Genomic DNA, 72,089 nt, shown 5'->3' with positions numbered 1-72,089 from the left:
CCCCCCCCCCACACTCTATAAGCATTTATTGGAATTACCTCCTACAGTTTTGTCTATAAAAAGCGTTGTTTGTGTTCGCTTATAGGAAATATTGGGAAAAATACATACAACAAATTTGTCACTTACACTTTCAATATTTTCATTTCTGTCTATCCATATTTCTGCACTTTTATATCCATCTATTTGTCTGTCTATTCTCTATCTATTCATTTAGCTGTCTATCCTTATCTATTCATCTGTTTTTCTATCTATCAGCATAATAATCCAACCATCTATTTATCTAGTCATCTATCCATATAAATAGTTTTCAATTCATTTGTTTATTCATCTTAAAAATACATTTAAAAACAAGGATGACAACATCCATAAAAGCGAAGCTCTGAAACGGTAGGACAAACGGACATTAACACTTGCATAATGTCAGAACTGATTAATCAGAATGTAAATATAAAAGAGTCAAAGCAAAATTGTAAGCAAATTTGTTGAAAAACTGCTTGATACAGGATAATGTTTATAAACATACTTACATTTTTATAACTTGATTATAGAGTTGATTTGCTTATAATATTGTACTTTGTGGTCCTAGGAATCAGTGTATCAAAAATCAGACCAATCGGATAATTAGGTCACATACAAATTTGTGGATCAGTAATATTTGACATAATATCATTTAACATAAATTCATTTCACATAAAACATTTGACATAAAATCACTTCACATAAAGGTACATTTGACATAAAAACATTTGCCATAAAGGTACACTTCACATAAAAACGTTTCACATAAAGGTACATTTGACATAAAGGTACATATGATATAAAGGTACATTTGACATAAAGGTACGTTTGACATAAAGGTACACTTGGCATAAAGGTACATTTGACATAAAGGTACACTTGGCTTAAAACGTTTCACATAAAGATACATTTCAAAGTGTACCCAAGGTTGTCATTTTTTTCCCCGAGCATGGCAACCAGTGAACAGAATCTCAGTTCTGCACCACAAGCCTCGCACGACTGAAGTTCCCATGCCTATACAGTCATATTTATATGAAAATATTTTTAGAAGATTTTTGAATTTTTTTTTGAAGATTTTCCATTTTTTAAAAAGATTTTATAAATTTTTATTTATTATTAAAAGAAAATCTTCAAAAAAAATTCAAAAATCTTCTAAAAATATTTTCATATAAATATGACTGTATAGTCATGGGAACTTCAGTCGTGCGAGGCTTGTGGTGCAGAACTGAGATTCTGTTCACCGGTTGCCATGCTTGGGGTACCTTTATGTGAAATGTACCTTTATGTCAAGTGTACCTTTATGTGAAATGTACCTATATGTCAAATGTACCTTTATGTCAAGTATACCTTTATATGAAATGTATCTTTATGCCAAATGTACCTTTATGCCAAATGAGTTTATGTGAAACGTTTTTATGTCAAATGTACCTTTATGTCAAATGAGTTTATGTCAAATGATACTTTATGTCAAATGTTTTATGTGAAATGAATTTATGTGAAGTGATTTTATGTCAAATATTATGTCAATATTATGTTAAAATTGTAAGAAAAATCAACATATTTTAAATGGACGTACGGACATTCTGGTAATGATTATAGCGTTGCTACGCTTTCTAACTCGTTCCTAACGTCTATAGGAATCACCATGCAAAGTTTGAAATCGATAGGACAATTCTAACATGCCTAAATTAAAGAAAAAAGCTATCCGTTACGGACGGACGGACGTACGGACGGACCGACCCTAATTATAGAAAAGCTTCGCTTTTAAAAATGTTATTTTATTTGGTAAACTATATAGTAAGATTAATAAATGACAGGAGCCTAAAAATTATCATGATTCCATGCTTTATCTGTAACTTTTCATTAAAATTTTATAAAAATTAAATTTCTATAAGATTATATGTGATTTAATAAGCTTCTGTTAAAGATAGATATATAGTATGATACCATAAAGTTGCTTGCACCAGCATTTATGAGGAGGGTGAAAGAACAAAAGACAGTTTTACACAATTTCCTATTTTAGTGGGGTGTTGACACCCTTTTACACCTTCTTCCGAATGCTTATATTTTCATCCTTATTTTCTTTTTTTTTATTTTTATTGTTCATTTGTTAATTTTCAGAAAACTTCCCCCTTTCTCATTTGCGTAAACCTTAATTTTGTTCACAAAATCTCTTATTTCTATAGTATACCAATAAGTACCCCAATTTTAATCCTAAAAGATCAGACCCTCGACTGGAGCTTAAAAGATCGGGGATAAGGTAAACGCCCACCTTTACTAACCTACCTTTAATTAACAACTAATTAAGCTAGAGAGCTGAAAATTGCTGTTAGGTTTCCATTTCTCTTAAACAAGTTCGTTTTTCCTTCCTTCTAACTTTTATTTAACAACCTTTGTTTCTAGGTCCTTTTTTACCTAAACCTTTTTTACTCAAATCTTTCAAAACAGTTTGACGATTAAATGATTATTAAGAGAGAGGAGGGGGGGGGGGGGGGGGGGGTTATGCAATGCATGCTTTATTTTTAGTAATAAGGGAAATTACTGCATAAACCTTTTATTTATATGTCTTAATTTGGTTATCATATTAGTGTTTATATATATCCCCTATAGATATTATATAAATAAGGATATTGCAGATGTTACCCCTTTGGCTATTTATATATGAGTAGCACCTCTATAAGTATTCTCCTTCCCTCACTGACTGACTGTCTAACTGCCTGACTCAATCACTCAGAGTTAATATAAGTGTTTATATCCCCTATAGATATAATATAAACAAGGATGACAACATCCATAAGTAGCGAAGCACAAAAAATCGTAGATGGAAATACGTACAGGTAGATTTAAAAGGTTTTTACTAAAATCAAGAATAGATTTATTGGATAAAATAAATATGAAACCTTGTTTTATTTTGTATGATGACGATGGTCAAAGTAAATTATATTAAAGATGCTCATAACAATGGGAAAAATTATTTTGATACTGATATCCCATAAAAGTTTGAAAATTGGATCAAAATAAACAAAGATCTTGGGAAATATGTAAAACATATAAAAATAGCCAAAAAAACCTGATAAAAAGGCAGTCTGGCCGCCATGGTTGTTTTCTTAAAACGACAAAAAATTTAATTTTTAAATCCTTAAAAACTTTAAAAATTTGGAAAATCGGACCATATACACTGAAGATATGGAAAAAAGTGTTAAATATATTTATAAATAGCCTATAACCTGCCAAAAAGCCAGTCTGGCCGTCATGGTTATTTCCTTTAAAAACGGGAAATTTAATTTTGATATCTACAACTGAAAAAAATTTGAAAATCGGACTATAAACACTGAAGATATGGAGAAAAATGTTAAAAATATAAAAAAAACTGCCTAAAACCTGCTAAAAAGGCAGTCTGGCCGTCATGGTTGTCTTCTTTAAAAGACGGGAAATTTTAATTTTGATATCTATAACTGAAAAAATTTTGAAAATCGGACCATACACTGAAGATATGGAGAAAAATGTGAAAAATATAAAAATAGCCTAAAACCTGCTAAAAAGGCAGTCTGGCCTTCATGATTGTTTCTTTAAACGACAGGAAATTTAATTTTGATATCTGTAACTGAAAAAATTTTGAAAATTGGACCATAAACACTGAAGATATGGAGAAAAATGTGAAAAATATAAAAATAGCCTAAAACCTGCTAAAAATCGGTCCGCTCGCAAATGATATTTTATAGTCAATTGTGCTCCTTAATAATGGGAATGTTGTCAAAAAATTTCAGCATTCTATCTTTTATAGGAGCTGAGTAAATCCCATTTCCCCCATAGCGTTACGGACTGACGGACTGACTGACTGACTGACGGACGGACGGACGGACAAAGTGAATTATAGAGTAGCTTCGCTACTAAACAAAGTGAATTATAGAGTAGCTTCGCTACTAATAAGGGTATTGCAGATGTTACCCCTTTGGCCATTTATAGAAGCGTAGTAACTCTATAAGTATTCTCCTTCCCTCACTGACTGACTGTCTAACTGCATGACTCAATCACTCAATTTTCATATTAGTGTATATATTCTCTGTATATATTATATAAATAAGGGTATTGCAGATGTTACCCCTTTGGCCATTTATATATGCGTGGCACCTCTATAAGTATTCTCCTTCCCTCACTGACTGACTGTCTAACTGCATGACTCAATCACTCAATTTTCATATTAGTGTATATATTCTCTGTATATATTATATAAATAAGGGTATTGCAGATGTTACCCCTTTGGCCATTTATATATGCGTGGCACCTCTATAAGTATTCTCCTTCCCTCACTGACTGACTGTCTAACTGCATGACTCAATCACTCAATTTTCATATTAGTGTATATATCCTCTGTATATATTATATAAATAAGGGTATTGCAGATGTTACCCCTTTGGCCATTTATATATGCGTGGCACCTCTATAAGTGTGTTTGGTTCCTCACTCAAAGTCCATCTCTAGACAATATCTGTATTTATTCAAAATTTATCTATTATTTCATCGTCTATCTATCAATCTACTAACTATTTGTCTATCTATCTCTCTATATTTTATATGTATCTATCTATCTGCCAACAATCTATCTATCTATCTATTGCAGATATAAAAGTATAACTGTAGGCAATAAGAAGATATTTTATATAAAATTTATCGGATTTTTGATTGCAGTCCAAATTTTTGTACAACTTCATTATAGAAACTAGCAGTTTCGCCCCTAGCCTCTAGGGGCTTCGCCCTATGAGGTAATGGGAAGTCAACTCTCCTATGTAGAATTTTTTTTTAAAAAATAGGCTCTGCTACAGGCTGATGCCAAGCAAAAAAAAAAGGGGGTTGGAGAATTTTTAGTTTTTTGGGGGTTAGGGGTGTCCCACCCCCCAAGAAAATAGCTTAAACCACCACAGGACCAATAGGTATATACTCTGAAGAGTAGAATCCAATCGGTTCAGTGGTTAACGAGATCTTAAGCTTCAGACGGACAGAGAGACATCAAGCTACTTTGTATTATAGATTATGAGGTTCCCTGTTAGGCTAGATGGCATTGTATTGACAAAATAGTTTGTATAAGGGATCTAATGGGATAATACAATGGCTGATAAATTGATGTACATCCCCAGTGATGACACACAAAACTACAAATTCTGTAGATGAAAATTAGTGGCTAAAATGTTTGAACACTTAACTTAATAAACCAATAAATCAAAATTCAGTAAAACGTCCCCTAAGTTGTTAAGCCAACAAATAAGAAACTTTATTGTAAAACTTTGGGGACATGTGTAATAATCAGCCCATTGTCCCCTCTCTCTCTCTCTCTCTCTCTCTCTCTCTCTCTCTGAGTTTGTATGGTCTTTATTGACTTTATTCGTGGTTAGGGTAAAATGTTATCGTGTCTCTGCTTGCCTTCGAGGAGGTAGCAGCTTATAGTGCCTATAAAAAATGACATCATACAATACAACTGACTAATTATAGGCCAGTATATATCATGATGCTGTGAGTATTGGTGCAAAAAATGGGGACATGATTCCAGTGACGTCATATTTTTCTTTCCCGAAAAAGGGAAGGGGGGAAGAAAATCTCTTCAAAAGAGATGGGGAAAACCCCCTTAACTCTTATCTCTTTTTTTCTTCCCCCCTTCCCTTTTTCGGGAAAGAAAAATATGACGTCACTGGAATCATGTCCCCATTTTTTACACCAATACTCACAGCATCTATATCATTAGTCAATTAAAATGTATACTGGAGTACCATTTCTGGAGCACTAAGTGTCATAATAGAGACACTAAAATGCTGTTATGTCTATCATGTGACACTAATAATGAAAATAAGGGAATGCCTTGGCATGTAAACAGGCGCAAATCATTACCATACACAATTAGGTTAGGATGGTTAATCTAAGTAAATTTTCAACGAAAAACAAACATGAAAATATTTTTAAAAAGAAAAAAGTTAGTCTAAAATAGACATAAAATAGGTGAAATGTAATTTCATATACATAGATAGAAATATGATAAGGATAACAACTCTCATAATATCCATTCATATTTTAGCGTTACGCTCGTAAATATTATTCCAACGGAGAAAAAATCCTCCAAACTCTGTTAACAGAAACATCGGAGATTCTCTGAAAATCTCCGAAACTTTGCAACCAATGAGAGTTGAGAATGAATCTTCTGTGAACCAATCAGAATCGAGGGCGGAGATTTTTTAGCCAATGACAGCACAGGGCATAATGAAAGAAGGCCTCTCTATTGTGTGACGACATAGATAGACATAAAAGGATATATAGATAGATATATATTAGATGGACACGAAATAATAATAAAAGATTATAAATATTTTTAAAGTTGCTTTGATTTTCTTTATTTTTATAGTATTTTTTTGTGTGTTTTGGTATTTGCCTTATATTCATTTAAATATTGTGTGCTGTTTTTGGTTTTGTGTATGTTTATCTTTTGATGATAAAAAACGATGGATAAAGTTTTAAATTTTCATTTACTTAAAGTAATAGGAAGTTTTTTTGTGTGTCTCTTTTTAAGGATTACTGTCAGACGAGTTATTTTTACGATATATAAAGACTTACTAACATGAGGCAAGCATAAAAGTGTCTTTTGGACGATTGGTTTCAAAGAAAGTCTCAACAAAAATTGATATAAACCTGTAGCATTTATAATTGAGCCTTATAGTCTTAGGATTCACTATTTTAAAAAGCACTATATCATGCAGTCAACCTCGTTTCCTAAGAGTTTTCCATCTAGTTATTCTTTCCAATATTAATATATATGAGGCCTTAAAATAGGTGATTTCTTTTAACTATAAAATGATATGGTATAACAGTAGAATTAAAGTCTTGGATAGCCTGCTAAGTGTGATGTCATACTATTATTACATATCTTTAAGAATAGCCTTACTCCATAACTATGAAAGTTGGTTTTAGGGTGGTTTAATGTTATAGTATGACACTGTGATTATGTCCAATACAAGCCCTCAAATGTAATATTATACCTTTGTAAAATAAGATCTCAGAAACAGCCGCACACTGACAGAACTCGGCTCTACTTTTCCGATATTCCGATATATCGATATTTCCAGCTCTCTCATTTATATATACATTGCTCTCTCTTGCTATCCTGCTAGCTATCTATCTATCTGTCAAACTATCTATCTATCCTTTTTTACAGCATTCTGTTATATTCATAAATTGCACTTTTTATTATAGTTTTATTTTTAACATACTTTAAACTTTCAGGGACGGCCAAGCTTTTATTTTATTATTTTTTGGGGGGGAAGAAAGGGAGGAGGTTTAAATCTTGATAGTATGGGTAATTCTCCTTTTTTGGGGGGAGGCTTTTGATGTTTTGGGGGTTAATTTGGGATAAAATTTTAAATTCTTTTTTAAAAAAAACTAAATTTTGTTTAAGTAGGTAAAAAGAAGTTATGGTAAAAATTTCGAGTTAATGAATAAAAAAGAACAAGAAATATTATAAAGATATCTTATTGAAAGCCTTAGACTTATTCAGTAGTTGTATTAGGTACGCCAAAGGGGGGGGGGGTTATAAACGCCCCCCCTCCTCCTCTCACCTCAAAGGAATGTTTAATGTCATGGATTAATGGTCTTGATTTTAAAAAAGCAGGTAAATCTTTTACATTTCAAACCCAAACTATGCTTCAACCTCCCCCCCCCCCCAAAAAAAAAAGCTTTGACGTACTTGATGTGTATATTGTATAATTTTGTAAAATAGAAGAAATATAGACATTCATATACAATCAAACGCTGCTATAAAGTCAAACTAAAAAAATAATAACCCTAAGTAGAAAACTTACTGGTTTCATAGTGTTTACATTGCAAAGTTTAAAATCGTTAGAACAATTATAATATTTACAGCTTAAAACTACGATGTTAGCCACGGATTTAATCTTAATGAAGAAAAGCGTGAATTTTAAGAAAAAAAATCTATAATGAATTATTTTTTTATTGCTTAGAATAGCAAAAATAATTTGCTCTCTCTCATATTTGCTAAATAAGCATTTTAAATTAAATTGATTTTACATGAAGTTGAACTACTCTATGATTAAGCAATGTTCGTAAGTCTGTATATCACAAAAAAATGTCCGTAAATTGAACGTATATCAATTAGTGAGGTTTTTGTGAGGATCTCGCTAACCACTGAGCCACTTGAGTTTTCCATTTTAGGGAAGCTTTAGATTAGCTCCTGGAGTGGCTTTAGACTATATACTTCTATATTAAAGTCTTGGGATGGTTCTCGCCTTCGAATACAGAACCCCTAGATGCTAGGGGCGAAGCTACTAGTATACCATAAGGTTGTACAATAGGATATATAAGTTGGAAAGAATTTTAATGTTAGAGGGAGATTTAAAATCTGCATCAAATTTTAAGGATTTTATGTAAAATTCGCTTTTTGTATAATTCTTTATCTAAAAGCGGAAATACAATTTAAGTTAATTAATTTTGACATCCGTGATAGGTGGATTGAAAACTACCTGCGCTCTAATTGGTTGAATGATGTACGGCACTTAAGCTTCTCCAATCAGAGCGGAGATTTTAAAATCCATCAATCACAGATGTCAAAATTAATTAGCTCAAATTGTATTAAAGAATTATACAAAAAAAAGAATTTTATAAAAAATCTTAAAATTTTATGCAGATTTCAAATCTCCCTCTAACATTAAAATTCTTTCCAACATATATAGCTTATTGTACAATGTACATTTCAGTTTCATACCAGTTTAATGATCTTTTGATTATCAATATTGTTAGAATGATATTTCTCCGCAACATATGAACAAAGTTATCCTTGTTACAAATACACATGTTTTAAACGATGATTTATTTTCATCGTAAATTAAATGTGAATTTTTTTTTCATTTTATAAAAATAAGTTATAAACAAGAATTTTGAAGAAGTTAAAGTTTATTCCAATTCCCCCCCCCCCTCCCCTCACCCCTATCGCTGGATTTAAATATGGAGTGTTTAGGCTCCCATAACTAAAATCTCCTGTTCATTACCGAGATCTTAATGAGAATTGATTATCTTTTAATGTAATCATTTTAGGACAGGGAAATGTCAACAAAATAAAATCATTTATATATTCCTACTAAAACTAGTGGCATTAGATTATTTCGACGTGAATGTCCTTATTTTAAAGTCGGCAATATGATTAAATATATTCTACCAGCGGCTACGCCCCTAGAAGCCTCTAGGAACACTTAACGGAATGAGGAGTGTGGGAAGTCTTTAAGTTTTAAAAGGGATAGGAAAAATTTTTTGGGAAAGTATTTTTTTCTAGGGGCGATTTCTCTTAGGAGGGTGGATGGACATACCCTTATCCAAAATAGTCATAAACCTTCCCTGGACCTATATCCCCTTTATACAATAGAATAGGATAGTGCTTTTAAAAATTCTTTTTTTTTCAAAGTACTTAATATTTTTAACTTGTTTTTTGTTAAACTTCTTTTCTTATTTAATAATTTATTCTTTTAAGAACAAACTATACATAATTAAATCACATATTAATTTAAAGGAACTATCATACATTTAAATTTAAAAAAAACATAAACAATTTAAAGAATAATAAAAACATTAAGCTAACTACACAGTAATAATAAAGTTAAAAAATTGTAATTAGTAAATTGTCAAAATATATGACATTGGACCCGCTAGGCTTCGGGTAGGGTGAGGGGGCTACTCACAATGGGCTATAGTGTGTACAAACATATAGCATTCATCAGTATTTTTTTTCATTAAATACTGGATAATAATGTTTATGGTAAACATATACCAAAACAAATAATAATCTTCCCATGTTACTCTGCATGGGCAGACATATGATAATAATAATGATAATCAGCAAGATAATAGATTTGTAGTTAAATATATTTATGTTATTCTTCAAGTAGATATGTTCTTCAAATTGATGTAGTCAAGATTCCACGGGAATAAAGATGGAGGAAAACCGTCTGCTTTGCTTTAAATGAAGTTTACTATTGTCACTTTTTACACTTTATACAAGATCCACATAGACAGGTATCAATGCTTCTAAGTGCTGATTTCTTATGCAGTGTATACCATGACTTTGAATTGAAGGGAAAGTGTCAGAGATCACTGCAAGTCGTCGACAGCAAGACGCCAAAGTTTCAATAAAGAAACCCTCTACCCATTAAAATTGGCAGCTGCCTGGCATGAGTAAAACCAGGAGATAATAACTGAAACATCAGGAGTTATGTAAAAAAACAAATTAGTTATCTCCAAGCTAAATTGTTTTGTCCCATATTTACCAATGTGATGATGCGAAGTTAGGTTCAGATTACAGCCAAGCGTCACCCAGCGGTCAAGCTTGGGAGGAGGGAGAAGGGGTTAACAGGTTCTTGTAGAATGATGTAGGGAGGTTCTTCCATAAGGAGGGTGAGGAGGAGGGTTGGTCTGCAAGTAGGGTTTGTGGGGAAGTATATTCCCCCCCAACAGATAACACAGAAAAACATCTTAGAAACAAACAAAGAATTTTTTCTTATATTTTAAGCTGGCTTCACTGAATGGTTTTGGTATGTGGAAATTTCTTCATGCTGGTTTTCTCACTTCTTTACATAAATTGGTTTCAAACACATTTTTTCAACCTGTATTATATATAAGCTGACTGTGTATAAGAAAGACTGAATAATTACAGCCATAATGGGAGCAAGCCCTTTAGCGTCCACACACAGCAAAGGCTACAACATAACTGTTTTTTGTTAAACTTATATTAATTTTAACTAGTATGAAGCTTGTTGTTTTCTTAAGAATTTTTGCAAATATGGTTATTATGTTATAGAATTGAGAAGGCTTGAATAAAGCGAAATATATTTTCTACAAAGAAGTGTGTTCTTACATGTGTAATTAGCTCTAGCCGCGCGTTTTTTGAGGATAGTGTGTTCATTGCTGATATAGTATCGACATACCTTAATTTAAATGACATCATTAAAAATATATATGTATGTATTTATGTCAATTATATATCATTGAATAAAGGTGGTCATGATTGACATAATACTGACAAAACATTATTCTAGTTACATTATGACTTAATACTTAATGTTGATCAAAAAACTACAAGAAATTTTACATTTACAATAATGGCAGACAGAAAAGACAGAGGCAAATTAGTTTAACTTAAAGGAGAAATATCCCCCCGTGTTATTATTTTGTAATCCATCTTAATAACAAACAATCAATCTGTCAGTAATCTATCTATCTTTCAGAAAGTCTATCTATCTATCCATAAGTCTATCTATCTATCAAAAAGTCTATCTGTCTATTAGAAAGTTTATCTGTCTATCTTATAGTCTATCTATTTATCAGAAAGGCTATCCATCCATCCAAAAATCTTTCTATCTATCCAAAATACTATCTATCTAACGTTTAAACAGTCTGTCTATCTGTCCATTAGTCTATCAAGCTATCAAAGATTCAAAATGTTTTTCTATCTATCCAAAAGTCTATCTATTTATTAGAAAGTTTATCTATCTATTAAAAAGTCTATCTATCTGTCTGGCAGAAAAGTTGAAAAAAAGTTTTTTTCAAAATGACATATACACCTTTTTCAATCAATAGTAAAATCACTTAAAAGTTTTGTGAAAATTATAGTATAATACACAAATTATAGGACAAGTTATATGTTTACTAAAAACTTAGTTTTTTAGTTTTTATTTTATTTTTCATTCTTAAATTATCTACTAATGGCTACACCTCTAGCATCTAGAAGTTCTTTATTCTCAGAGGTAGGGAAGAACAGTAAAATAGCCTGGAACTAACCGATGCACTAAATCTAAAAATAAAATAGCCTAAATCCATCCTGTGACTACCGTTGAACTTTCCTCAAATGGAGAACTCAAAATCGGTTCATTAGTTATCGAAATCTTAAGCCAAAGACAAAAACCTTACTACTTTATATTAAGGATTATTATACAGTGTGTTTTTTTTATGAGAACTTTTTTGAAAGCAATTTTACCCCACTTATAGTTATCAGAATTTAATGATTAATTGCTTATTTTCTTCGTTTTTTAAGGGAAATTATGAAACAACCAAAAAAATTACAGTTTTTGTTGAAAAAGTACAGTAAAGTTGAAAATTAAAAACTTAGGTGACAACATCTAAAAATGGTTTTAGCGCATTTTTCTTATGCTCAAAATTGGATTTTCAGTAGTCGACTTTGGGGGGCCAGTACTTTCTCCCTGATTGAGATATGGCCTTCAAACTTTGACCTATTCTAGTACATGTCCCCAATAGTATCTGTATAAATTTATAGCTCTATATCTCAACTTTGAAGCGTTTTGCAGCCATTCTTGCAAAAGGTAGAATATTTGAACATAAGAAAAATGCGCTAAAACCATTTTTAGATGTTGACACCTAAGTTTTTAATTTTCAACTTTACTGTACTTTTTCAACAAAAACTGTAATTTTTTTTGGTTGTTTCATAATTTCCCTTAAAACACGAAGAAAATAAGCCATTAATCATTAAATTCTGATAACTATAAGTGGGGTAAAATTGCTTTCAAAAAAGTTCTCATAAAAAAAACACACTGTATAATGTATATATAAACACAGGTTATTTCTTTAACTTTTTATAGGATCGTAAGAAGTAGAATGATGTCTTTTTGTCAGTTGGTTTGGCTTTTAAGGTATCTTAAACTGATTTTTTCATGTAATAAATGTACTATTCCAGTGGTGGTTTTAATCAACTTTTTATAATATTGTGTTATGAAATAATGTCCAATAATAATAATTCTATTATATAATAGTGACGTAAAGAAGAAAGAAGTTTATCATAGAGTTGCTACGCTACCGTGGAAAATAGCAAGTTATATTTCATGATTAAGGAGACGAAAAATACTTTTTTTTACATTTTTACAACAATAACAACGAATTGGAGTTTAGTGTGGGGTTGTCAGAGCAAAAAGCAAAAAAAAATGCAACGAAGTGTATGCACAAAATTATTGTTGGGGGGGGTGGGGGGGGCGCAAGCCCCAAAAACTTTCTGCCTTGGAAACAATGGATTTTTTTGGCAATAATAATTACTTGGATGTTGCGCCAGATTTTCATGCACTGTGACTCCCAGCTGGCTAAAATAACGATCCATATTAGCAACCTAAATTGACGACAAAATTTCTCCTATCAATATATCCACGTAGTCCCTATCCATTTACATGCTTTGATTATACTCTTTTAGAAATTAACCCTAATAAGCTTCCTATCACATTAATTGACTATTATCGTGTTTTAATTGCTTTAATATTTAAGTGTTTTTTTACTTTGACACCCCTCTTGGTTATTTAAACTGGGAGTATTAGGGGGCGTATTCACCTTCCTTATTTTGCCAGGGGTGTTATTACAAGCCCTACTGCACGCTCTAGTCTACAGCATGACCCTTGAAAAAGTATTTTTAAGCATCTGCAGCCCTTATTTCTCAATGAATTATAAAAAAATGCATATGTCCTTGTTCTCCATAGTATTCCACATAAGTAGATATAAAAATATTTTTTTTACCTTTATTAACACCGGAGATTTTTAGAGCTAAAGTTTTGAAAAAGTGACTGAGGAAAAAGTAACTTTTAACATGAAACGACTTTTTTAGCAAAATTAAGGTAGAAATCCATTTATTTTTGTTACTAGCAGAAACTTTATACAAAAATGAAATAAAAAATTTAGTTTTTGAGTAAAAAGCATTTTTTTACACATATTTTTTGAGTCTTTTTAGTTTAATGATATTTTGAAAAACTGACTTATTAGGCAAAATTGTTTAAGATTAAAAAACCAAATAAATCTTTATGAATATAGCAGGAAAATTGTTTTTGTTTCACAATCCTAACTTTAATAACAAAAAAGTTATAAAGAAAATAAAATTAAAACATAATGATTTTTTTGTCTAAAAAGCTTAATTAACCCCCTATTAAATTATTGAGATGTCAGAAAAGTAGGCGGAGCAACTGTCATAATTAATCCTTTTCTCAAATAAGGGTTAATAAATAACCTAAAATTTGCAAATAATTAATTCATTCAGTAGTTTTTTTTGCCATTAAAAATTTATATTTTTTGGTGGAATAAAAGAGAAATAATTAGTTAACTTGTTTTTCTTTGTGTATCATTATTCAGTTACCAGAAAAACATAATATAACCATCCAAAAAATAAGAGAAACAAAAAAAAATTCTTTTTCTCAGTCACTTTTTCAAAACTTTAGCTCTAAAAATCTCCGGTGTTAATGGAGGTAAAAAAAATATTTTTATATCTACTTATGTGGAATACTATGGAGAACTAGGACATAAGCATTTTTTATAATTCATTGAGAAATAAGGGCTGCAGATGCTTAAAAATACTTTTTCGAGGGTCATGCTGTATAATACATGAGAAAAGTCATTTCTCGCATCGTATTATAAACAGCTTTCCGCGGATATAGAATGTATAATTATAAGATTAAAACCAGGTTTTTTAGCCCCGAGATGCCGAAGGCACGGGCTAAAAAAACTGGTTTTAATTTTATGATTGTACATTTCTATATTCGTAGAAAACTGGATGTAATACAATGCTAAGTATAGTTTTTTTGTATGGATGAGAACCGGTTCCTATCCACCGGATTCGAATGAATACAAGAAAGAAAATTATTGTTTTGCTGTAATATTCCTCAGCTTAAATAGATAATGTCTTTGAAAAGTAAGTCTTTGACAGCTAATCTAGTATTTTCAATAGAAATACAGACATGAATATAGTAACTCAAGAAAAAAATGTTTTTAAAGAAAATGAATTACAAGCTTGCTAGCAAATCCTTTCTACATTTAGTGTGTGTCGATACGTCACTAACGTATAGCTTTGGTTTTAACTTTAATAAACTTTAAATGTATTACTAGAAAGTAAAAATGTATCTTTAAAAAGTATTCGTTTTAAGTTAAATTTTCATGATTTTTCTCCCTCTCTGAAATTTTGAAACTTTTCGGGAAATGATTATTTCATATTTTATTCCATTATTTAGTAGATTTTAGTCTTTTTATTAGCAAAGCTACTCTGTAATTTAACTTGATCGTCCGTCCATAACTTTAAATTTTAGTTATAGCATTATTATCAAGACATGCAGTGAAATATAACAGCTGTAATTTTGTGTTAAGAATCTTCTAATTTAGGAGCTTTACCAGAGAAAGAGAGATGTGACAATGGGCTGTTTTTTACACTAGTCCCTGAAGTTTTATAACAACGTTTTCTTATTCGTTGTCTTAACAACTTTGGGGACTTTAGTGAATTTTAATTGGTTGAGTGCCAAACATTTCAACATCTGCGTTTCAACGTAATCTACAGAAGGGGTAATTATTGTGTGTATCATCATTAGGAATGTACATAAATTTGTTGGCCTTTGTCTTATCTCTTTCGATCCCTGACTATAAGGCATTACTAAAAGTACGTAGTAATAACTAAAATGATATCGACATAATTTTATTCTGACGACAAAATTTAACTGAGTAATTGAATCCACAAGTGCAAAAAATAGATTTTTCAGGGGAAGAAATTTGCACATTTTTTCTCTTGAAAATTAGTCTAATCAATCTTCATAGGTTCAATCCTTAAAAATAGCAAGACCAGAAATTTAGGTAGATTATAAATGGATATGGAATACGTGGATATTGTTACCGGGGAAATTTAGGTTGCTCTGATATTTTTCAATACGCTCCTTCGTGGTCAGGGAAGCAAATGGAGTAAATGAATATTATCGTTATATTAGCCAGGTGGGAGAATTATTTTATCAGGTTATGAGAGAATCCTTCACAATATCCAGTATTCTTTATCTAATAGGTAAAAAGTTTGCGGTAAAAAAATAACGAAAAATATGCTTATAAATGAAATACTTTCGGGTATAGTCCCTTTCGTAACATCGCACCTTATTGGGCGGTTCTTAGTATTTTTCACAGTAGCTTTTCTCCTATTTCTAGCCCCTGCGTGGGGCTCTAAAACTGCGAGGCCAATTACCTAACCCTGTGGGGCAATCACCTAACCCAATATAACCTAACCTTACCTAAAATAACCTATAAAAAGACATTTTAAAAATACGACGAATCGCCCCTTATGGGGCGATGTTACGAAAGGGACTATTCCCATACTTTCTATAAGTATTGTAAGATAGATTTTAACAGATAAATATTGACGAATAACGTTGGGTAAAGTATAACTACATAATAAGAAGGGAATTCTGCAGAAATTTCTTTTATGGCGTCTTAAATAGATAGAGGTTGGGGGAACGATATTTAAGTATAGAGATACAATGGTATCGAAAGATTTATAAAGAATAATCTTTATAAAAAAATTCACCTATCTTTTACCGATAATAAGCGAATGATTTTGTTATATTTTCTACTTTTAAATCATGAAATGATAAGTTTTAAAATATGAGAATGTAAGACTGAATGGGTAAACTTTTAAGGATTGGACTAAAATTGGTATACATTCATTACATCAGTGTCAAACCTATCTTTAAAGATGAATCTATTGGGACATAATTACAATATCTTTCTACCAGCGGCTACGCCCCTAAAGCCTTTTGGAACGATTGGGGTCGACCATCCACAAGAAAACGTAAAATATTTTTATAGTGGCGATTTCTAGTGGCAGGAAGGTTAGGTAACCTCCCCAAAAATAGTTACTGACATTCCCTGGACTTTTGAGAGGCTTCACTGTATAGGAGAACTATATCGGTTCAGTAGTTAGCGAGATTCTTTTACAAATATACAGACAGACATCCTATAACTTTTGTTTGTCTAATTTTTATCTACCTACTTATTCATCTATCGTTAGTGAGATCTTACAGTACAACTTCTTACAAGACACAAACAGTAAATTTAAACCAAAAGAACCTTCATTTAAATAAACTGAAATAAGGGGAGGAGGGGTTATTTTTTTCCTATGCCTTATCCGAGTAGAACCTATTTTAAACCTTAGTCCTACCATTAACGTAATGTGCAGACTTACAAACAATGTTAGTTATAAAGTAGATGCTTATTGATATATATAGTTAATCACTAAATAAAATCAGAGCTTTATCTATAATAGCAGCCGAAGCTAATGTTTACCAGTTAGGGAGTTGAATCCATTTTTATAGAAGCAGAAATATAATCTATGATTATGGTTTGGACCCTCTAAAACTGTAATCTACCCTTCCACTTTCCCCTCTCTTGGTGAAGATATCTTCAACACCGATACGATTTTTGAAATGTAAGATTCTACTTTCCCTTCTCTTGGTGAAGATATCTTCACCAAGGAGACAAAAGTGGAAAGGTAGATTACAGTTTTAGAAGGTCCAAACCATAATCATAGATTATATTTCTGCTTCTATAAAAATGGATTCAACTCCCTAACTGTTTACTCCCAATTAAAAATATGCTTTACTTATTATCAAACAAAGCTCTCTAAAATGAGACGGTATAACAAACGAATATTCTAACACTTGCAGTCTAGATTGTCTTATATGCAGAATATTAATATAAAAGTGTAATCATAATTGTATTTGAACTAGTTGCAAATTTGCGCAAATACAGGATTCTATTTAATTACATACATTTTTAGGACTTGATTATAGAGATGCTTAGCTAAAAATACTGTATTTTGTTGTTCTAGGAATCATTGTTCCAAAAGTAAGGTCGGAAGTATAATCATTACAATTACAGAATTCATCATTCAACGCTTAAAATCTATAGGACAATTCTAACATGCCTAAATTAACGAAAAGAACTAACCGTTATGGACGGACAAAAGGACGGAGGACCCAACGCTTTAAAAACGGATCGACATTTAAGACTTGTATAGTATCTTTTTTACCAACAAAAAACGTTAATATTTTTTTTCTTTTTATTATAACGACTAAATCAATTTTAAAATGGATCATCTTTATACATAAAAATTACTGAATATAGAATTTTATAATAACAATTTTTAATAATCTTGGCCATTTACATTTTTACATTTTTATTTAAATTTACATAAAGAAATTAATTGTGATTTTAAAAATTATTTAATAATAAGGCAAAGTGGATGTTAAAAAAAACATTAATAAATTATAATACATATTTTTTATTGCAAAATAGAATAAAAATTAATAAAATACAGAAAAGAGAGATCAAAAATAGGTAAAATGCACTGTTTGAAAAGATTTGATTTAATGACTAAATCTGATTTTGTTTGACTAGGAAAACAAAAAAAAATTAAATGCCTAAATTCTTTGGTAACATGTCATTTAAGAGATCTTTAATTACACTAAAAAGCTCAAAATTATGTATCTACATGTTTTTCAATAATATCTAAAAAAGGAATGTTTTTTTGAAGATACAGAGATTTTAATACACATCTTTTATTTTTTTTACAGTAATTTAAATTTGATGTGTTTTTTTTTTCATTTAACAAAAATATATACAAAAAGTATCACAGTATAATAACGTAAATATTACTATTTCAGCAATTTCTTTCATGTAGTTTTCAAAATTGAGAAAAAAACAAGGATTTATAAATGCAAAGATACAGAAACATAATAAATAGTGCTGAAATGAATTACAGGGGTGCTGAAAAATAATGCGCAACTTAAAACTTAAAAATGCGCGAAAAAATACTAAAATTATGTTTTTTAATGCACAATAATCAACAATTTAAACAGCTAGGATGAATAATTAAATAATTAATAACTAGATTTTTGGCAATTAGCATTTTAAAAATTAATTTATTTTACAATAAGAAATATTAATTGATTACTAAAAAACAATCTCAATAATTTCGATAGTATGTTTCATTAATTTTTCATACTTAAAAAAAGGATATCAAAATAATTATTTTTTGATATAAGACTAAATCAGTTTTTTTTTCATTTGAATTTGTGACTAGGGGGAGATTTTTTGGTATCTTTTTACATGTATAAAAAAGGTTTAAGCAATTTAGGTTTTTATTAAAAATGATATCATTTATGCTTTTTAGACTAGCGATAATTTAATCATTGATATTGCCACTTGATGTAGTTCATTTTGGATATTTTTTAAAGACTAGTTTTTTATTTCTTGTATTTTTTTGGTTTAAAAATACAAAGACTAAAACGAATTAACTCTTTGGCAAACTTGTTTTTTTTACATAATATTATTTTTGGCTTTGTTACAGGCCAGCACAGGCTATAGCGAAGGTATGCAGGTTCGATTCCTAAAAAATAGGCCAAGGCCTTGCAGGTTGGATACTTAAAAAGAGATGGATTAAGAATCTGGATCATCTAGACAGTGCTCGTCGGTTAGAACCTCTTTTGTTTCTAAAATTTCTTGATGATCAGCTAAGACAACATGTCCTCCGACTAGAAGCCCTTGCAGGCCACTATCCTCGTCGTCTAAGTCATCACCACCGCCACCAGCAACATCCTCAAGGCGTAGTTGGTGAGTGCCGGAGGCGGTAGCAAGTGTTACAAGCCCGCCAGGATGGCCGCTGATAATTGTATTCGGCGGTAGTCTATCACGGGGTATAATATAGACGGTGTGGGATTGAGAGGTAGCGGCGGTATTTAACGGGGACTTGACGTCTTCTATGCTGACTATATCAGAATCGTTGTCATCGTTATCAACGGCGGTTGGCGGCTCGGCCTCCGCCGTTTCCGACTGTCATAACTCTATCTGCCCGGCGTTGACTGCCGCCGTCAGGGCGGGAGAAATATCGTTGAGCTGTTGGTAGATAGAGGCGGGAGTTCCCGTTATCACAGTAGCTTGTCCGCCGTTACCCGTTCGGACAAGGATGGTTCGGATGCCAGCGGCGGCGGTTAAACCCGCCGGCAAGCTGATGGTTTGCACTGCTGAAGCAACCGCCGTCGGTGGCATGCTATCTTCAGTGTCTGACATTATGGTACAGTCGAGTGAGGAAGGCGATGATAGGTGGATAGAAGGCGGTGAGTCTTCCCGCCATTTGTCAAGCGACCGCCGGCGGGCGTTCATGAAAAAGTTGGAAACAGTTGATGAGTCGAGGCCAAGTTGGCGGGCAATTGTAATCTGCATCTCTTTTGACGGCCGTTTTGTTTCCTAAAATAGAGAAACAACATTTTTTAAGGATCTGGCGATGACTTTTTATTTAAGGATTGGGCAACAATTTCTTCAGTAGAGCACTTTTAAATGTACATAGGTGCACAAAATTTCACGTTGTACACATTTTTATACACTATCTTTCTGCACTGTTTCTTTTTTACACAATGAACAGTTGTGACGGTTGGACGGGGAGATTTGTACACTTGTATTTTACACTTTGTACACTAGAAATGTACATCCTGTACACTAGGCTCGGGACGGCAACATGAAGACACCACACATATATATATGATACATATACACTGGACGGATAATTATTTCGTTGTTAAAGGCAAGAATTTCATTTGAAAACCAGGTTAATAAATTCGTTTGACCTCTCAAAAAAGGTCACTGTTGACCTTTACACACAACCAAAAGGTCATTTCTTTTAAGCACAAGATGAAGAATAACTATGTATCTGGTTGTGCTGATTGTGCACGGGTCCAGGTATAGTGGTCATGTGGTGGTAGCCGGTGGGGTCATCCTGCATCTGTTGTTGGGTGGGTATGCCCCCCGTGGCCTCCAGGAAGGCCTGTTCTTGCGGCGTATACATATGCGCTGTTGATCTATTGTCATACACCTCGTACTTCACATTTTCGTCCTCCTCCATGATTGTGTGGCCCATGTTGTCAAAATCTTCGTCACAGAGCTCCTGGTCGTTCTCGTCGCCCTGCTCCCCGTCCTCGCGCCACTTGTCGTGCGAGCGACGGCGCGCGTTCATGAAAAAGTTGCCAACGGTCGTGGGTTCGAGCCCCAGCTGGCGGGCAATGGTAACCTGCATCTCCTTCGATGGACGTTTGGTCTCCTGCAAAATAGTGTAAAATTAAATATCTTTTTTTATGTGCGTTTTTAACAAGAAAAAAAACAAAACATAATAAAACAAAAAGTATTTTTATTGGATAAAGTAAACTAAAAAAAGCAGTCCAAAATTAAAATGATGTGTTAAAAAGTTTAAGAAAAAATTCCAATAAAAATACTACATAAACAAATAAAAGAAACATAAAATAATCATACAAAATAAGTCAAAAAAATTAATGTATGAACTTATTTTGTATGATTTAAACTAAAGAAAAAGGAAATAAAAGAAAGAATAACTAAAACTAAAGAAATAAAAAATATAATACATGTTTAACCCCTACTAAATATTTCACCCAATTTAGTTATTAACTCATTTCAAAGAAAAAAATCAATAAGAACGTTTTTAAAAAACAAATTAAATGGAAAAAAAAATAAGAAGCATGCAAAATAAAAGAAAAGAAAAAAAAACAAAAAAATTTGAAAAAATAAAATTGCACATTTTTGCCTGAATTGAAATTTGCAGTGCCGTTGATTTTTTTTATAGAATTTTGACTTCTTTTTTTGGTGGACTCGCTTTAGCTTTGGTGCAGTTACATGGTGTACAGTGTACAGTTTGTACACTAAATAGTGTACATTTTGTGTACAATAACAGTGCAGAAAGATAGTGTGTTACATTTTTTGTGCTTCTACTACATTTAACAGTGCTATACTGAAAGAAGATAGATAGATAGTTAGTGGATTGATAGAAAGATAGATAGTGAAGATTTTTTTTATAAATATCCTTTAAAATAGATTATTTTAAAGAATATTTTTCATTTATTATAAAATAATAATAATCCAACTCTTTTATCATTAAAATCACGAAAAAGTAAAAATATATCCTTTTTTAATTTAGGTAAATCTATTGATTTTTAAAAGGAATCTCTTGTTTATCAAAAATGATTCTACAGCATTGATTTTTTTTAGAAATTAATGTAATAAATACAATACAAATTATCTCAATAATGATTAATTTGGTCATCAGAAAACTTTTTGGCATGCCAAAACTTCGTCCATTGAAGCTTATTGTAGTGCCTATAAAAATGACGTTATACTGGCCTACCATTGGTCAATCGAAATGTGTACTGTCCTGCTTTTGGTAAATAGTGTGTTTTTTTGGCTATCATTGGTCATTTGTATTGTATAGGCACTATAAAGAGCTTCTTGTCTTTTATTTTTTTAACTAATACAGAAGAGAATCCTTTTAAATTCTAGATTACCTAACCAAAAAAGAACTTAAATCATGATTAAACTTAAATTCCCCTTTTAAATCCGATTTTAAAAATTTAAAGAATAAGAATTCTTAAAATCAAATATTTGAACAGAAAAAAGATTTTGGATAAGATTTTGATATAAGACATTAAATGAAAAATTAATTGGTCCCCAAAGACAGCTTGCTTTTATTGGGGGGAAGAATGGGATGTAATTCTAGATCTTTGTTTGTTCTGTTCTACCATTTAATCATCAGAATAGCGTTATCCTTCCATACGATGATCTTTACCCTTTATTATTAAAAATACTATGGTCATGAAATATTATTTTAAAATCCGTTTAAAATATTAAAAGAGCATTAAAACGATGAAGTTTATTATTTTTATAAAAATTATTTTTGTTAAAAATTGAAACTTCGATGAATTAATGTTCTTTTAAAATTTTAATTAGACTTTTAGTTATATATCGCATAGTATTATAGACAGATTTCCGCGAATATTAAAATGAAAGTTTTAAAAATAAAACAAGTTTATGTAGACCCAAGGGACCGAAAGCCCGGGCTCACAAAACTGGTATGATTTTCATTTTAGTATTCGCAGAAAATTGTCTTTAATACGATGAAAGAAATAACTATTAAAGATAGGATAATGGATGAAAAATTATTCTTCTTTCCCTTAATTACAATCAAACGAAATTATCTTTAAAATATTTGAGAGAATAATTGATCTGTCTTTTACCAATCTTTTCTTTTATAAGTTTACAATATCATTAAAAATATACTTTGTAGCAAAGCTACTTTATTATTTGATAGTGTGTATGCGTACCTTAAAAATAGCCTGCAGGGTACGGCGTTGTAGGTCCGTAAAAACCAAGCGGGGCTTCTTGGAGCCCCCCGGGTGGCCCCCCTGGCCCCCCAACGAGACTGTGCCCCCCATGGGTCCGTCCTCCATACCTTCTTTCCTCTTGCACGCTGAAAATAGAAAATATAGGTTAAAACCTGCTGAAAAATTATCATAATAAAAAAATTGCAAAAATTTCAATTAAAAAAGAGCAAAAAGTTAAAATTTGTCTGTCTGCTATTTTAATAACATATAAATACCTTATACCAATCAATCATAAAAGCTATATGCAGTGTATACAAAAAAAATAATATAACCAAAATAACCACGTATTTAGGTTAGTAGGGGCTTTGAAACTAATTGGGTATTATAAAGTTACTAATTCATAATAATTTTACATTGATAAGTCAAATTTAGTGATTTATTTACAATATCTATCAAAAATTTAAAAATCAGTTTGCTTAAAAATAATCTACTTTATCTTAATTTTGTGAGCTTGTTATTAAAAGGATCAAAGACAATATCAGCCACTTTAAAATACTCAAATTATTTCAATGACCTCACTAAACTTAATGTGATTAACTGGGATTTGATACAATGGTGGATACATCCATAATTGACAAGGCTAAGATAGGCATATCTATTTAATTATAGGGTTATATGTGCATACCTAACAGTAATATATAATTGTTGAATATAGCAAAAATTAAAAATCATGCAATAGCTTACTAATTTCATGCAGTTTTAAAGAAAAGCTTCAAATACATAGAACTATTACATCAAGTGAAAAAACTACTATTTTACCAACAAATTATAATATGATTGGTGGAAAAATATATGTTCTTCCAATGACCTATCCTTCTAAATTATTTTTTTTTTTGCGCAATTATCTATCTTTGCATGACCAAGAGTATGAGATAAAAGGCAATTAAAAGCATAGAATAAGAAGGAGAATACAAGAACAATCAAGTACACTTATGTTTATAAGTAGCGCAGCAATAACAAGATAACAATATGTTTAGATGATGCAATAACAATATAGTGTTATACAGAACAAGTTATAAATAAAGAGTTATAGGTAATTTGTGTTTTAAGCTTCAAAATCCATCGATAAACAAGGCAGTTATAGTATTTTATTTGAATGGACAAACTTTCTTATTATAGAGTAGCTTCGCTACTAAAAATAATGCATGTTTAATGTGGGGAATAATATAAGCTCGTAGGTCGAGGGTTAAGAATTTACATATTATTAGCCAGGAATCTAAAGGGATAAGACAATGGCCGATAAATTTATATACATCCCCAAAGATGATACACAAAATGACCCCTTCAATAAATTACAATCAGTGGTTGAAACGTTTGAACTACCAATCAAATTCATTAAAAGTTCCCAAAGTTGTTAAGCAAACGAATAGTAAAAGATTTTTATAAAACTTTGGGGACTAGTGTGATAAACAGATACATGGCCATTTCCTCCCTGCTTATTATTACCCCATTCCTGTAGTTATCAGGTATAAGTATGACAGTAGAATTACACCCTTATATAGCCTGTTACTGTGCTGTGTTAATAGTACAATATTTATACTAGAACCTTCTTATTATATATTGCATTACAAAAGAAATCCAATGATTAGTTTTCAAACGCATATACACTCGTAAATGGTACTTATACAGTTGCTACGTTTCAACCAAAAAAAATATCCAAAATTTTTAAGTAGACATATAAGTATAAATTAACAAAATCTTAGCTTTAGCCCTGTGGGATAGTGTAATTCTGTCTTACCCTAACCTAACTATTTACAGTTAGTTTTTATTGTTAGAATGAAAAAACGTCATGTAGTTATAAGATAATTGTAGAAACTCTTTTTCATTTATCATATACCCCCCCCCCCCCTCCTCTCTATCTCACTCCTACGCTATTATCTATCTTTAATTATCTATCTCAAAAATAAATTAGATAGCCACTTAATGAGTAAATATCATAACATCTTTCACTCTATCTATCTATATGTCTATCTGTCCATCTATAATTAAAGCAGCGAATATTGCCAAATAAAAATTAATGTCACAAAATACAAATGACCAATGATAGGCCAGTATAAATTGTAATGAACCAATGGTAAAATATATACTGGCCTATTATTGGATATTTGATTTTTATTGGGCACTATTTGCTGATTTTCTATAATTGTCTCTATGTAGTGTCAATCTACCCATATGTACATCTTATGTCTATCTATCTATTTATATCTCTTTATTTCTATCTATCTATCCACTTTCTATCAATATATTTATGGGAGGGAGCAATTGGGTGAAATAGGCACTTTAGGTAATCAGGGATCTAAAGGGATAAGACAATGGCAGATAAATTTATGCACATCCACAAAGTTACCCCTTCTGTAGATTACAATTATGTGGTTGAAATGTTTGGACACTCAACTTATTAAACCAACCATTAAGAATTCAATGAGAGTCTTCAAAATTTTTAAGCTAACAAATAAGAAAACGCCATTATCAAACTTTGGGGACTAGTGTAATTAAAAGCCCAATGTCCCCTCCCTCCCTGGGTACCCTAAGTGATAGTAAATTGGAGAGAAAATTATAGGGAATAACTAGATGAGGTGAAAAAATGGGAATTGGGGACAAATATGGTAAGAAAGTATTGAGAGGGTGGTGGTACCCTCCCCCAAAAATAGTTATAAACCTTCCCAGGACCTATGAAAAGCTACATTGTAAAGAAGAGCCATATCGGTTCAGCGGTTAGCGAGATCCTTCGGTACAGACAGACACAGATCCTGGTACTTTATTATATTTCTTATTATTTTAAAAACTTTATAGAAAGTCTTATCTCCAAAAGTAGATAAATAAAAAGATAGAAAGATAATACTAAATGTTCTTCTAAAACTAGGCTGAAACTATGTTATTACTCTATAACATGAAAATATAAGGCCGGTTCTATAGACTTATTTTCTTAGTTGTATAACAGTACAGCAGCAGAATACCCTAGACTGTAATTCAACTGTAATACTATGATATTAAACTATTTCCAAACCCCAAATCTGCACATGTCAATTTCATATTTTTCCCAAAGTTTTAACATAATAGGACGATGTTATGTGGTGGCACAGTTCTCAAAAGGAAAACAAGGATGATTGAGTTCATAAGTAGCGCAGCAATAACACGGTGAAGAACGTCAATTGAGGGAGGAGGGAGTTATAGATACTCCTTCCCACCCTCCGAAAATTTGAAGTTCCATGGCAATTAAACGTCTCTCCCCCCCCCCCAAAAAAAATAACTCCCAAACCCCTCACTCTCAAAAGAAAATATATACATTTGTAAAATATGGCCATATGAACGGACGGACGTAAAGACAGTCCTAAATTATAGAACAGCTTCGCTTCTACAACGTCAAGAACAATGTGTATAATACAAAGAGGGGATAAAAAGATTTAAAAATAATTTTTCATGCAAATAATGAATTCTTTAAATAATCTTCGGTGACAATTTTTTTAAATTTAAAGAAGCTCTTAATAGTATATATAAAAAAATGACGTCATACAATACAAATTAACAGTGATAGACCAGTATACATTTTAATTGAACAATTGTAGGCCAGTATGACGTCACTTTTTACAGGCACCATAAAAGCTTCAATATGTAGAGCTACTGATATTTTAAATGAAAAAAAAAATATTTCAATGTTTTTAGAAGACTTTTTTTGTAATATGTGATAATACATCTATTAGTACATCTATTTAAGATGGTTCTTTAAACATAGATAAAATCAAATGACAGCAAAGTAGACTGTAATTCGACTGTACCTAATAGTAGTAAAAAATTATAGGAATGGCCCTTAACAAAAATTATCTCATCCAATGAAACGATTTCAAATATATACGGATCGTGTTTTTGCAGAAAAAAAATCAATCAAAACTGATCACTATTAATACAAAGTGCATTATAAAATCATGCACAATATCATTGTGCAATTAGAATCAATAAAAAAAAATATTGAAAGTAACATTTTTTTCCTGATGGAATATCCCTATAATTTTGAAGGAGAGAATCCATACATGAGAAATGAAAGAAATTATGGTTAAATGAGAATTTTGCCTGTTCTACTAGAAATGAGATATTTATGAACCAGGGAATTGGCACCTCAAGATAATATTTTTGCCTCCAGAGTTTCCACAAAATGAAATATTTTGAATTGCTGTACTTTCCCATTGGTGATTAACAAAATTACCCCTTCTGTAGATAAGGATTAGTGGTTGAAACGTTAGGTCATTATTAGTACGGAATCAGTCAACCATAATTCAATAAAAGTACCCAAGGTTTTTGAGCCAAAGAAGAAGAAAACATGGTTATAAATCTTTGGGTACCACCCTTCCTGGAAAATAAACTACTAGTTATAAAATTTGAGGCAAAAAGTTTTAGTTCAAGTGCCGAATCCCTGAATATAAAATAAAACATATACATGCATCAAGAAAATGATTTCCCTACGTTTGTTTATTATCAACATAGCGAAAGATGAAAATATGATAATCTATCTACCCAAATAGTGAAAATGAGTTTAAAACACACAAAAATAAATGTATTATTTTCAAAACATTTTTTGTAAGTTTGACTTTAAAACCGCGTTAGATATAACAAATATTTTTATTCACCAAACCTTTTAATTTTTCAATGTTTTGAAAATAAGCCAATTTTTAAGTATTTAAATTTTTTGGGGGATAGTTCCAAAAAAGTACTCAAATTTGTGAATTAGTAAATGAAAATTTCTTATCTAAAAGTAACAGGATGTCTATCTGTCTGTCTGTTTGTACTAAAGTATCTCTCTGGACCAATAATGTCCTTTACAATGTAGCTTCTCATAGGCCCTAGGAAGGTGATTTATTTTTACGAAAAATTTTTGACAAAAATTAAAATACTCTTAATGGAACTATCCCTTTTTCATAAAAAAAAATACAACATGAAGATACGGGGACTTACAGTTCGTGATTAAACCTAAAGAAAAATAAAATAATATTATTACATTGATAATAATTTTTTGTAAGCTTTAAAAGCTTTACAAAAAAGCATACATAAATATAATTTTAATGAAAATATGATGTTTGTATTATAGTTAAAAGAGAAAAGAATTGGCAAATTTTTGTGGAGTTTTTAAATTTTATTTCAAACTTATGATTTTGATAAGCTAAGGTAAAATATTGCTAGAATCGAACGATTACTCAAAATAATCCTGGAAGCTAGCAACTTTAATTTTAAGAAAAGGTTCGATTCCAGCAACATAAAGAGTATTTCCCTGTAAATTTTTACATCAAAATTAAAAATGCGGGGAAAACTACCACAAATAATTGCGCGAAATAGAAGAGGTACTTACCAATGCGAGGAAAACGTATGGCAGGGCGTGTAGGGAGATTTCCTACGACTTTTGGCTTGATTACTAGTAGCATGTGCTACGTGTGACTCACCTACAAGATAGATAGAACAAGATAGCAAGGATATCAAATTATGTTTGTTACCAAATTAAATGACATTTTTAAAATTTCATAAAAAAACATTTTAATTAAAATTTTGTGCTTTAAAAGTTATGTTCTTTTTTAAACTTTAACTCCAAAATAAGGAAAAATGGTTTCCTTATCAGAATAACGTTATTCCTCGATAAGGGTAGCCAAATTATCCTTATAATAGGTCAATTTTTGAAGAACATGAAAGTGCTAAAAATAAAATAAAATAAAAATCGGTAACAAAAATAAAAGAAATAAGGAAAAAAAGAAAATAAAGAGAGCATGCAAAAGTAACTAAAACTACATAAAGAAAATAAGAAACAGCGTATAGTGTCCAATAAAAAATGACGTCATACAATACAAATAACCAAAGATAGGCCAGTATACAATTTACCATTGTAATACGTCAATTTTTATTAGGCATTATACGCTGTTTCAGAAAATGAGGATAATGAAAACAAAAATAAACAAATGACAGAACATGGTAAACTAAAATTAAAATATTATTTCCACTCAAAATAGTAAAGTTAAACTTTAAGAACCTTAAGGAATTGGAATCTATGATTACCAAGCGACTAAAATAATAGAAATGCACCGCTAAATTTTTTACTTTGCATAATGTAAACAAATATACTTATAGAGAGTTTTTATCAGTCAAAAGCTGGTTTTTAAAAAAGTGCGGCGCATTTTGAGTATTTTAAACGATTGACATTTCAATTCCTTCGAGGGGTTAAAAGTTTCACGTTATACATAATCATTTAGTTTTTAAATAGTATTTAGTTTCATATTAATTTCCTCCTAGCCTAAAGGTCCTTTTTCAGGGAAAATGTATATGGTACCCGAAAACTAAACTTGTTTTGCCTCCAAACTTTCCGCCAGTAATAACAACTCTTTTTGAGAAAGAATGTAAATGCTAGAATCAAAAAAAAAGTGCTACGAATAGAAAATTAAGGCAAAATATTTTTTTCCTGCACGTCCTTATCCCTGTTATCATATTAAGACATAAATTCATAACCAAAGAATTGCCCCAGAGCGTTTTACAATATATGACAAAACAGGGTTCGTAAGAAATTAACGTTTTAAAAAAGTTACCAAAATTTAGATAACAGTAGTGAAAAATTTTCTCGAGTAAAATATCACTGTTTTAAGGCCGTAAGGACATACTTACAAACCAACACAAAAGTAAATAAAGTAGCTTCGCTAAAAAAGAAAATTTTGGCTGAAACGACAAAACACCCAAGAAAACACCAAAAATTTAAAGAATTTCTTTGATTAAAATTACAGACAAAGAAATTTCATTAGGAATCTTCATATCTATTCATTTTTAATAGAGTTTTTATAGCATATCTTTCTTTTTGTGCGTCCATTTGGCTGGGTTATGTGATTTAATTACAACTTTTGAAAAATATATGATAAATTAAAATAAATAACTAAATATAAGACATGCAAAATAAAACAAATAAATGATAATATACATATGAAATAAATATAAATAATAATAAATATCCTAAATTAAAAAATATAAAATACATTCAATAAATAATTAAATATAAATTTTATTTTCATTTATAATATTAGTATACAACTCTTTCTTCTCTTTAATACTTTAATGCCAGTTACAAATCTTAAATATGAGTATGCTTCTAGAATTAGCCTATCGGATCATGGAAAGAAAACGAAGTAGCGGGTTTTGTCGTATTTTTACAGTAGCTTTTCTTATATTTCTAGCCTTTGCGGGGCAAACTTTTACCTAATCTTTTACATTAACCTAAAATAACCTATGAAAATCTTCTGTTATAATCGCTACGAAACCCGCTACTTAGTTTTCTTTCCAGGATCAGGCCTATCTCTAAATTTTTAATATATTTTTTTTTTGGGGGGGGGGGAAGGGGTAAATTAATTAAAATAAAATTATTATACCTGATCGTCCTCGCTCTTTCTCTTGTGCCGATTGTTGCATTACTGAAAATATACAGACCATTAGTATACACATAGATAGATTGATAGATAGATAGATAGATAAATAGATAGATAGATAGATAGATAGATAGATAGATAGATAGATAGATAGATAGATAGATAGATAGATAGATAGATAGATAGATAGATAGATAGATAGATAGATAGATAGATAGATAGATAGATAGATAGATAGATAGATAGATAGATAGATAGATAGAATGATAGATAGATAGAACGATAGATAGATACATCAATACTTATGTAGTTCTAATCAGTGTATATTGAAAAATAAGTATTATTATGTTTTTAACAAAAATTGTTAACAAAACCTCCAATTAATCCCTTTTATTAATTTCCCCTCCCATTTCTACCTTTTTAAACGCGAAGCTACTCTATAGTTAGTGTTACAATATGTCAGTCCGTTCGTCTGTAGTTCACTCAACAAAGTATCGGTGAAAAACTTTATTTCAATTCATTACTACATTATGCTAAAGAAGTGAAAAAATTGTTCATTTTTTATATTTTATTATTCTTTTAGTAAAAAAAAACACTGCACAACTTTTGTAAATATTTTTTCTTGTTAATCAATATATTTTTAACAAATAATGCTTCAATTTGCCGATAGTAAATATTTTTAATCAAGTTCTATTTAACAATAATAATAATCATTTTTACCCTACTTATACCATGTTAATCTATTGAACTGGTTTTATATCAACACAGGGAGAGAGGGGACATTAGGATTTTTATTACACTTGTCCTCAAAGTTTTATAATAATATTTTTTTTAAATGGCTTAAAAACATTGGGGACTTTTATTGAATTTTAATTGTTTTGTTTATCAAGTTTAGTGTGCAAACATTTCACCCACTAATTGTAGTGTACACAAGGGGTAATTTTGTGTATCATTAATGGGGAAGTACATAAATTTATCGGCTATTGTCTTAGCCCTATCAAAACATCATATAGGTAGTTCTTTACTTTAATTATATGTCAATAAATGACTCCAAGTCTACCACGGAAAATTGTTTAAAAATAACCTCTGATTAAAAAGAATGACAACTAGAATTAAAAGTTTGTCAAAAAAATTCGCAAAAAATTAATCTAAGTACGGTAAAAACTAATGAAACTGTATATAGAATAGCTTTGCTATTAATTTGACAATTTAGAATAAGAAGTAGTTTTTGCTATTGTATAGTACAAATAGGTCTCGCTTTGTATATCTTTTTATTAAATTGAAATTTTTTGCTTGTTATAAAATGTTACATTTTCGACATTTAATGAAGTTTTATTGTCGAAAAATGTCGCAAAAACATTATTTTTATGAAAATAATTAAAGTTTTAAAAAGAAGGTTCCGTGTTTTTTTATCAAAAAAAAATAATTCATATTTTCTATTAGCAGGAAAGTTAAAAACTTGTAAAGGATGTTGTCATCCTTGTTAACTAAAGCTAATACATATGAGCAAAGGTTTTAATATTAATAGGCTTATCCCAGGAAAAAACAACAGATTAATATGATAATATGTACAAAAACATTATTAAAGAAATAAGCCTTATTATTTTCTTAGAAAAGATTAACATTTTTTTATATATATCTATTCATCCACAGAGAGAAAGGGGACAATTGGCTGTTTATTACACAAGTCCCCAAATATCTACACAAGGTTAATTCTGTGCATCATCAATGGGGATGCACATAAATTTATCGGCCATTGTCTTATCCCTTTAGATCCCAGGAATTTATGTTTATATATACGATGTTTATCGGTGACAGTGTGATAGACGGAATAAAAATTGATATTCAACATAATCTCAAAATCGTATTCTTAAAGGAAATGAAAAAAAACTCTTTCAATAAACATTTTGGAATAGGTATAAAAGTGTTTTTTTTCTATTTTTCTATTTTTCGTTTTTTAGTAGTCATATAAGAATTTGAAAAATCCTTGTGCATTTTTTTCTGATCTACTAATGAACATGTCAGAGATCTAAAGGGATAAGACAATGGCCGATAAATTGATGAACATCCCCAATTATGATACACACCCCTCTGTAGATTACATGTGGTTGAATCGATTGGACACTCATCTTAATACATCGACCAATCATAATTCAATAATAGTCCCAATATTTTAAGCCAACGAATAAGAAAACGTTATTATAAATCTTTGGGGACTAGTGTAATAAACATCCCAATGTCCCCTCCCTCGCTGCATAAATGTACTTTTTCCAATATCACTTTATTAGATAAGGAAATAAAACAAAACAAAATTTTGTTTATTCAACGATGGCCAAAAAAAAATCTATGGACATCAAAAGAATTGGAAATAAAAATGACAAAAGAGCATTTTAAATTCACTTCAATATAGGCAAATTAATACAGTAAAATAAGGATTTTTTAAAACATATGACTTTTTCAATTGTTAGGTTATGTTTTTTTATTGAAATATTTTATTATTTCTTGATTTATGTGTACATAAGTTTAGTTTAAATGACAATAATGTGATATATAGACATTTTAAGCCAGCTTTTTACTATATTTAAGACTCCATGTCCCAAAATTTGATAACTTGTGGTATTTTATTTATAAACTAGCGGTTTCGCCCCTAGCCTCTAGGGGCTTTGCCCCAAGAGGTGATAAAAAAAATTATGGCGAAAATCGTAAAGGACCATGGAAATCTCCTAAAAAAAAAAAAAAAAAAAAAAAAAAAAAAAAAAAAAAAAAAATGGGGGGGGGATTTTTTGGTTTTTGGGGGGGTTGGGGGTGTCTCACCCCCCAAGAAAATAGCTTAAAACCACCACAGGACCAATAGGAAGATACCCTGAAGAGTAGAATCCGATCGGTTCAGTGGTTACCGAGATCTTAAGGGACAGACAGACAGACGGACAGACAGACATCGTTCTACTTTGTATTATAAATATCAGGGAAGAAGGGGACATTTGACTGTAAATTACTTTGGTTCCCAAAGTTTTATAACCACTTTATCTTATTCATTGACTAAAAACTTTGGGTACTTTATTGGTTGGTTCTAACTAGTAGTTTCAACCAATAATTTAATCTACAGAAGGGATAACTTTGTTTATCCTCATTGAGGTTGTATATTAATTTATCATCCATTGTCTTATCCCTTAAGATCCCTGATAAATATGGACCTATGTAAATCTAAAAGTTAGCCAGAAGGGGGGAAGAAAATCTTTTGATTTCAAAATTAAAATGTCAATTTTGTAATAGCATTTTTGATTCCTTTTATATATAGAAACAAACAATATAATATATAGTGACCTAAAAAATAGATAGATAGATAGACAATACACAAATAGATGGATAGCTAGAATGATTGAAAGATGTTTAGAAAAATAACTTTTAATACAAAAGTAGGTGAATTTTTAGTACAAAAAGGGAGTTTAAAGAGCAAAGGCATTCCCCTTCCAGTAGCATTCATGCCAAGCGCCTGACATAGCAGTAGTAAGACTAAATTTAACTCTAACCCTCACAGACAACTAGCGGCCGCAGGTTTCAAGCTATCTAAAACTATTCTATTGTAATAAAATGACCAATTTTGTTTTGGAGAAAATTCAATTTTAAAATTTGATATTACCAAACGCTTTGATGGTTGGGAAAGCGAAGGTACTCAACTATAAAAATACCATGTCTGTACGTCCCTAAGTAATTTAATTCTCGAAGGTACTCAACTATAAAAATACCATGTCTGTACGTCCCTAAGTAATTTAATTCTCGAAGGTACTCAACTATAAAAAATACCATGTCTGTACGTCCCTAAGTAATTTAATTCTAACTTTAAACAAGAGTTTAATTTAAAGTCTTAATTTAATTAAAATATTAAATTACAAAATAATGTATAAGATTAACAAAAACTTAAAACCATAAAAACCTATAAACAGTGTGTCTTAATTCTTATACCAATATCGAAAATTTTATTTTTAATAAATCTTAAAATGAATAAGTAAAAATGAAAACAAGGATGACAACATCAAAAACAATAATAAATCATAATATTTAAAATCAAATATACAACATCTAGGAAGCATTTGTTAGTTCGTTTATATGACAGACAACGCATATTTATCTATGTATCTTCGCTTCTAAAAAGCAGCAAAGGATTTTTGATATAAAGTTACAATAAAACACAAATATGATACTTGGAAAGAAACCTTTAAAAATTACTTTTAATTGTATTTCATTTTTATACCTTTTTAATAGTTTTTTTTTTAAATATTTCTAATGTTGATTTAAAGTCATTTCAAATAACATTCCAACCCCCCCCCCCCCTTAAAAAAATTGTAATGCCACTTACAAAATGCCTAATTTAGCATAGAGTGCCTACTTATGGTTGACGCTAAATTATCCTTAAAAACACGCGGGAAAATTTGTCAAAGGCGGGAAATTTTCGCGCCGAAAAATCTCCTTCTTTGCGCAAAGGATTATTATCAAATAACCGTAACGCATTGTGAACACAAATAAAGCCTTTGGAATCTAGGCATAAAGGTTCTGAAATTCAAAGCCCTTGTTTGTTTCCGGGCTAACAATGGTGGCCACCCGTAGGGATTAATAAAGCCATTTCCCCATCCCCACCCCTTAAAAATATCTATTGTATTTTCCCCTTTTAAAAATATTATTATCAAAAAGAAAAAATGACAAAATTTGAATCCTACTATTTTGCTGATACATATAAATAAAAAACAAGGATGACAACATCCATAAGTAGCGAAGCACAAAAAATCGTAGATGGTAATACGTACAGGTAGATTTAAAAGGTTTTTACTAAAATCAAGAATAGATTTATTGGATAAAATAAATATGAAACCTTGTTTTATTTTGTATGATGACGATGGTCAAAGTAAATTATATTAAAGATGCTCATAACCATGGGAAAAATTATTTTGATACTGATATCCCATAAAAGTTTGAAAATTGGATCAAAATAAACAAAGATCTTGGGAAATATGTAAAACATATAAAAATAGCCAAAAACCTGATAAAAGGCAGTCTGGCAGCCATGGTTGTTTTCTTAAAACGACAAAAAAATTAATTTTTAAATCCTTAAAAACTTTAAAAATTTGGAAAATCGGACCATATACACTGAAGATATGGAAAAAAGTGTTAAATATATTTATAAATAGCCTAAAACCTGTCAAAAAGGCAGTCTGGCCGTCATGGTTATTTCCTTTAAAGGCGGGAAATTTAATTTTGATATCTACAACTGAAAAAATTTTGAAAATCGGACTATAAACACTGAAGATATGGAGAAAAATGTTAAAAATATAAAAAAAAACAGCCTAAAACCTGCTGAAAAGGCAGTCTGGCCGTCATGGTTGTCTTCTTTAAAAGACGGGAAATTTAATTTTGATATCTATAACTGAAAAAATTTTGAAAATTGGACCATACACTGAAGATATGGAGAAAAATGTGAAAAATATAAAAATAGCCTAAAACCTGCTAAAAAGGCAGTCTGGCCTTCATGATTGTTTCTTTAAACGACAGGAATTTTAATTTTGATATCTGTAACTGAAAAAATTTTGAAAATCGGACCATAAACACTGAAGATATGGAGAAAAATGTGAAAAATATAAAAATAGCCTAAAACCTGCTAAAAATCGGTCCGACCGCAAATGATGTTTTATAGTCAATTGTGCTCCTTAATAATGGGAATGTTGTCAAAAAATTTCAGCATTCTATCTTTTATAGGAGCTGAGTAAATCCCATTTCCCCCATAGCGTTACGGACTGACGGACTGACTGACTGACTGACTGACGGACTGACTGACTGACGGACGGACAAAGTGAATTATAGAGTAGCTTCGCTACTAAAAACTCCCAGGCTTTTTACTTAGCAAGCGCGTCCTTTTTTAAAAATGCACAGCTGTTCATTTAGGTATTTTTTAATGTATCATAATTTACTATTGTTTTTTCAAATTCTTTTTAAATTAGGTTTGCGCTACTTTAGAATTTTTCTATTCTTTTTTAAGGGAAAAAACTAGGGACACGTAGGAAAATTTGAATAACAAAAGCCATGTATTTAGGGGCATCTGTGCGATTATAAAACCCCCCACCCCCCTCCCAATCCCTTAAAAAAGTACTTAAGGCTTTAATTATGCTTTTTGGCATAAATTCATTAAAATAAAATAAAAGCATTTTTTGTATTACTATTTTTTAGTAAAATAAAACCAAATTTAAATATATGAACTTCTTTTATCTTTTATCATAGGGGGATAATAAAATGGGGTTGGAAAATTGAAGGGGGATGGGGGTGATTTTTTAGTATATGTGTGTTAGTTTAGAGGGGGGGGGGGTATACTTTGAAGGGTCGTATCAGCAGCCACCTGCCCCATGTCGTAGCCAACCACTGAGCAGGTGTTCTAGTCCTAGCATCCAGCGATTGCAAACGTTGCTGCGTTACTACAATTTTTTTTTGTTGATAAAAGTTTAAAGATTGTTGTTGTTAAAATGATTTATAAATTTCACAGAAAAAAATCCATTTTACATTTAAAGTTTTCATTACTTATTATATAAAGTCTGTAGCTCAGGATAAAAACCGCTCAACTTCTATGGTTCTCCTTTTATAGGTCATGAGATGGTTTTAGGATATTTTTATATATATGTCTGGGTCTGGTTTTAGGCTATTTTTCCTTATATATTCCTTGGAATATAGAGCTTGTAGTTGCTAGAGTTGAGACCGCTAGTCATTAATGAAATTTAGATGAAAATTTGGAGGTTTTGTAAAAATACTTTGATCTACATAGGAAGGGGCTTCTATATAAGGAGGGGATATCAGGGGGAAGGGGGGGGGTGGAAAGCATTAAAAAGAAAAATTTAAAGTGGGTGGGGAATAGGGGATGCTTTTGTATGCTTTGGGAAATTATATACATTTATATGGCATACATACACACAAGATCAGATGTACATAGGCAGTGCAGCAATAGAATTTTTTTTTTTATTTTAATTTTCTTTTCTTTAGTTTGTAACCTAACGGCCTAACCAATGTACATACGGACAGATACATCACAATGGAAGAGTAGTTGCGCTACATTCCCCTATGTTAGTTACCATCATGACCCCTTGCTTCTACCCCTTTCATACAAAAAGCGACCCTAACAAATGTGTTTACAAAAATATTGTAATGGGGGGGGGGGGATTAAATAATAGGAAACAGGAGAGAGAAAAATAGACCATAGCTTTTCAATGGGGGAAAATTATCCCCCTCCTCCCCTTATTATTTTGACTCTGTAGGAGACCAAATTTTAAAACCAAAAGCTTTGAAAAACATATTTGATTTTTAATTAGGGGATAATATTTGGTACAACTGTTATATCAGATGCATGACATATACATAACTGCTACTATATCATACGCATGTAATCTTTAATGCAATTTTATATATGTGCTTTATATAGCATAGACAAATATTATAGGCTTTTAAATTATAGGTTATCGAAAATGTAAAAAAAAAGGTGGATCGAAAAAGAGGGGTTTCCCGATATAGGTTATTGGCCTTTATACCCTCTCCCCTCCCCCCCCCCCCCTCCCACTATTTATAATATAGATAAATAGATAGATAGATATGACAAAGTTTTATAGAATACTGATAAACCTATAGTATTGAACTTGCTAGAATTACATAGAAAAAAATCTGGTTTTCTTGTCTTGGCGGCTAGCTGCATTTTTTTTAATCTGTGCACTTAAAGTGGCTTTTTATGCAGCAGAGAAACTCTATAGCTATTTTGACGGTTAGTACGTCCTTTAGTTTAAAGAAATTCATTTCAAAATTCAAAAATGAAATAGTTTTTAAAATCTACAAAAAAAAATTCAAAATGCGCGAAAAATGAAAGTCTTTGATTTTTAACATATCACTTTCACATGAATCAATAATAAAAGTTCCAATATTAAAGTTCCCATCAAGAAATCAATTTATGGATCTTTGTAAAAATCAATGCTAATATAGATTTTCATTAAATGAACGTGTTGATTCTTTTTCTCGATAATTTCGATTTTTTTGTTGCTATATTAATATAAATTTCACAGGAATATTGCACCCCATAAAAAACTTTTCTGCCCTAAATTTAAAAGTAAGCTTTTTTCTCTCTCTAAAAAGCATAAAATATTTTTTTAATCTAGGAAAAATAGCTTTTATTCTTATTAAAAAACATTGGTTATTTTTTTCATTAAGTAAATTGTTGCTTTTTTCCGATAAAATAAAAAGCATTTTTTCTCAACAATTGAAGTTAAATAAATATAATTATCATATTTATAAAGGGCGTTTTCAATGATTTTTTTACTTAGTTTAAATAATCAAAATAAATGTACCATTACAAATATGAAAATCTCAAAAATATACGACTAAATTTCAAGTAAAAAAATTAGTTTAAAATGGAGCCAAAATAAATTTTGAACTTAATCTGTTAAAATAAGTTTTGGGGGAAAGAAAGGTTTAAAAATCAAGGTATTGAGATGAGGGTAGCCAAAAGCCCACATCGGCATCCCAATGGGAGTTCATTGTTTAAAGAACTAGTGGTTTCAACCCCCCCCCATTAAGAAAATATCCTAAAACCATCGCAGGACAAGTAGACATATTCCATGAAGAGAAGAGCCCATTCGGTTCAGCGGTTACCTAGATCCTAAACTCTAACCAACCGTAATATAAAACCTTGGCTAAAAAGGGTCAGATTTAAGTTTTAATTAGAGTTTAAAGTAAAATTACTCATTACAATATCCTAAATTATATCAAAATTAGGAAAATTTAATAACTTTATAAATTCCCCTAAAATTTGGAATTTTGGCCGCTTTTCAACTAAATCTGGCATCTTATTTATAAAAAAAAAATTTAATTAAAATATTTTTTGTCTAAAAATGTTTAATTTCTTTAAAAATCGATATTTTTGAATTTGATTATTTGCTAAAAAGGAAAAAACGTTGGATTTTTGCTGACAAAGTGAAAATTAGAGAAACAAGGATGACAACATTATTAAAGAGTTCAGCCTACACTAATAATAATTATTTATCGCATCTTATTATGGACAGATTTCCACGGAAATTAGAATTAAAAATTATAAGATTAAAACTAGTTTTGCTAGCCGCGAGGTGCCGAAGGCCCGGGCTTACAGAACTGGTATTGATTTTATTATTTTTATTTTATATTCGTAGAAAATTGTCTGTAATACAATGCTAAACAGTATGGCTGAGAAGCGGTTTTAATCCAGCGGATATTAAACGGTTTCGACGCCATACTGAACAATATTTTTTTTCATATTTTGTTTCGATGAAGTTGAGAAAACTTAACAATTATAGAGTTGCTTCGCTCCAAGAGAGAAAAAAGATGGCAAAAAATCAATTGTTAATGTTGATTTAAAATACAAATTTAAATCATGAGATCTCCTATAAAATGTCAACTAATTGTAAATTTTAAGTGGCAAAGCTGTTTAACAAAGGTAACAACCGGCTGTACGTCTTAAAATTGGTTAAGTCAACTAATAAAAATGAGTCAAACCATTATAATTTTGTGCTTCGCTTCTGTAAAAAGTCATATTTCTTGTTTTAAATAACTATACATAAGTCTTTAAACATAAAAGCAAACATTTAATGAAATTAGAATTAAGATATTAATAAATTTAAAGGATATTTAGCTATATTTGATATAACCACCAATTTTTCAAAAGACCTTTTAATTTCTCTATTTTTATCAAGAAGTCTTAACTTTATTTGGTGGAATAAAAATATCAATTTGTAAATATAAAACCATTAGTAAAGGGGTTGGGGTAGGGATCAAGCAACCAAAGAAAAATATTAAACTTAAAGAAGTCAAAAATGTTTTTAAAATCTTATCGAACATTTGAATCAACAAACATTAATTTTTGAAAACAATAATTAAAAGTGCAAGATAGATTTTCTTTAGTTAACAAATCCCTGTCTTTGGTAGAATAGTACTTATACAGTAACATATGTATCGAATGATGTTTTTTAACCGATAGGGGTAGAAAATGTCCTTATAAAAACAGCAAAAAATGTTTACAGTTTAGTGATAGCTTAAAAATCATCTCATAAATGATAAAAATGTAAAATCATGTCCCTTTAAAAAAGAATTATGGTAATTACTATAGACTTAGGGAAGGGGCTCAAATATAGCCTAAAACCACCCCAAGACTTAAATCTAAAACAGCCTAAAACCATCCGAGGACATGCGTGAAGCTTCCCCCCCCCCAAAAAAAAAAAAATCTCAAGCTTCAGACAAAAAAAAACCTCACTACTTTTTACTACTACTATATTAGAAGGATATTAGTTAGGTTTTTAGCTATTTTAAAAGTTTTATAAAGACACCGATTGAACTTTATGTGATAGTAAATACATAAATACACACAAACATACACACCCACACTCACACACATACACACACACACATCTACACATATTAAAGTGAGTGAGATAAATGAATTGAAAAAGGCTAAGAACATGGATAAAAGAACCACTGAAAAATTATAACCATAATAATTTATCATAATAAAATTACTAGAATATCTTATTTTATAAAGTAGTAAGTTTTTTTTGTCTGTAGCTTAAGTTTCTGATAACTACATAACTGATTAATTCCTCCATTTTAGGGAAGGTTTAAGAAGGTCGTAGGCTGGTTTTAGGCTTTATTATTTTATTAGAGTACTGTTTTTTAGGATTCTTTATATTTTTTGACTTATTTAATTTTCTCTTAATCTTATAAAAGTAAAAGATGTTTTATATGATATAAATATGTTATTATTTTGCATCAATGTTAAAAACACATGTGCCTAGGTCAATTAGGTTATTTTAGCATGCTGTAATCATTTTCAATAAAGAAAGAGATATAATTATGTATTTTTGCAGGGATCTAAAGAGATAAGACAATGGCAAATACATTAATGTAAAGCCCCAATGATGTTACACAAATTCGCGTAGCTTAAAATAGAATATAAGACTTTTAAACAAGGATAACAAACTAATCAAGTAGCACAGATTAAATAAGATTAAAATATATGAAATTTGAGTATAATTAACTAAATAATAATGGGAAAATATTAAATACTAAATACTTCCCCTGAAAATTAACACCTAGAAAAGTTTTATGTAAACTCAGCAACTTTTTATTAATTCTTCCTTCCTATTTTATAATACTTCCTTTGTCTGACTATCTATCTATTTATTTATGGGAAGTTTTAATAGTAAACATGATTAAATAGATTAAAAAGTTTACACCCTAAATAAATTTTCTCAGCTATAAATAATTTTTCACATAAAATCTAAAAATAGCAGAATACAGAGAGGTTTACCTGAACTATGTCCTTTTTAAAACTTTAAACTATCTTTCTATCCAAGACAAAAAAAAGAAGCTTACCTGCAAGTCTTAACGCCGACATCCGTTGGAACTCTGGCTCCTGGAGCCATTTGAACATGCGCCGGAAAGTTTCGCGGCCAGATTTTAGCTTGGACCATGGCTTAGGGTTTCTTAGCAGGTCAGAGAGTGTGCCTTGGCTGCGGCACAACACTCTCTGTGCAAAAATAGCCTGCGGGATGCTGTAGCGCTTCAGCTCGGCGGAGATTCGCTGTGCCAGCTCTTTGGTGTTAATCTCCTCCAATTCGCCAGAGGATGATGTTGTGCTGTTGGGCGATTTCATGGATTGATGCTGTTGTTGTTGTAGACTGACGCCTGGGTGGTGCAAAATTGTGGTTGGCGGTAGAATTGGCGAGGGATGGGCGATGGATTGGTGGTGGAGTGTTGGCGAGGGCGGCGATAGATCCCGTTGTATGGAGTGGTGCAACGAGGTGGGGAGGGAGGGGGAGTGGTGGGGCGAGATGTTGTGCGGGCTCAGGGAGGCCATGCCGTTCAGGCTGGGGTTGTGCGAGGTTGTCAAGGCGGTTGATGTGTAGATTGAGGGCGATGAATAGGCGGGAGTTGTGCTGTCAGAGGTCGGTGACCGCTCATTGTCTCCGCCACCAGAGGTGGGCGAAAGGTCATGCGGCGACTGGGGGTCAATGGATGATCTGTACTCATAGGGGATTGGCGAGATTGGCTTGTGCGGAGAGTGGAGCCCGTTCTGTGTGGCGTAGGGGTGTGTTGGGGATAAGGTTGGGGAGTGCTGCATGGAATGCAGGCCCATATGGCTGCCCTGATGAAAATGGGGTGGTGACATGCCCATGGAGACAAGTTTTGAATCATATGGGGAGTAGGGGGAGGGGATGGATATTTGGGCAAGTGAATTGTTCTGCATTACTGTAAAAGAACCGGACACATTTGGCGTGGTTGAGGCGGGATAGCCGAATTTCTCGCCCATTTGGATGCTTGAAATTGGCGGGAGTGGTGTCATGGGCTGTAGGGGTGTTAATGTGGCGTAATGGCCTTGGGGGGCGGCAAGATAGCCGGGCGGTGTCATACGACCGCCAGCGGATGATAATGTTTGATAGGTGGGTTCACCCGCAGACATGCGGAAATCTGATGTGTCTATCATTGTGTCTTGTTGCGGCTGCGTGTTAGCAGCGGCTGGCGAATTATTATTAGCGGCTACAGATACAACGGACGGCGGGCCGTCGTTTTCAGCGGCTACAGCTGAAACTGTTGTTGTATTGATAACAACAGTGTTAGTTAATTGAGTTCCAGGATTGTTTTTAATATTGGCGGTAACGGCGTTTTGTAATAACGGCACTTGTACTGTGTTGGGACGATCAGAGAGATTTAACTGTTCTTGTTGTTCACCAAGTAAATTGGTGCTAGTTGTCTGCTCTGTTTTGACCCGTAGGTCGACTGAATGTTGACTAACCACCGAAATCGTCCTTTGGCCGTTATCCAAAGTCCCGCCCACCCCCGTGGACACAACTGCTACTCCCCCATTTTGAGCTTGGGTGCCGCCGTTCTGGAACTCTCCCCCATCGCCGCCGATATTTTCCGCCCCCTGGATGGTTATGGAGGGGGATGTTGTTGTGCTGGTTAATAATCTTCCCCCAACAAGAGCAATTTGGGTGCCATCCCCTCCTACACCTAAAAGGTGGGGGGTGGTGGGGAAATTGGTTCCGTTTTCTCCACTACTTCCGTCCGTGTTTCGTGGCGCAGGTGCCGGGTGAATTGTGACCAGATGCGCGGTATTTCCGACAACAACCACCCGCCGCTGAATTCCCCCTGTAGGGGCAACATTTCCCCCCACCCCAGTTGTTGTCACCACTTGATGCAAGGGTTGATGTAGCACCCCAACCCCTCCATTACTTCCCCCATCCCCTGAAGTGGCCTCTCCCCCGCCCTCTTCGTAGTCTTTCCCTTGTTCCCCCTCCTCTTGAGCACCTGACACAAAATTTCCCTGATTTTCTCTCTCCACAAAATTTGGTAGATTTTTTTCTCTTTGAAGATTTTCTCTGCTGCTGCCAATACGGACGACAGCTGATGTTTGACAGCTATCCCCGACAGGGCCACTAGCAGCCAAAATTTGGACAGCTGTCGGTGATGTTGAATCGATCGATTTGTCGCCTTCTATGGACGACATTCCATTGCTGCTTCTGCTGCCGCAAACAGCTGATTTTGCGGTATGCATTTTTTGCAGCCCAGCTTTCTCTCACTCCGCCACCCTTTCCGCCGGTCCAAGCTATAAAATCACTATAGTCCTTAATTTTGTCACTTTTTATTATCACTATTGTCACAAATAAAAAAAAATACTGTTGTTATAATTAACCAAAAATGTTTTTGTTAAACTTTCTGGCAGCCATATTGAATTCCTTTGATAAAATCCAAGATGGCGACTGTCTGTAAAGATGTATGTGCATGAAATTTCTTACTGCAACTAGATTAATATTAAGATTTGCAACACTATAACAAGAGAATAAGATATACAAAACACTTGTTCCCTATCTTACATCTAAACACACACATATAACAAATAAAAAGTTCACAACATTAATGTCTGTCTGCTGATAAAAATGAAAATAAAAATGTCTCTGTGTTGATATTGTATTGTAAATCGACCCGCAAAATCGATTGGGCTCACACTTACTGAGGCTGGTTCAGGCCAGAGCCTCCAAAAACACACACACAGACATACACATACACACACACAAACAGACAAATGCATGGTTTCTTCTAACTATAAAGGGGAGAAGAAAGCTATTATCTATCTATCTATCCTTGCTTTCTTTCTAGAAAAATACAGAAAATAAGACAAAACAACCTCCAAAATATGATTCACAACATTCCATCCTCTATAAAACATAAAAATCTACTAAAATCATGGTACCCACTGCTTAAAAGTCCTCAAACAGGCGGCTGACGCAACGTCTAAACTGTTGCATCTTAGTCGTTTAATGATTTCTGGGTTAGAAAAATCAATTCATTGATTTATACTTTATATACTAAGAGCAACATTGATTTAAGGTTAGATCATAATACAGCAAAGTTTATGGAATAGCTCATTTTTAAAAGCAATGCTTTTCTATTAACAATTGTCTGTTAGTAAATTAAAAAAAAATTGATAAATATTAACATTTTTTAAGAAGATTTAATTAAAAAAACAGCGATTGAATGAAAATCTTTTATTTACTGCATAACTATGATTTACTGTTGTTTTTTTCATCTAAATGACATTTGATATAGCTGTGCTACTTATCTATATAATTGTACTTGTTTTATATATATAAAATGTAAAACTTTCTAGCCAACAGCCATTCTGCCAGTCATGATTAACTTTTTTCTATGTGCTCAAATATAGAGGAAGATATAGTAAATTAGATGAATAAAAGAATAATTCATTTTGTCTTATGTATAATCATTTTAAAGATTAACATCCCAAGATAACTTTCTAAAAGTTTCAAAGATATTATCTTTTTAAAATTTATAATAAAATCATTACATTCACTAGTGTTTTATTGACATTACCTGCCAAAAAATTGTATTATCAATAGAATATAAATGTAAATTAGGTACAATTTTTTTGTACAATTTAGAAATGTTTTATTACAATTATAGTAAAAAATCAACGGTTTAGTGTGCACATAAAATCATTGATTTTGGGAGGCCTTATCCCCCCCACACTATGAAATGTACGCATTTTTGGCGTACAATGGCTCAATAATTTGCGTCACTTGCGTCAAAATGAGTCGGTATTTCACCATAGAGTGTCATTGATTTATTTTTCATTGATCTGTTTCAGAGTAGAGTTGTAATGGATATATTATTACTTGGATGTTACACCAGATTTTTATATTCTCCAATAAAGTGAAACTTGCAGTGGGTTAAAATAACGATTACCCTCTTTCTCCCCCTTTACCCTCTTCCCCCCCCCCCCCCCCCCACCACCGAATTGATGAAAGAACTGACCAATAAACGAGTTTTATGTTAGTAAGCTAAATTGATGATAATTTTTATCCTGTCATAAGATCCACGCATATTCAACATGCATCAAAGTTGTTCAAATGTTATATATATTTTAAAGTACATCAAGTTAATATTAACAAAATAGAATAGTAAATTGCAATAGAAATAAAAAAAATATTGTATTATATCAATTTTTTAAACGTCGATAGATCTTTAAAGGCCCTTCATATGTAAAGCAAGTCTAAATTCCTGAATTTTATATATAATATTTATTTAGATTTCATACTTTAAGCTAACCATGCTTTTAAATTGTTGCAATATGCACTATCTATCTATCTATCTATCTATCTATCTATCTATCTATCTATCTATCTATCTATCTATCTATCTATCTATCTATCTATCTATCTATCTATCTATCTATCTATCTATCTATCTATCTATCTATCTATCTATCTATCTATCTATCTATCTATCTATTTAATCCCCCTGAGACTAATGTATGCTTCCTGTCTAAAGTTTCAAATGTTGTCGACACTTCCATCCAAACTGGACCACACAACTTTTTTTTTAAAGCGAGCCTATTATATAAACATGGTCTGTACGTCAGTTAGTTGCACGCTTTTTTGGTTTTTTGATTAAAGACTGTTTTGCCCTCGATTATTTTGCCAGTCTGCTTTTTTTGTCATTCTTATCTTATCCTTTTTTTTATCCTTCTATCGTGTTACCAGAGAGGGAGGGGACATTGGGCTGTGTATTACACTGGTCCCCAAAGTCTTATAGTAACGTTTTCTTCTCCGTGGGCGTCAAGTTTTCAACCACTATTCGTAAACTTCAATGAGGGAACATGATCGTGGATGTATATCAGTTTATCGGCAATTGTCTTATCCCTTTAGATCCCTGGGTGTTACTTTTATGTTATAATATTTTAATAGAAGCCACTCATGTATGTATATTTACTAGCGGCTGCACCCCTAGTAATTAGGGTATCTGTATTCAACGGGGTGTAGAATTTTAAAAAAAAATAGCCTAAAACCATACAAAGAATGAAATCTAAACATAAAACAGCCTTAAACCACCCTAGGACCTAAGTGCGTCTTAAAGATGATGTTAATCCGTTCAGCAGTTATTGAGATCTTAAGCTTCAGAAAAATACCTACTACATACAATTGGATATATGTAAAGTATATAAATAGTACACATATTATTTGTTTATAAATGTTGTCATCCTTGTTTTATTCGAGTGTTTTTTTCAAATACCCATTCGAAAAATTAAATTGATTTTCAAAAAAAAAATTAATCTGTTCTTCTTAGGGAAGCTTTGTTTGATTGTATAAATCTCATCAATAACTGCGTCAAAATCAAGACATTAAAATTTGTATCTATTGCTGCTTTGTCAGATGCGTGATTTTAAAAATATGGAAATTTCTTGGCTAACAAAAAGGCACAAAACTCATTTTGACTTAGCCAATCTAATGGTTCATGTTTGGCTTATCTTTCAAAGTTTTTCTTTGGTGTAATCGTATGATCGCTTTAAAACCTAAAAGATTATTAACAATAAGTATGTTTTTCAACAAATAACCGGAAATGACAAAAATTAAAAGACAAGGATTTTGTTATGAAAAACAGGACATACAGATAAATGGACATTAAGCTACTTTTTAATTTCAAACTCCAGATAAGCCAATTATGCCATCAAATGGAATTTTTGAAATATCTTTAAATTTAAAAGCTTTTGATTATAGATTTATTATTACATGGATCTAACACCAGATTTTTATGTTTTCTAATAAAGGGAATCGTGTAGCAGGCTAAAAAATGATCTTCTGGCATCCCCATACATGGATATATCTAGCTTAACCCACAAAACCTGAAAAACAACGTTGGCGACCATTTCATTAAAATTTTAACCAGATAATAACGTAACCTAACCTTAAGTTTTAGTTTCTATTATTTCAGAATACTATACTTTTTATTTACTAAGTATATTTGCGATTACTTTTATTTAATGAAATCTTCTAATTTTTAACATGTACAAAACAGCCTGCTGTATTGCATCAAGATCCATGACAGATCTATATAGGAAATAAACGTCTATAATCGAGCTCGAATTCTCCAAGTAAAGATTGTTAAAAACTCATAGTGCTCCAATAATCCCTATTAAATTCTCATTGACCAGAACATTAAGACCCATTATTCTACTTTTAGCGTCATTAATTCAGTTTTTTTAATTCATGTTGCTATTTGAATAACATTGAAGTATTTGATTTCTATTCATAACACAGAAAATTTAATTTTATAATATAGTAAATCTAAGAAAACTTAGTTTTAATATAAATTGATTCGTGCGACACTCCCTTAATGTGGTCTGATATTAAACTAAACATGTTAACCCTTTCAGGGCGAAAATTTGAAATGAAAAATATTAGGTGTATATTCTTTTAAAAATGTTTAAAAAAATGAGGCAAAACGTTATATCGTGTATTGTTACATTAAATATAGATAAAACAAAAAAATACTGAATAAATCAGTTAAACAGATATTATAAAATAAGACGTTAAAGTCGTAATCTTTATGTGCAACTTAATATTTTTAAAAGAAAGAGAGAGAACGGGTCGATAGAGAGAGAGGTAGAGAGAGAGAGAACGAGGGGATAGAGAAAAGAGAGAGAGAGTGAACGGGGGGATATATATAGAGAGAGAAAGAGAGAGAACGAGAGATAATTAGGGGATAGAGGGAGAGAGAGAGAGAGAGAGAGAGAGAGAGAGAGAGAGAGAGAGAGAGAGAGAGAAAGAAAGAGAGAAAACGAGAGAGAACGAGAGAGAATTAGGGGATAGAGAGAGAGAGAGGTAGAGAGAACGTGGGGATAGAGATAGAGAAAGAAAGAGAGAGAACGAGAGATAATTAGGGGATAAAGAGAGAGAGAGAGAGAGAGAGAACGGGGGGATAGAGAGAGAGAAAGAAAGAGAGAGAACGAGAGAGAATTAGGGGATAGAGAGAGAGAGAGAGAGAGAGAGAGAGCGAGAACGGTAGGATAGAGAGAGAGAAAGAAAGAGAGAGAACGAGAGAGAATTAGGGGAGAGGCTATAACAGTTTCAAAAATTTTATTGTCGAGTTTAGATTCAATAGGACAATTCTAATATGCCTAAATTAACAATCAGAACTATCTGTTAGGGATATTCGGATGGACAGACCAACCCCCACTGTAGAAAAGTTTTGCTTTTAACAAGAAATAGATCATTAATATTATACAATCCCTTTTCAAACTGACCAATAAATGAGGTCCATTTATTTAGGTTGGGAATATTTACACAATTTTTCAGCCATTGATTAGTAAATGAGAAAATCACATTTTCCCCTAATCCTAGCCAACAGCAGACGAACGGACAGACATTTTGAATTATAAATGAGATTCGCTACTAAATAACAGCGGAAAATGAATTTTGCAAATGTTCCATTATAATCTTGATAAAAAATGTAATCTAAAACAATATTTTAGCTATAGGCGTACAGAAGTGCATTGCTTTCCAAAAAATTAAACCTTCTATATTAAATAGCAGAAGGGAAAATAAACATTTCTCCTACAGTAATTTTATTTATTTCAGAGCACTTAAGACAGAAAGTAAAACTTTTTAAATTTAAATTTATTGACTTCGCTACTAACATTTAACAGAAAGGATGACAAAATTCATAACTATAGAAGCTCTTGAATTAAAAAAATAAAAGGCAAAGCAAATGAAAGCAAAAAGGGTGCACAAAAGACAGACATACTGAGTAATGATATTTAGTGGTATTTGAATCTTTACACAAAAAATATCTTCGATAAAAGCTGGGAAAATTATTTAAGAGCATTACCGATAGACCGACAGACCGACAGACAATATTATTCTTAGAGTATACATGCATTGGTCAGCAAACATAAGATAAGCCTTCTGTCTTAACCCTGAATTCTTAATACATCGGATTTTATACCTTAATATTTGCATCAGCTTTCTACCTTTCCAGTACGGATATTTAATATTCTCAAGAACATTACAGACCAGTGAACAACGTGAGCTGTAGGCTAGTATATAATATATTTGTGTGCATGTCTTTGTGTTTGTATGTAAGCGTATGTGTGTATATTTGTATGAATGTGTGTGTGGGTGTAATTTGAAATACCAAACAATTAATTATCTTTTTATTATGTTTAAGAGAAAATAGATGGAGATAGAGAGATAGATAGATAAAGGAAGTAAGGATGCGGTCTCTGTTTCTTTGTACCAAAATATCTCACAGACCGCTGGACTATTTTCTTCTTTAAACAATAAAAGCTTTTTAAAGGCGAAGCTTTTCTATAATTAGGGTCGGTCCGTCCAAGACGGATAGCTTTTTTCGTTAATTTAGGCCTGACAGAATTGTCCTATCGATTTGAGGCTTTGCATGCTAATTCCTGTAGTAGTAAGGTACGATTTAGAATGCGTAGCAACTCTTTAATCATTACCAGAATATCCGTATGTTGATTTTTCTACTATTTTAACAACAAATTTTTATGTGATCTAATTATCCGATTGATCTCATTTTTGGTATATTGATTCCTGGGACAACAAAGTACAATATACAAAGTATTACAAGTGAAGCAACTCTATAATCAAGTCCTAAAAATATAAAAATGTAAATGTAATGTAAAATGTCCATAAACATTATCCTGTATCATGCAGTTTTTCAACATATTTATTTACAATTTTGATTGGACTCATATACATTTATATTATGATTTTTCAGTTTTGACACTATATAAGTGTTAATGTCCGTTTGTCCTACCGTTTCAGTGCTTCGCTTTTATCGATGTTGTCATCCTTGTTTTATATAGCATTGAGTTGTACCTACATATTTGTAAGAGAGAGAACCCAATCAGTTAGGTAGTTTTTGAGATCCTAAGTTTCAGATGAAAAAAAAAACCTTACTATTTTTTTATGTAGGATGCAAGTTGAGATTCTCTACTATAAGAAAATTATAATAAATGAAAAGTATCTGTGTGTGTGTGTGTGTGTACCAAAGGATATCGCAAACCACTGAACCGATATGGCTCTCCTTTACAGGGTAGCTTCTCACAGATCCTGCTTTTTTCTAGCTTTTTCTTTTTTGAAATTAGGGGGGGGGTTGACTTAACCCACCCCACCCCCCTCCCCCGCTAGTAAAGATAAAAGCATAAAAGAGAAAAATGATTGGAATGAATTCGAATTTAATTTCACGAGAAAGCTTTCCCTAATTGTCATAACTGTAAGCTTTTCTTTTATATATTACGTTTTAAACTTGATAGAAAAGAATTAATTAATGTACTTCCCCAATGATGAAACACAAAATTATCCCCTTTTTGAAGATTAGTGGTTGAAACTTTGGACTCTTAAATAAATGAACCAACCAATCAAATTTTTTAAAAGTCCCCAATGAATAAGAAAACATCATTATTAAACTTTGGGGACTAGTGTAATAATCAGTCCATTGTCCCCTCCCTTCCATGTAGATTAATAGCTACTCTATAAAAATACAAAGTCTGTCAGTGTACATTCCATAAAATAATTATTAGATTGTACCTATCTTATTTTGTGATGGGTTTCGAAAATTTAAATTGCATAATTTCTACATTGAGGTGATTTCTCTTAGAAGGAAAAGGCTGATAAATTTTAATAGGTTGATATTCAGATAGATAGTTAAATAGACAAAAGATAGATAGATAATTGTGAAAAAAAAGCATGGTAATACTTAAAAGCGGTCAGAGCAGATTTACTTTTAGGAGATAGATATGCAAATAGACAGAATAGATAGATAGATAGAATATAGAATAGTATAGATGGATAGACAGAAGAAAGATAGATAATTGTTCAGATCTGTGAAAGAAATGGTTATATTTGAAAGCAATGATAGTTAGAATGATAGTTAGATTGACAAAAGATAGATAGATAATTGTTAATCTGTTAGAATTTGCAGATAGACAGATAGATAGAATATAGATAGATGGATAGACGAAAGATAGATAATTGTTAGCCTGTAAAAAAAGCATGGTAATATTGAAAGCAGGCTTATATACCTTTAGGAGATAGATAGACAGATGGATAGGAAGACAAAAGATAGATAGATAGACAGAAGATAGATAGATAATGATTAATCTGTGAAAAAAAGCATGGTAATATTTAAAAGCAGGCCGACTAAGTTTTAGTAGAAAGTTAAAATTTTAGTTATATAGATGGATAGATAGAAATATAGATATATAGATAGATAGAAATATAGAATAGATAAATGGATAGACAAAAGATAGATAATTGTCATTCTGTGAAAAAAGCATGGTAATATTTGAAAGCAGGTTGATATACCTTTAGGAGATAGATAGACAGATGGAAAGGAAGACAAAAGATAGATAGATATATATAGATAGACAGAAGATAGATAGATAATGGTTAATCTGTGAAAAAAAGCATGGTAATATTTGAAAGCAGGTTGATATACCTTTAGCAGATAGATAGACAGATGGAAAGGAAGACAAAAGATAGATAGATATATATAGATAGACAGAAGATAGATAGATAATGGTTAATCTGTGAAAAAAAGCATGGTAATATTTGAAAGCAGGCAGATGAACATTGAATGTCCTGAAAGCCATTGGGGTGGAACAAGTTTACACACTTTTGTAGATTTATTTATGTGATATAAAAAGAGAATATTGAACTGTAGATAAGTTTTATCATTAAGATTCTTCGCTTATTAAATGGTGCCTATTTTTATTAGAAACCACCAACGCAAACTAAAAAATCTTATGAAAATTCCTTTACGTAGAAATGAAAATTATTTTATTTTTTAAAATCAAAATATTCATTCACATTGAAACAGGAATCATCTTTCAAAGTTGATATTATGGAGCCAAAAACATTGCAAAATACAAAAATTAAAATTTTGTAATCTTCAGAACACCAAAAATGAGGTCACCCCATAAAGTAACCGGCAGAATTTAAAGTAATGTAATACAACAAAGCAATAGATTTTTAAAACGTGGATATTATGACAGGGGAATTTTTGTATTCAATTTAGGTTGCTACTATATAGTCCTCATATTTTGGTCAATATGTTCCTCCGTGGTTAATTGGTTGAGGGGATGGGGGTAATGTCATAATGTGGGTTGTGGTTTATCGTTACGTTAGCCAGGGTATGCAAGAATCTCTAACAATGTCCACATATTATATATCCAGCAGCGTATGTATAGAAGGGACAGGTGCACAATGGTCGACACAGAGAAATGCCAATATTTATGTAACCACAAAACAGCAAAAAATTTGCCCGCGAAATTAAACGCTTGACGTTAGAGAGGTGGCTGGTTAGAGTCAAGAACGTAATGCAAGGACATGCAAAGGGGATGTGTTAATGGGTGTTTATCCCCTCCCCCCCAATGGAGAAATCCCCCCAAACACTATCTAGACTTGTTTCTCCCCACCCTCAAAAAAAAGCTTGGACGTCCTGGTCATTGGGTCAAACAAGAGACATTAAAAAAGACAAATACTTGTTTGTTGCGGCGTAGGGTGCAATGCTTTGGTTCAGATCTTATAATCCATTACAGATAGGATTTATAGACAAAGATCGTCATTTAAAGGGTTTAGGCATCCAAGCATGATTTTGAAATATATTTAGAAAGAAAGAAGTATAGATGTCTAGATTCATAGGTAGTAATATATATATCTAATTTCAAAGGTATATATATAAAGTTATTTAGATAGATAGATAGATAAACTGATAGATAAATAAAGATTCCTAGATAAGTAAACCTAAATTGTAGTCAAAAAATTTTTGTTTCATTATAATTAGCTATTTCCGAACATTTATTGGTGTTATTTTGGGAAAGTTAAATAAAAGCAGCTACCAAACTACGCTATCTTTTATCCTTATACACACACACTCACACACACACACACGCACACACATACACACACCACACACACAAACATAAAAACACACACACACACACACACACACACATACACACACACATACACCACACACACACACACACACACACACACACACACACACACACACACACACAAATACACACATGTACACTCAGATATACACACACACCACACACACACACACACATTTTTATTATTATACGTACTTCAAAAGTTTTATTGTATAACCGTTTAATTTGATTTTGTACTTCATCAAAAACTATATAAAAGCAAGCTGCTCTAAAAAATAATGTTGGTATTTTGGTTTTTAAGGCTATATTCATGTTATTTCTAAAAGCGAAGCTTTTCTATAATTAGGATCGGTCCGTCCGTTCGTCTGGAACGGATAGCTTTTATCGTTAATTTAGGCATGTTAGAATTGTCTCATCAATTTCAAACTTTGCTTGGTGATTTCTTTAGTAGTTAGGTAAGATTTGTTATCCTTGTTTCTTAATAAATAGGACTTTTGCAAAAAAAATAAAACATTGGCGCGCGAAAGGGGTGTCAACACCCCCTTGAAATTTAAATTGGGGTCGCCTGCTTTTTCCTTTTTTCAGTCTCTCAAGTAAAAACCTTCCTGGCAAAGCCCATTGCACGCCAATGATTTTTGCTCTTTCAAACTGCGCCAAAATGACAATGACATTATTCTTTTAATTTTATGAACCAAATAATAGTCATTATGAGCCACAGCCGTTTATTTTTTCAGCCGCCAGACACCGATTATCTTGCTGCGAAATATGTAATTCAACAGGGCCAACCAGTTTCTACAACTTAATTAGCTTCCGAAAAATTATCAGCTTCCTACAAAAAAACGTACGTCTTATAGTATAGAAAATCATAATTATAGAGAAGCTACTCTTTTTGAAAAAAGAGGAAAATTACCATATATTTTGCTAAAATATAAAATAGAAACACAACATTTGTCATGAAAGTTATATAAGATCTTAAACAGGACATTTCGGTGCCACTTAAAGAATAACTATGCTACATTAAATGTCGAAAATTAAACAATAATAGTTATTTGTAGCATCGTATTATAGACAGCTTTCCGCGGATAGTAAAAGTTATGTTCCGGTTTTATTAGCCCCAAGGAGCCTTTGACCCGGGCTAACAAAACTGATATTAATATTATGAATTTTATTTTATTATTCGTAGAAAATAATACAATACGATAAATGATTTTTTCAGTAAGGCCTAGAACCAGTTCTAATCCAGCATATATTAAACGGTTTCGAATCCATACTGAGAAACAAATTAACTAAGTTTATTAATCGGACATTGACATTGTGACACATTAACGTTTAGACCCCGACTTTAGAAAAGTCTCGCTTTAGAAAAAACAGGTAAAATCAATAATTACATATTTTATCATACTTTGTTTAAATCAATAAATTGATCTACAAAGACGCTGTTGCATTAAAAACATCGATTTTCATAGATAATTATTTGAAATCACAGCTGTTCTGTTCATATGTTTGTCAGTCATAGCGAATAAAATTGTCTCAAAGTCATGGTTTTTAAAAACAAGGATGACAACATCCATAAAAGCGAAGCTCTGAAATTGAAGGATAAATACATAATACTATTAAAGGACATACTTACATTTTAGGACTAGATTATAGATATGCATCGCTTATAATATTGTACCTTGTTGTAATAGGAATTAGTATTCCAAAAAACAGATGAATCGGATAATTCTAACATACAAAAAATTGATGTCAAAAAAGTAAAAAATCAACATGTTTAAAAAATTTGGGGGCCGGAAATATTCTAATCTTCTTCAGTTAAAATCGATCAGGGACATTGGTTTGTAAATTACATTAGTACCCAAAGTCTTATTCGCTTACTCAAACACATTGGGCATTTTCTATTGAATTTTGTTTTTGTTTTTAGACATGACTTTTTAATAAAAGCTTCTTTAATATTTAAAGGAATGATACAATTGAACAATTATCAATAGTTCCCTCCTGTAGATCTAAATTGTTGGCGAAAAAGTGCAAGAACTGAAAGTTTGTACCAATCAATCATGATTAAATTAGTGTACCCAAAGTTTTACGGCCAATGAAAGAGAGATATAGTTTACAAAACTTTGGGTACCTATATATTTGCAGTCTAAAATCCCCTCCATCCCTAACCGTGGGCAACAATCTCTTGGTATATGAAAAAATGTTTAAAATTTTTTAAGAAATTCGACAAAATTCGAAAATAAATTCATAGAATACATAATTATTTAATTTTACTATTTTATTGTTTCAAATCGATATATATCATTTTCCTTTTGACTTAGCTAATCTAATTTTAACAATAGCCTACTTAAAGATAGGATAATTACAGAGGCATTAAAAAGGGGTTTAGATGCACCCCCTTATGTGTCCACAACTCTCTACGCTCCCCTTGACAAGTGGATTACACCCCTTTGAAGACCACCTCAAAATTAAATATTTAAAGAGATGTACAATGTACATTATAACATAACATTTATTTAACTTTAGCATGGTTGACGCATTGTAAAGATTAGCTTCATTTAATAGATTTGACATTAACTATCGAAATTATTCGCCAACAAGATGCTTCCTGGTACGATATGGCTGTAGTATTTTTCAACCTTTATGCTATTAAAACCTCAATATATGTAAATGTATATATCTGAGAAAATTGATATCGATTGCAGTGAGAATTTTATTATTGATTTCATTTATCATAACAACTCTAACTTATCAGAAATAGTTGGTAGCAAATCCACTCTATATGTCAAACGTGTCAATCTGTTTGTCTGTCTGTAAATTCCCTTTAAGTAAAATGCTATTGACGGATCAAAGTGGAAATCAGACCAACTGTTACAGTTAAAAGTTAGGTTAGGTTAATCATGAAAAATACAGCCCCGCATGTTTTCGGACGGACGGACGAACAGACAAAGTGGATAATGTAGTTGCTTTGTTACCAACAAGAACAATTCAATATTTACACCAAAATTAAGAACTTTGTCCTATACTTGAGAATTGTTATTAATAAAATAAAGATTGGACTTTGCAGAATTATCCTATTCATTTTAAACATTAATTGCAACCCTTTATATTATTTCAACTTTATTTTATGAATGTTGTCATCCTTGTTTATCTTATGCATGAAATAGATAATAAGTTATAAGGGATTTAAAGGGATAATACAATGGCCATAATTGATGTACATCACCAATGATGATACACAAAATTCCCTCTTTTGTAGATTACAATTATTGGTTGAAACGTTTAGACACTGAACTTAATGAATTAACCAATCAAAATTCATTAGGGGCCCCAAAGATATTAAGCCAACGAATAAAAAAACGTTATTAAAAACTTTGGAGACTAGTGTAATAAACAGCTCATAGTCCCCTTCCTTCCTGATAAGTTATACTGCCAAATAAATTTAATTAAACAGGGATAAATTTGTTCTTAGCTTGGTAAAACAATGATTATCAAATTAAATGGTTAGTTAATTATAAATAATGACCTCTAGGGGCACCAGAGGAAGGGGGGGCTGAATTTGATAATCCGTTTTTTTTTATTTTAGATTGAATATATGAAGGAGGACCATATCGGCTCAGAGATCCTTCGGTACAAACAGACAGACAGACAAATATCCTGTTACTTTATTATAACAATTATGTTTTAGAATTGCTGTGCTTTCTTCCTACAATGTGCCCAAACGCTCTATGAATCGTCAATTAAAAAATATGAGAAACCGGGTAACTTCATAACAGGAAAATAATCTAAAAATATCTTTTAAAATAGACATACGAGCTTGTTTGATAAGATTTAAATGTTGCAACTCTTTCTAAATTGTACCTAATCATTTCAGAATTCATCGTTATGGTGATTCAAACATGCCTAAATAAATTATCAAGTCATTTCGGGCATTCTTGTTAACGGGCGGATGGACGTACGGATGGAAGGCTTTGCAAATAAAAGAATTTCATCAAAATTTGTACTCGTATATTCCAGGGACAGAGGGGACATTGAGCTGTTTATTATACTTGTCCCTAAAGTTTTATAATAACGTTTTCTTATTCGTTAGTTTAACAACTTTGGAAATTTTGATTGGTTGGTCGATTAAGTTGAGAGTCCAAACGTTTCAATCTACAGAATAGGTAATCTTGTGTATCAACAATTTGTCAACCATTGTCTTATCCCTTTAGATCCCTGTATATATTCTTATCTCTAAAATTCAAGCCTATATAAATTGACCCCCCCTCCCCACCCTCTTTTTTGGGACCACCTTCCCCCTATTCTTGCACTACCCCCCAAATGCAGGTGGTTAGATAATTTTAAACACCTGGGATAATTACATCATATACATCTATCTATCTAAATATCTATTTATCTATTTATTAAAAGCGAAGCTTTTCTATAATTAGGGTCGGTCCGTCCGTCCGTCCGTAACGGATAGCTTTTTTCGTTAATTTAGGCATGTTAGAATTGTCCTATCGATTTCAAATTTTGCATGGTGATTCCTTTAGCAGTTAGGTACGATTTAGAAAGCGTAGCAACTCTATAATCATTACCAAAATGTCCGTACGTCCATTTTAAACATGATGACTTTTTTAACATCAAATTTTTATGTGATCTAATTATCCGATTGATCTGATTTTTGGTATATTGATTCCTGGGACAACAAAGTATAATGTAATAAACGAAGCAACTCTATAATCAAGTCCTAAAAATGTAAGTATGTCCATAAACATTATCCTGTATCAAGCAGTTTTTAACAAATTTACTCACAATTTTGCTTTGACTCTTATACATTTATATTAGGATTATTCAGTTCTGAAACTATACAAGTGTTAACGTCCGTTTGTCCTACCGTTTCAGTGCTTCGCTTTTATGGATGTTGTCATCCTTGTTTATATATATATACCAGCGGTAGCGCCCCCAAAATTCATTCGAAGTTGTGGACATATCAGCAGTAGGGACCATTTTTAAAGTCTTAAATTATGACGCGATTGGGCCGAGATTCAAACCTATCACCTTCCTGACAACAACTCTTATGAGCAATTAATTGTAGATTAATCTAACTACCATTGTCCACTCCCTGTCTATGTATTATCTATCTCATTTAAAATTATATTGTCAAATGACTCAAAGTTTATTTAATTATATAGTGTCAGGTGTCTGCTTTATATTAATAGATAGATAGATAGATAGATAGATAGATAGATAGATATAGATAGATAGATAGATAGATAGATAGATAGATAGATAGATAGATAGATATATAGATAGATAGATAGATAGATAGATAGATAGATAGATAGATAGATAGATGGATGGATAGATGGATGGATAGATGGATGGATAGATGGATAGATAGATAGATAGATAGATAGATAGATAGATAGATAGATAGATAGATAGATAGATAGATAGATAGATAGATAGATAGATAGATAGATAGATAGATAGATAGATAGATAGATAGATAGATAGATAGATAGATAGATAGATAGATAGATAGATAGATAGATAAATAGATGGATAGATAGATAGATAGATAGATAGATAGATAGATAGATGGATAAATTTGTTTACTATATGAATTAGTTTTCATTTTATCTTATCACCTATGCAATGTCAGGTGTTTCAAAACAAATACAACATACATGTCCATAAATATCGTAGCAAGAAAAATCTCACAATAATAAGTACTAGCGACAAAGCCCCTAGCATCTAGGAGCTCTATAAAAGGGGTAGAGACTGCATTTTTAGTCTAAAATCATAACTAAGACTAATGTGAAGTTTTCATAAAATTAAGAACTTAATTGATTCAGTAGTTAGTTCAGACAAAAAAAAACCTTATTACTTTAAATAATACGGCTACGCCCCCTAGAGGCCTCAAGGGGCACTTGAGGAGGGAGGGGTGGTTGAATTCAATAAGCCAGCTTTTGATTTTAGATTTTTTAATTTTTGTTTTAGATAAACAAACAGACAGACATCGTTCTACTTTATATAATAGGATATAAGAATGAAAACATTTAAAACAAAATGATGAAAAAACCAGACAGACAAACGAACAATCTATAATACAAAGTAGAACGATGTCTGTGTGTCTGTTTGTGGCGAAGGATCTCGCTAACCACTGAACCGATTGGGTTCTCCTTTACAGGGTAGCTTCTCATAGGTCCCGGGAAGGTTTATAACTATTTTCTTGGGGGGTGGGACACCCCCAACCCCCTCCAAAAAATTAAAAATACCCCCCCCCCCCAAAAAAAAAAAACAAATAAAATTTCTTTTTAAAACTAAAATTAAAATAGGAAGGACAACTACCCCCTCCCCCCAATAAAAAGAAAATTTTTTTTAGATATTTTTAAAAAATCTAAATTACGAATTACTAGAGGCTAGGGGCGAAGCCGCTAGTAACAATTATAAAGTGACAAACTAGAATTTTAAACAAAAATCTGTCCTAAAATTACTTTAATATAAGATGCTTAATAATAAGAGTAGATTATAGAGATTTTTTGCGTAAGCTAAAGTTCAAAATCGTCAAAGAAATCATTAATCAAAAAATCTGATTAAATGGTTAGTAAGTTATAGAAATTGTGTTAAAAAAATTTTAAAGCTGCATATGCTTTGTAAGGTGTACCTAGATGTAACAGGAATTATCAAATTATTATCAACCTTAGTTGTTGGACCTGACGTTAAAGTGTCATGGACACCAGCCTCACCCGTGTGAGGATTTCAGTCTGGATACTGATAGGTAATGGCAAGGAGTGAGGGGACATTGGCCTGTTTATTACACTAGTTCATAAAGTTTTACAATAACGTTTTCTTATTCATTGGCTCAACAACTTTGGGGACTTTGAAATTGAATTTTGATCAGTTGGTTGATTAAGCTGAGTGTCCAAACGTCAAAAGCACTATTCTTAATCTACAGAAGAAGTTATTTTGTGTTTCATCATTGGAAATGTAATTTAATTGTCTTATCCCTTTAAATCCCTGTTTTTTTTAATAACGCTCTTGAGTTAAATCAGCATCTTTTGTAAATATTACTGAGATGCCATAAATAATATTTTTTGGTTATTCATCGTGTGTGAGAGAGTCACGCCTGTAAATTGACAATTCAGTAAATTTGTTGTAATGATTTAGTATTTAACAATGACTTTTTAAAAAGTAATTTTTGCATAAAGAATTTATCATAAATATTAAAACTTTAATATATACTAGTATTAGAAAAACATAAAAATAGAAGAAAATATAAGTCAAGCACAAGATTAATATTCTATTGACATATGAGAGACGCCAAGCGTTTTGTTTTTAAACTAAAATTTTAACTAAAGGTAGATAAAAATGTTCAAGGGAAAGTAGAGTAAGCAAAAAAAAGTTACGCGCGCAATTTCTGGTTTTGCGCGTGTTGCTGACGCTGTGTCTGCAACGCGCTTGCAAACAAACAAAGTGCGCGCTTAAACACACTCACACAGGAGTAGCACTCCAACTTTCTATAGAATGAATTGTACCCAGGCATCTAAAGGGATAAGACTATGGCTGACATCCCCAATGTTGATACACAAAATTACCCCTTCTGTAGATTACACTCAAATTAATCAACCAACCGATCAATATATTATTAATAAAAAAGTGTAGACGCTTATGGTCTTTGTAGGAGAGCTTAATATCCGCTATATTATAACTGGTTCCTAGCCGTACTGAAAAATCACGTATAGCATTGTATTACAGATAATTTTCCACACATATTAAGATAAAAATCATAAAAATAATTCCAGTTTTTCTGGCCTGGGTCTTTGGGACAAAGTGAATTATAGAGTAGCTTTGCTACTAAAAACCATAAAGATGTATTTAATATCTATCTATCAACACATTCATTTTTATTTGTCCTATAGTTATATTAAGCCCTATTTTCTTTCTATCTATCTATCAAACATCCTCTCATCTATATATCTATCTAAACCCTGCTGTCCATTATCAGCTAAGCTTTAATTACTTAAAGCCTTCTGGGAGGGAGGGGACATTTGGCTGTTTATTATAGTCCCCAAAGTTTTATAATACCAATTTTTTGTTGGCTTTACCACTTTACGGACTTTTAATGAAGTTTGATCGGTTGGTTCCTTAAGTTAAGTGTCCAAATGTTTGAACCACTGATTGTAATCTAAAATCTATTTGTGTAACATCATTGGGATGTACATCAATTTATCGGCCATTGTCTTATCCCTTTAGATCGCTGTAAAGCCCTAGTTTAGTTCTATCTATCTATGCAACTTCATTTCCTTATTTACTTATAGAATGGATGTGCCCCCCCCCCCCCCTATTGTAAAATATCATTTGGGATTCCCCTTTTTTTATCTACCCCTAATAATGTTAGGCGAGACCTATGTCTCGTATTTCACAGGGGTAATGGATAATTTTTCTATACATATATTTTCATCATGGCTTAATAGCCGATCTATTCAGTAAACATAAATTGTATATCCCAAATAATGATGAACAAAATAAAAAAAACAGAGCTAGTTTTAACAAACCCAAAGTTTGAAGCCAACTAATAAGAGACCGTGTTTTTCAATCTGTAAAATTTACATTCCTCACTGAAATGATTTCTGGCGGGTAAAACCCGGTTCTAGACCATGATGAAAAATAATGTCTAGTATATCTTTTAATTCAGTAATTTTCCATGGAAACTTAGTAGTTAAACAAGGATGACAACATCCATAAAAGCGAAGCTCTGAAAGGGTAGGACAAACGGGCATTAACACTTGTATAATGTCAGAACTGAATAATCAGAATGCGAATGTATAAGAGTCAAAGCAAAATTGTAAGTAAATTTGTTGAAAAACTGCTTGATACAGGATAATGATTATGGACATACTTACAAGACATAAACAAGAAATAGTGGGTAAAATAAAGAGAAAATAAGAAAATTTTAAGCCATCTTAACCCATATCCCTTGACCCTGGGTTATTTTCCCCCATCCCGTTATTCATACTCTTCACCCTTTCCTATTGTGCTGCTTTCAAATACATTTTTTGGTCGCATCGGCGTAAGCCACATATGTTAAAAATTTTAACAAGAATTACAACATCCATAAGCAGCGAAGCACAAAAAAATCATGGATTGGAATAACGAAAAGATAATTTTATTATGGATTTAAAAAAAATATTCATTATATTTTGTAGCATGAATGACAGACCGACGGACTAAGTAAAATACAGTATACAGTATGGGTAAAGGGAATCTTCTTAAACATCTTTGCCGTCTATCTTGATTATGAACTGGTAAAAATTACAATTTACTATATAGTGTGTTATGGACTGATGGACGGACAAAGTGAATTATAAAGCAGCCTCCCTAATAAAAAAGTAACGTTATTGCGGACAAGTGTTTCACATAAGAATAGTACGGACTTAGTAAAAAGCATGCGAATAATGCAAAATAGCCTAAAGCCTGCCAAGATTTGAGCTCTCATTTGACACTCATACAACTACTTTCAAATAAAGCACATAAATAGAATGGCCTAAAACATGCTAAACCTAAGCCAACAATTTTTGTCTGATTTTGTACATTATACATTATGGGGGGAAATATAATTTGGTCGACCCCTTCCCTTTCATTAATTTCACCAGTAAAACTTTTGTGGAAATAGGGGAGGGTAAATACCCCAATGTGAAATGGTCCAGAGTCCAAATGAAGCTTATTCCCCCCCACTCCTAATTTCTTCTTTTCTAACCCTTTTTTTAGGGTAAAAAGAGAATGGGGGGGGGGAGGGTGAATTGGAGTAAGCTGCTTTCATCCAAAGCAGGTGTTTAGTAATTCAGGACATACACACAAATTTACACACACACACACGCACACACATACAAACACACAGAAAATACACATTAAATGTTATAGCAACGTACTTGTCCCTTTCAATGTTTATTTTATATTATTTAATAGAAAGGATGCCAAAAAAGTTATCTTGATTGAAAACTTTTTCTCTCTTTTTTATCCACTATATATCCCTTTCTCGTATTCATTCGAATCCGGTGGATAGGAACCGGTTCTCATCCATACGAAAAAACTATGTCTAGCATCGTATTATATCCAGTTTTCTACGAATATAGAAATGTACAATCATAAGATTAAAACCAGTTTTTTTACCTCGGGGCTAAAAAAACTAGTTTTAATCTTATAATTGTACATTCTATATCCGCGGAAAGCCGTTTATAATACGATACGAGAAATAACTATTCTCTATTTTCTTATAATATATCTTTCTTTTTCTCTAATTATATCTCTTTCTCTCAATCTATTTTTTTTTCATTTATCTGTCTACTAGCGGCACGCTTCTAGGGGCTTCTTCGGGAATTTTCGAATAGGGAGGCGGAAGTATTTTTGGGGGGGAGAGGGGGTAGAGCAAATTTTTCCATTGGGGCCGATTTCTCTTGTGAGTGTGATTGTATCATCCCATAAAATAGATGTAAACCTTCACAGGACCTTCGTGAAGCTACTCTGTAAATGAGAACCAAATCAGTTCAGCGTTTATCAAGATCCTTCAGCACAAACATAAAGACAGTCTTAATGACTTCATGTTCCTTTTATATAAAAATAAATTTCTCTTCAATCCAAAATACATATCTCATTCCCAACCAAACTTTTTCCCCAGGTACTTTCTTTTAAAATTCCCCTTCATACCAGGGATCTAAAGGGATAAGATAATGGCTAATAAATTGATGTAAATTCCCAAAAAATTGCCCCTTCTGTAGAAAACAATTAGTAGTTGAAACTTTTAAACACTCAACTTAATGAGCCAACCAATCAAAATTCAATAAAAGTCCCAAAAGTGTTAAGCCAACGAACAAGAAAACGTTATTATAAAACTTTGGTTACTAGTGCAATAAACAGCCCGTTGTCCCCCCCCCCCCCCTCCCTGCCTACTATATACATAATTTTCCCTGCATCTAAATTAAACCATATGTCCTTTCCTATTCCCCCCCCTTGAATTATATTATTTTATTCCCCACCCCCCTGTACACTATATTGTGTTTTAAAGTCTATATTCTTAGTGGTATAACAGGACAATTTCATGCTATAGAGCTGAAATTCTATTGTGATGATATGTAATCACAAACTCTGAACCCCTGTTTGTTTAGTATTAAAATATTCCAAGCCTTATAATGCAGAATAATTCCGACCATTTGTTCAAAATTTTACTGGATAAAGACAAAGAACATATGTGCCTAATTTTTAATGGGAAAAAAGCATCAGGTTTTTAGATATCTATCTATTTCTTTATATATTCATCTATTAATTTAACACCTTTCCTATTATATAAAGTAGTAAGCTTTTTTGTATGTAGCGAAGGATCTCGCTAACCGCTGAATCGATATGGTTCCTCTTTACATTATAGCTTTTTATAGGTCCAGTTTTTTAAAATGGCCCCCATATTTTTTTAAAAAGTTTTTTTTTAAAACTTTAATTAAAAATTATTTAATTGAAAAGTTGCCCTAACCCCTTAAAAGGCACTAGAGGCTTCTAGGGGCGTAGTCGCTAGTCTATCTTTAACCTATCCATCCATTTATTCTTCATGTCATACTTTTAAAGTGTGTTGTTTGTTATTATTGTAAATCAGGTTTGGTTATATAACAGATCTATAGTATAGAAGAATACACAGATAACTAACTACCTCCCCCCATTTTCCAATGACCTTTTTCGTCCGCAAGCAAATTGTTTTCTGATTTTTGGCTGTGTTAACATTCCTGACACAATTGGTTGATTTTCAAAGACCCAATTGACAGTCGGCACAAGGTCATTGGGATAGGGAAATACAGTTATTTTACCCCTTTCCCCTCTATTGTTTTACGCTAATGGTTATATTAAAAACCGGATAACCCCGCGTGGTTAAGGCAATGCATATTTAGTAAAAAGCTTCAAAAATAGTCATTCTTTTAATTATAGGATCATAGTCTAAAACTTTAAATGTAGTTTGGAATTAGCCCTTAAGCCCACAAATTTTAGCTATTATGTATTTAATAGCATCAGAGCAAATTTAATTTTTAATATTTTAATGGTCTACACTCAGAATTACGGACAAAAGATTTTTTAAGGGATATGGGTTAAGAAATGGGACTATAAATTGATCCCAAATGATGTAGATTTAAACTATTGGTTGAAAAGGCTTTAAACTTACAAGCCCGGAACCATCCAATCAAAATTTGAATAAAATACCCAATGTGTTTAAGCAAACTTGGCCATAAAACTTTGGATACCCGAACTTTACGAACACAGTAATATTGTCTGACTGATTATGACGTAACAAAAAAAATAGCCAATGAGAGGCCGTTATTGACCAATGGTAAAATTTATAGTGGCCTCTCATTGGCTATTTTTTTTTGTTACGTCATAATCAGTCAGACAATATTACTGTGTTCGAACTTTACAGTTCAATGTCCCCTCCCTCCTTAGATTTTGCTCTATGCTGAAAGGTTTCGTGAATTTTAATTTTTAGTATGTGGCAAAAATATTCTTACTATAGGTCCGAATCCTATTCATATCCGCTCGATGAAAAGCGGCCATGAACTGAGAGGAAAAAAATAGAGATATGCATCAATTTATCGGCCATTGTCTTATCCCTTTAGATCCCTGGATTTTTGCCCAAAATATTCATTCTTTCTAGTGGCAGCGTAGAGGCTATGGGTGAGGCAACAACCAAATTATTTATTTTTATATGAATTATTTTTGTTTAATCAAATAAGTAATAACTAAGGTAACGCCTCAAATTGTAATTTACAAATTGAAAACAATTATTTTTAATATATTACTATAAAATAAAAGAAAAATAGATAGATAGATAGAACTTGAGGGAAGGGGCCAAACCTTTACTTTTCATTTAAGAAATTAAAGGTAAAAAAATCGGATGGGGTATTTTCTTTATGGCCGATTTCTCTTGGTAGGGTGGATATACCTTTCCCCCAAAATAGTTATATAAACTTTTCCTGGATCTATCAGAAGCTTCACTGTAAAGAAAACCTAAATAGGCCCAGCGGTTAGTGAGATCCTTTAAGTACAAATACACAGCTTTATTTTCATTAATTAAATAAATAGGTAGACAATGTCTATTTATTTAATATGTTAGAAAATAAATATAATAAAACGACAGAATGATAGTTTTTTTTGAATTAATTCAGTGGCATGTACTGGGTTTTACCAGTAGGGCGTGCGAGGCGCATCCGAAAAAATATGACAGTCCCCTTAAAAGGACTGTCCTCAAGAAAATCAAATTTAGATTTATAAAACCAAAACACCCCCTAGGTATCATCAACCTTACATAATCCACGGTTTAATCCACTATTTTTTGGGCTGATTTTTGTAAGAATCCAACCCAAAAATATAGCTTCGCAAAATTTCGTATGGTTGTAAGTTTCTAGTCTAATGCGCTTATTAGGTCAAACTGTTTTTAAAAATGCGTTAAATTTTATTATGCATTTGGTCAGCATTAAGAACAGTTAGAATTTATAAGCGCATTTGACTGGAAGCTTGCTCACAATTGTAAGGAATTTAGCGAAAGCTACTAACCCTTTTCCCTGTCAACATATCCATGGCAACATCCACACTTAACAACCACAAAAAAATCATGGATGGATATGACAAGTGGTAAAAGTGAGTTGTAGAGCAGATATGTTCAGTTGTCATAAAGCAAATCACGAAACCTTATCTATTGTTTGTCAACCCAAGTCTACGATCTGACAGACAGATAACAGACCTCTACGGAGTACCCCAAGGCTAGCAACTTACATAAGTAGCGAAGCACAAAAAAATTATGGATATACACTGTTAAAAATAATTTTTTTTTTAGCATCAGGTAATACTATATATTCTTCACATTAATGTATAGTATCAATCCGTACGTTATAGGAAAAAAACCTTATTATGATACAAGGAAGTTTTCAATGCTGTATTGAGTATTAGGTAATGTTCTGTGAAGTAACATGTAGTACTAAATAATGTATTTGTCTGTAGAGTATTATCCAATACGCTCTTGGGAATAAAATTCAGTACAGTAGAAGTAATTTTTCATTACGCTCCTTCGCAATTGTTGTTACCCTCTATCATAATTTTTGATACTCTGTAGGGTATGAAACTGTTTTACTTTGGATGAAAGATCAGTTTACAATATATGATTATTATATGTACATATACATTTTGTTATATCAACAAACATACCAAGCAGAGCATTAAAACATTCATTTAAATGTAAATTTAGTAAAAAAAATGACTTTAAAGATGTTTAGGACTAAACATGATCCTTAAAAATAAAAACTATGGTCAGTCATAATTACAAAAATCAAAACTATAAATCTGAGCATAAATAGTAACATTTCATCTTTGTCTAAAACGACCAAGCTGAAACACTTCCATGAGAGGTGTGCACGAATGGTGTCTGTTTCAATTATTCTTTACAGTACAGATTTGTACCCTAGAATGTATGAATAGTTACTATTTTAATAAGCCATTCTCTTGCGTATTTGTGGTAATACGACACCCAGACGGACAGGCCGTTTACAGAGTTGCTTCGCTGTGACTTATGATAACAAACCCCCCGCACTAATCCTATTATATCACTATCCATCTCATGACCGCTGTTAACCCCGCACCCAGCGGTCAAACTAGCCTGCCTAAATGTGGGGAGGGGACTTGAACATGCAACTATCACGAGTCCCTCATGCGCTTATATAATCGGGAGGCACTGCCTCCCCTTTTACCACCGTTGCCCCCACAGCCTGTCTACCGTCGGGCGCTAAGCCCTAGCGCCCCACACCCCCTTCAAACCTAACCATTGTTATATTTTGTTGTATATATATAGTAAACATAACTTGTAAATATTATTCAGTTTAAATATATAATTTCTGTATGATTGAATCCTGCTTGTTTGTTTGGTAGAATACTTAAAGGCTAGGGCTCGTTGAATCCGAACTCGTTACCCCGTGGGCCGAGAACGCTCGGCTTACCAGAACTTGGTGTCAGCGTGTTTCAATCGAGCCTTACAGAAACTAGCCTATTCTACCTCTGATTGGACCCTTTGGCAAGTAAGGGGACAATCAGCCGCCAACTGACCCGTGAGACGGCCTTTTTAGGTCGAATTTCCATCATTTTGAACGCAATATGTGGGCCCCTGGCCTACAGCAAGCAGATTTAGCCTGCTAAAAGCACCAGTTAAGACGCTTTTTCCGTGTCGTGTAGGAGTAGCGCTAGGTGCGCAGCCACGGCAATCGGATAATTTAGCTCAGACGGCTACAGAACTGAGTCTAAATTGGCAAGTGTAGCTGGGACAAGCCCCAGGACACCCAGGCCAAACCTACGAGACAGACAGCTGTGTGCTGGTCTCCCTAAGAAGGCAATGTGTGGCTGCGAAGCTTCAGCACACAAGTAAGCCCTACCACTGCGACGGATAGCAGATTTTGAGCCACAGGCACGGCAGGACGGGACATTCCCTGCCGCTGCCTCCCAGGATTCGAACCCGAGGCGCTGCAGGACGGGCCATTCCCTGCCGCCATCTGTCGGGATTCGAACCAGCGGCGCTGTAGGACGGGTCATTCCCTACCGCCGTCACCCCTCTGAACCTTGCAGGACGGACATTCCCTGCTGCCAGTGCTTCCAGAATCACACCTAGAGCTCCTAGTGATAACAACACATCCGTGTGTATAAATGTCAACCAAGTGATAAAAATAAATATAAAATTGTTGACCAAGTGATAATTAATAAGCTCTAGTGATTCGAAGCTACAGTCTAAGCCACCATGGTAAGCGATACCACCATAGCTGCGGTGCGGCCACCACCAAAGTTTCTGCCAACCCCAGCCGAACGAGAGGCCCCCTTGTCTCAAGGGCAGGACCTCCACTTCCCCTGCCATGTCAGGGTGAGGTTTCCTACTCCTGACCCTGCCCAGCATGTACAGGTTGATGCCATGATTGATTCTGGCAACCGTGTACCAGGGTCTGCTGTAATTTCTGAGCATCTCATGCACGCGATGGGCGTGCAACGCATGTTGATTCCGGACAACACCCAGATCCTGACTGCTAATGAGGAAGGCCAGCCCCTCCAGGTAATCGGAAAATTAAAAGAGTTATATATGGCAGTTTCACACACTCTTATACTCCATCTATACCACGTGACTGTGGTCCGGAATCTCTCACACCCTCTGAACCTAGGAGGGTATTTTCTCAAGGAGTTCGGAACTAGGCTCTGTTTCGACATGCAACCACCTTGCTTGTGGGTGCGTGGGGAGTTTATCCCACTCCGTGGCGTCCCCATTGACCGGGAGACAGCCGAGAGAGAGCTAAGCTATGAGGGGCCTCTGCCAGGCCCCCTGCCTGAGCAGCCGCGTGTGGTTGAGAAAGGCACACACTGGGTGGACGCTGAGCTCAACGCACACAAGGGAGCTAACCTGCTAGCCATGGGGTTGCCCCCAGTGCCCAAGGTGCCAAGGGAGAGCCTGCCAACAACGTTTCCTGAGATTGCCAGCCCTCCAGAACCAATCTTCTCCGCCGACATTTTTATCAACGGCCAGCCGTGTCCACCTGGCCCCCTCTACCTGGGACCTCCAGCCAGTCCACCAGCCAAGCCCGAGTCCAGACCCGTCAAGTCGCGGTCTGATGTACCCGGAGCCACACTCAACTCTCAGGCCCCAGCCTCTCCCGGCGCCGTGCCCGTCAAGTCGCGGCCGGACGCCCACGGAGCCAAAGCTGGACCCAGCACTTTTGCCTCTCCCAGCGCCGAGCCCGTCAAATCGTGGCCGGACGCCCCCGGAGCCACGCCTGGCTCCGACACGTCAGCCCCTCCAGAAGCCGAGCCCGTCAAGTCGCGGCCGGTGGGTCCCGGAGCCAAGGCTGACCCCGCACCAGCCACGTATAGGCTAAGCGCTGTCACTCCAACTGACGGTCAACCACCCCAGCTCCGCACAGCCAAGCGGGTGGTCCTGCCTGGCCGCGGGGTTATGGCGGTCCCTGTTGAGCTAGTAGGCCATCGCACCAAGGATGCCATTCAACTAGCTGCCCCAGAACAGAGGTTTGGGGAGGACCTTGTTATTCCAGAGGGCCTGTATGCCCACAGGCCTGGCTCTGCCACTGTGTTTAGAGTACTGGTGGTCAATGAGGGAGAGGTGCCCCTCTTGCTGGATGCTGGCCTCCCAGTGGCAGGGGAGCTGGTCAAACCTGACATTTTAGAGGTCTCTGATACGCCTCCCCCACGTCTCCACTCGTTCCAAGAACCTGCTGAGCCTATAGACATGCAGGAGTTGTGGGAGGCCCTGGAGATGGAAGACAATGAGTTCCTACGCAAGGACCCCTTGCTCAAGAAGGAGGTCTGGACTACGTTGTCAGAGTACAGGGACGTCTTCTCCAATTCTACCCCCGGCTGCACAGATGTGGTTGAGTTGCAGCTGCGCCTCAAGCCAGGGACCCAGCCGATCCGCCAGAGATTTAGGGATCTGAACCCGCGGCAAGAGGCTGAACTGGAGAAACAACTGGACACCTGGCTACAGGAAGGAGTTATAGAGCCGTCGGACTCCGCCTGGAGCAGCCCCCTGGTGCCCATCAAGAAGAAGGACGGGAGCACCCGCTGGGCCGTCGACTACAGAGCCCTCAACAAGTGTCTGGAGCTGGACAGCTACCCCCTGCCTAGGATCCAGCAGTTGGTGGAACGAGCGGGCGGGCACCGTGTCTACAGTGCTTTAGACGCGGTGGCCGCATACTACACCATCCGTGTGTCTGAGGACAGCCGGCCCTGCACCGCCTTCACCACCCCCAGGGGCCTGTATCAATGGAAAAGGATGCCCTTTGGCCTGGCGACGGCACCGTCTGTCTATTCCAGGTTTATTGCAGGGGTCCTAAATCCACTAGGCACAGCCAACCTCCAGTCATACCTTGACGACGTCCTGACCTTCCATCAGGATACCTGGGCCCACCTGGCCCGGCTCCGAGAGGTCTTGGAAGCCCACCGTAGGGGAGGGATCCGCCTCAAGCCAGCCAAGACCAAGTTGTTCCGATCCAAGGTGGATTATCTGGGACACACCCTCAGCCGTGAGGGGATAGCCATGCAAGAGGACTATATTGACCGCATCTTGGACTGGCCAGCCCCTAGCACCCCCAAGGATTTGCTGGCGTTGCTGGGCTTCTTTGGATACTACCGCCTGTTCATCCCAGAGTATGCAGACCTCACCTACGAGATGAATCGGCAGAAGACGGCCAAGGCCCTAACCTGGACGCCTGAGATGGAAGCCCAGCTGCTGCAACTCAAGGACAAGTTCCGCCAGGCCCCCATCCGAGCGCCGCCCAG

The 72,089-nt window shown here is 33.1% G+C and overlaps 1 protein-coding gene across 4 annotated transcripts; it reads right to left on the bottom strand.

Annotated features, from left to right (window-relative positions):
* Window positions 1–17,891: 17,891 nt before the first annotated feature.
* Window positions 17,892–44,502, bottom strand: onecut (homeobox protein onecut). Of its 4 annotated transcripts, none has more exons than XM_080148728.1 (6): window positions 41,864–44,496; window positions 30,452–30,493; window positions 28,405–28,495; window positions 28,014–28,028; window positions 23,007–23,152; window positions 17,892–20,091 (listed from the first exon to the last, which is right to left on the bottom strand). In XM_080148728.1, the coding sequence occupies exons 1-5, from the start codon at window positions 44,043–44,045 to the stop codon at window positions 23,008–23,010; spliced, it is 2,475 nt and encodes an 824-aa protein (XP_080004854.1). In that variant the 5' UTR covers window positions 44,046–44,496; the 3' UTR covers window positions 17,892–20,091; window position 23,007. The 4 variants fall into 4 exon arrangements, with proteins under 4 accessions (XP_080004854.1, XP_080004853.1, XP_080004852.1 ...); XM_080148729.1 differs by lacking the exon at window positions 17,892–20,091 and adding an exon at window positions 20,804–20,938; XM_080148726.1 differs by lacking the exons at window positions 17,892–20,091; window positions 28,405–28,495 and adding an exon at window positions 20,389–20,938.
* Window positions 44,503–72,089: the final 27,587 nt, after the last annotated feature.

The sequence above is a fragment of the Acartia tonsa genome, chromosome 14, assembly GCF_053477335.1.
Source record: "Acartia tonsa isolate MP-2025a chromosome 14, ASM5347733v1, whole genome shotgun sequence".
Classification (NCBI taxonomy): domain Eukaryota; kingdom Metazoa; phylum Arthropoda; class Copepoda; order Calanoida; family Acartiidae; genus Acartia; species Acartia tonsa.
The sequence above is the reverse complement of the archived record's forward strand: the minus strand, read 5'-3'. Positions and strand labels throughout refer to the sequence as shown.

Coding starts and splice junctions, on each gene's coding strand:
- onecut (XM_080148726.1), bottom strand. CDS start 44,045: ATGCATACCGCAAAATCAGCTGTTTGCGGCAGCAGAAGCAGCAATGGA. Junction 30,494..41,863: donor GTCGGCGTTAAGACTTGCAG/GTAAGCTTCTTT, acceptor GTATATTTTCAG/TAATGCAACAATCGGCACAA. Junction 20,939..23,006: donor CCCTGCAGGCTATTTTTAAG/GTACGCATACAC, acceptor ACTATTTTGCAG/GAGACCAAACGTCCATCGAA.